General features: G+C 36.8%; 4 protein-coding genes and 1 long non-coding RNA gene across 10 annotated transcripts; all 5 read right to left on the bottom strand.

The window, feature by feature from the left end:
* Positions 1 to 14,582: 14,582 nt before the first annotated feature.
* LOC114521136 lies at positions 14,583 to 20,673 on the bottom strand. Its single transcript, XR_003686777.1, has 3 exons — positions 19,883 to 20,673; positions 16,423 to 16,493; positions 14,583 to 14,660 (listed from the first exon to the last, which is right to left on the bottom strand). It is a non-coding gene; the product is annotated as an uncharacterized LOC114521136 (long non-coding RNA).
* Positions 20,674 to 26,204: 5,531 nt separating this feature from the next.
* LOC114521176 (protein CIP2A homolog) lies at positions 26,205 to 45,861 on the bottom strand. 3 transcript variants are annotated; one of them, XM_028541590.1, is made up of 24 exons: positions 45,637 to 45,861; positions 44,079 to 44,238; positions 43,346 to 43,464; positions 42,064 to 42,158; positions 41,491 to 41,587; positions 40,959 to 41,081; positions 39,790 to 39,935; positions 38,600 to 38,675; positions 38,115 to 38,315; positions 37,575 to 37,731; positions 36,863 to 37,001; positions 35,290 to 35,365; positions 35,003 to 35,026; positions 34,751 to 34,869; positions 34,277 to 34,538; positions 34,013 to 34,075; positions 33,596 to 33,706; positions 33,175 to 33,237; positions 31,200 to 31,241; positions 30,950 to 31,041; positions 30,503 to 30,616; positions 29,844 to 29,926; positions 29,135 to 29,274; positions 26,205 to 27,319 (listed from the first exon to the last, which is right to left on the bottom strand). In XM_028541590.1, exons 1-24 carry the CDS (start codon positions 45,742 to 45,744, stop codon positions 27,128 to 27,130), a joined length of 2,802 nt encoding a protein of 933 aa, XP_028397391.1. In that variant the 5' UTR covers positions 45,745 to 45,861; the 3' UTR covers positions 26,205 to 27,127. The 3 variants fall into 3 exon arrangements, with proteins under 3 accessions (XP_028397391.1, XP_028397392.1, XP_028397393.1); XM_028541591.1 differs by having other exon boundaries at positions 43,346 to 43,401; XM_028541592.1 differs by lacking the exon at positions 45,637 to 45,861 and adding an exon at positions 44,939 to 44,999.
* A 2,375-nt stretch (positions 45,862 to 48,236) lies between these two features.
* On the bottom strand, positions 48,237 to 50,532 carry LOC114521024 (cylicin-2-like). Its single transcript, XM_028541414.1, has one exon. It carries the CDS (start codon positions 50,244 to 50,246, stop codon positions 48,237 to 48,239), a length of 2,010 nt encoding a protein of 669 aa, XP_028397215.1. The 5' UTR covers positions 50,247 to 50,532.
* Positions 50,533 to 58,439, bottom strand: LOC114521023 (ABC transporter F family member 4-like). The gene is made up of 2 exons (XM_028541413.1): positions 58,331 to 58,439; positions 50,533 to 51,952 (listed from the first exon to the last, which is right to left on the bottom strand). Exon 2 carries the CDS (start codon positions 51,913 to 51,915, stop codon positions 50,533 to 50,535), a length of 1,383 nt encoding a protein of 460 aa, XP_028397214.1. The 5' UTR covers positions 51,916 to 51,952; positions 58,331 to 58,439.
* Positions 58,440 to 61,348: 2,909 nt separating this feature from the next.
* Positions 61,349 to 69,573, bottom strand: LOC114521155. Of its 4 annotated transcripts, XM_028541570.1 has the most exons (5): positions 67,490 to 67,753; positions 67,227 to 67,386; positions 66,305 to 66,642; positions 62,696 to 63,774; positions 61,349 to 62,409 (listed from the first exon to the last, which is right to left on the bottom strand). In XM_028541570.1, the coding sequence occupies exons 4-5, from the start codon at positions 63,669 to 63,671 to the stop codon at positions 61,427 to 61,429; spliced, it is 1,959 nt and encodes a 652-aa protein (XP_028397371.1). In that variant the 5' UTR covers positions 63,672 to 63,774; positions 66,305 to 66,642; positions 67,227 to 67,386; positions 67,490 to 67,753; the 3' UTR covers positions 61,349 to 61,426. The 4 variants fall into 4 exon arrangements, with proteins under 4 accessions (XP_028397371.1, XP_028397370.1, XP_028397373.1 ...); XM_028541569.1 differs by having other exon boundaries at positions 67,227 to 67,753; XM_028541572.1 differs by lacking the exons at positions 66,305 to 66,642; positions 67,227 to 67,386; positions 67,490 to 67,753 and adding an exon at positions 69,460 to 69,573.
* Positions 69,574 to 72,089: the final 2,516 nt, after the last annotated feature.

Below are 72,089 nucleotides of genomic sequence, written 5' to 3'. Positions count from 1 at the left end.
TTTCGTACTACATAAATTATCTTTAATCATGGGGGCATAAATACTGCATGCTATTTAAGAACACATTTTGAATAGCTTGGTGCTAGATAACTATTGGTGGAGGTGAGGTGCCATCATTCCATGAATCAAAGCTATATATATAGGCAGTGGATTATGAGTGAGGTAAATCTTCGAGGTGAAGTTTATTTGATTCAAATAATGAAATATATTCGGTTATGACTACAACAAGGAATAATCGGTGGTTTGTAATAGTTGAAGAAGGATATATCATGTGCCACAAATAATGCAACATGCAAGGAAAGTCGATCGGTATTTGTGAACAGTAAAAAAACCGGATTGTATACTTGCAAACACAGTGAAAAGGTCAAATCCTCGCATCAGCCATGGTTGAAAGCTTTGTGCAACCCAAGTAAAATTGAGCATGCAATATTCTGCTCATAACAGTATTAAGTCAATAATTTTTATCAATGAGAACAGTGATATAATTATTGCTCATGTTGTACAAGTGTCTGATAAAGTATTTGCAGTGTTGCCCACCTACTGCTTCAAATCCAACGTCGTACCCAGAGTCATTCGTACTTTCGTAGGGTTGATGTATGCCCAGCATTTGTCAACAAGACCTGGGTGGTTTGTGGACTATGCTCCGGCCTCACTTTGTCTTAATCAATGCATAATGAACCTCGCAATTCATGCGGGGTAATACGAAGGAGAATATAGAATAGACAAGGTCTTACCTGCAGGATAATATCTTTGTTCCTTCGTTAATACTGGGTTAGAACACGGTTTCATTAGCCACGTCTTCATGGGAAATGCTGAGTCGCCAAGTAAGAGCGGCACGAATAACCGACCATGCCGAATTGACTAAAATTCGGTAAAAGCTTTCCTTCTTTTGTCTGACCAGAGAGATGTTGATTTCAGGGTTACTGCATCATGGGAATTACCAGGAAAGCCACAACTTCCCCACACAAATCTTCCCCACACAATACTTGGCATCAACGACAGCCATTAGCCTAGGACAACTGAATAAAAGTTTTTGAAATTATGGTATTCCTTCATGGATTCGGGCCATTCGGCTCCTCCCGGTGGGCATTTGATCGGTATGTCGCAGCCATCGACAGCTTCCCAACTAAATGGAGTGCCATAATTCTTCCATGTCTTTAATTTCATTCCTGAAACTTCTTGTTTCAGGTGTGTGTTTCTAGATACACGTAAGTGTTTATCAGAATATGAGCTCCACTAACCTTAACAGCCTTCTACATGATCGATATCGAAAACAAGAATTTTTCGACTGTAAGCTATATAGCAGCTACCAAGTTTGCCTCTAATACTATTCGTCTGCGCGAGAAAGCCAATATCAAACCCGCATCCTACAGTTTTCGACATCTGCCGCGTTCTGTCGCAATTTTTTTTGATAAAACATTCATTTTTGCAAACATTTTTTGTTCTTCCCGCGTCTTTTCTGGTTTTAAAATTTTGTCGTTAATACTTCTGATGTAACATAAGAATATGAATTATGTGCGACACGTTGGACATCCGCCAATGTTGTGGATGGGATGAGCCAAGAGTGGGCGTTTGACAAAACCGGCTAGGTTCTGCGCATGGTAGTACGACGTTTGACCCTGGCCTGAGTTTCATTTGCCACACCATACTTAACGCATTTAGTTTCATACTTAACTTAATGTTCAATACCAATAAAATCAATCAACTGCCAGAACCTGCTTTATATTCTGTCATGCATCCGGTTGAAATCTTTTTTCTTTGGAATGGCAAAACTGCTCCATTCATGGGGTTTCTGCCCAACTACTCTTGGGGTTTCTGTTTTGGTTTCTGAGCAAGGTTTTTGTATGTTGAGCCACCTTAGAAATGTAGAATGGCTTCCTACTTTTTATTTGTTCGAGCTTTAGTGTATGTGCTTGTAATGGTAATAAAAATAACCTCGGAACTACTTCATGTTATATAGGCTTCTAATGGCTCGTGTAAGAATGATCGAAAATGATTTGTTTGTTATGTCACATAACAAACAAATTAAGTACATATCTGACAGTAACAATTAAGTGCATACCTGAATAAATCATCCACTCAGTGTTATTTATACGTATTTAAGATCTTTCGTGTCATTTCAAGGCCACACCTCATGTCGAGCATATAATAACGTTATAGCCTTAAAAATTAATAAGATATTGAAGTGCATGTCTAGAATTATAGAATATAGGAGAAATTGGTTCAACGTAAAATCCTTCGTCACAGGGATTTAATCCTGACGTCCTGAAGTCGTGTTTTAATTGAGGCTTTTATATGTGTGTTGTCTGCAGTTAATATCAATAACTCAGGACTTGAAACTTATTTGAGTACCATTTACACAATTCGAAGATTTTTAAGAAGCCACCATGCACTCTGCGCCACCTTGTTCCCTAATGGTTTTGATCTATAAATATCCATTTTACAGGGAAAAATAGCACTTCCTGATCGTGCGGATGAGCTGCAAACTTTTGACTCTATATATAGTAAAAAAAACGCCGAATGATTTTCAGAAAACTACTTTACTATCTTGATGTCAATGATGATAGCCTAAAAGGTCAGGGGTTTGTTGAGTGTCTTTTAGTATAATTAGAAAATTGCTGGCATAAGAACAAATCCTGCCAACAAATGCTTTGTAACGCGTACTTTCGTTTAGGAAAAACTTTTATATTTGACAACTCCGCGACTGTGACATCTTTCGGAATGCCAATATCTGATTGGTTATAGGTATTGACATGTTTGGAATGATGGTAGACACAGAAATGTCGACGCACATTTTTCGATGTTTTGACGCGAAAACTGCAATATTGCAATGCACAGTTACCTGATGTTTACGATCGATGTTTTACAAATTTATGAATAGTATTCAGTCCTGGGATAGATGCTTGAAAGTGCTTGGCAAGCGCTTGAGCTATTGGCTTCAGTTATGTGGACATCCTTCGTTCGGCCATCCGGGATGGATTAACGTATATAATGGCAGATGGGGCTGCAGCTTCAAAGGCCCTTTTCTTTGGAAAAAACCTCGAGGTTTTTATCGGCTCGCAACCGCGTACCGATATAGAAAGTTCATGAGTTATTTAAAAAAATATTTAGGTCCACACATTTGCCCATACTCAAAGAAGGTCCAATGGCGTGTTTCCCGTACTGTCGGTAATCTAGCTGGAACCTAATCCCCATCTCTTATCCCGTGTTCGCACTCTGACACGAGAATCACTAAAAATATGAAACACTTGAAAGAGAAAGAGCACATCATGAGTGTAAAACAGTTTCGCTTGCAGCTCTCTTCTGGTTATCATCCGAAGACGGAATAAATGCTTGAAGAAAGGTCATACACCTCTCCTTTCACCATACAGAACCAGCTTCGGCTGGCTATGCATGGTAAAAATGACCCGTTTATAATTCTAACAAAATTTTCTCGCAGTTTTTGCAGCGATTTTCTCTTTTTGTCGATGTAAACCAGAGAAAGAAATGCTGCAATGTAAGATGCAGCTAATGAGTAAGGTAAAAATTCGAACAAAAACAACGGCTTGGTTGATTTAGAGGTCGTCAAACGGGTCCAAAATCTGTGATTAAGACAATTTACATTTCCACTTATTGTATTCTATAGTGAATTTCGAAATCCATTATGTATCGATAAAATGATAAAGGAGCGAAACTCAATTAGTTCTCGGCATGTTTTTTATCTCGATCCTTATTTATGAACTGGGACTATAGTCACTATACATTTGGATTTTGGACATATTGAAATTTAAGTAGCTAATAACCCGAAATTGTTCCCGACAGGCTCTTTGTTTGTTACTTAAGTTAAGAAACGAAATCTTATTAGCCGTTTCCAATATTCAGTTTTTTAAATTCAAATTAATAATAATTATGAATTCTATAGAAATTTGTTTTACGATTGTACAGTGATTCGGCAGAGCCTTCCGGTCAGGAGATTTAGTATTAGCCTTAGCTACGTCTCTTATCGCGAAGGTTCTTGAGTTGAAATGTCTAGAGGTTTTTTTGTGTATTTTAGGCAGGTGCTGCGTCTTTGTTAAATGTCAAGACCAAAGAAATCTTCAAGACTTCTTAATCAAAGCTGGTTAAAACTAAGCTCATTAGTAAAAGAAGCTTTTTATGAGCCTTGAAAGTTGAAATGCTGCATTCACGATTTTCGTTTTGGTATCATAATCATGCATTATTCCCTGTTTTTCTTGAATCAAGCATATACTCCAGTTATAGTTGCAATATAACTAACTACTGTAGCTAATGAGCTATGCCTGGAGACCCTTCTTACCTTTAGAGGAGAGTAAGTTAGACTATTTGCAACAACACGTCTACAATCCCAGAATACATATATTGTTTTAGTCCTATATAACTTTTCTATACATTTGCATGCATGGTTGCTCAGTGCTCACGTGCCAAGAAGATGAGAGTATGTATCGTGTGAGTTTTATAAGTGCCTATCAATTAGCTAAGTCCAAAGAGGTTTTTTAGCCACCAAAAACTAACAATTCTCTTGTTAGTTTTTGACTTTTAGTTAGTTTAGACTTTTTTAACTTATATAAACTCAAATTAATTTAAAGAATATCACGCAAGTTAACCAAATGATTTGATTTGGCCACAAGCAAATGCATGCCAAAAATCATCATCAAATCAGTGTACGGTGAGCAACGCGACAACGACGTAAAAATTACAATAAAGAGTTGTTGTATTTAGGGCGGACGTTGAAACACGTTAAAATGCCCTAGTCAGTATTCAACGTGTTATCGATTTTGTCGAAAATTTTCGGAAAGTGAACAAATCCGCGCCGCCGTCGTCGTGTCCCCGTCCAAAGGTTCCTATTAGAAATTGGGAAATACAACGGCAAAGACAACCGCAACGTACTCATCAACAATGGCATTGATCCTTAAAGATCAAGGAAGATGTAAATTACGTGACCCTTAACGTTGCACAGTGCCGTAGTTGCTGAAACAGCATCGTGATTTCCACTAATTTCACAGTGCATGACAACGCGGCAACAGTTATAATGTGTTCGATGTTGTTTGGAGTGTTTAAAGCAATTTTGCTGATCGACCATATATAATAACTGTTTGAAAGAAGAGGGCAAATCAAGTCAATACTAACTCGTATATATATTTTCTTTGAAGACCACAATATTAGTTAATATTACCACAATATATTTTGCCGTCGCCGTTGTACTTCCCAAAATCTCTGTTCCAGGTATTCGAGCCTGCGTATACACGTTCAATCTCTGGGGCCATAAAAAGCTTTTGCGAAAGCCCACACGCAACATACACGCACGTAAACACCTGATCAGTCCATCAGGCAGTGAAAAATGCTTCTTCTATTTTTAAACTATAATTAACGTATCATGATCGGCTTTTTGAGATAACAAGAATTGGCGAAGAATTTATGCAAAAACTATATCAAGTATAAATATAGCTTTCCGTTTGCGATAAAAATACTCTTTCTATGTTTAAACTGCGTGTAATGTATCATGATCTTTTTTATCTTTTTGATGAGATAAGAAAATAATGAAGCAAATAATTTTAGCAATAACTATATATGAAGTAAAAGATATATAGCCTAGGTTACGCCAATAACATTCGCTATTTGATAAAAAATACTCTTGCTATTTGAACCGCGTGCATATCATGATTAATATAAAATTTTGAAGTTTAGGATGTAAGTAAAAAATTTAGTAAAAGCTAAATATATAATTGGAGCTTCTCGTTCTTACGGAAAACGGCCAGCGATGAAAAAGAATCCAGCGCCCAGCGATGAAAAAGAAGTCAGCGAAGAATTGAGCTAATAAAAAATTTTAGAACGAAAATATCTCTCGTTCATAAATTAATTGATGCACTTCATTAGAAATTATTCTAATGGTAGTCCATTGCAGACATCAGACATGCATGCACTAGTAAAAAAGTAGGAAAATTTTGTAACTCATCACTGACTTTACACTCATTTGAACATTAATCTCGAATCTATCAACTATAGACTATCATTATACCAATTCTGAGATAGGAAATTATCGAAGCGAGGAATTTGAGCAAAAATTTTAGCACTGACTGTATAATGTAGCCATGACCCTTTTGAGACAAGACGACCATGAAAAATTTTAACATATATAAAATTAATATAGCTTTTCGTTATTATCCGGCAAATTAAAGAGTGTTATTTATAATTTTAATCTGTGATGTATTCTGATGATATTTTTTGAGATAAGAAAATGCCGATGGCGCAAAAAATTTAAGCAAAAATGTTTGGCAAATATAAATATATACATATATATATGAGTCAGCGGTTGTGAGTCAGCGGTCACTAAGGCGTACAGACGCAAATTTCTAGTGCTCCGCGACTTTTGAAAATTTTTTTCAAATTTTTGCCTTTTGCCGAGATATTTTATACACGGTATATTGGATAAAGAGTTCGTCCTTGGAACTGGATAAGGACTATCACTGACTGATAATTTTTGAGTGTTTTTTTTTCTTCAATTGCTTCGCCGAGTGGGTTCGATTCCTTAGTGGCAGTTACGGTATCGGGACATTATCACAGTTCCTGTTTATTATATGAACATTTACATCGTGTGTACAGTTGGAAAAGGTTTTGTGCTTAAACAGTGGGAGATTTAGAAACTTTATATTGGTATATTTGTGCAATTTACTGTCTCTGAGAGTATTTTCGTACTTTTGTCCGTTGGCGTGCGTGCGTCGTCATTTTCAAAATACAGTGGTTGATTGCGCGTTTGCGCGCGTAAATGAGAACAATGTTGCAACCAAGAGGTCAAGATTTCCCTTGTCATTTGTGTGAAAGACGTTTTGGAACTGAACGCGGGCGATCACTACACCTAAAATGTTGTAGAAAAAAACACTCTTCCGGTGAATCGATGCCTGTAAACGATACAACCGTATCAAATTCTACAGCCAGTACTATTTCAACATCGTCACAGTCAACGCAGATTTGGGGATGCCACACGAACGATGACCTGAAGCAAATCGTAAATAGCATCTACGAGGAGATCGTCTTCTGGCGAAAAAATATTTTTATGCTACCGAGTGGAGCTGCCGGAAAAGCCTTTATTAAGGAAATAACTCGGATCATTGATGCTTGGAATAGTTCGGCAACAAACTTGTCTGAAATTTCCTTAAAACTAGTCATGATTATGCCAGCCGTTCTACTGCAGAAACCAAGATTTAAATCAGGATCTAAAGAACACTCACTTTGTTTGAAACGACGCCTAGAGTTGTGGGAACGTGGGGATTTTGACACATTGATGCGTGAATGTAGATCTATTCAGGCAACATTAAGATCCAACAAGAAGCCTAATATGAACCACCTATCTAAGACATTCGCCAGCCTCATGTTACGTGGTAAAGTAAACGCAGCCTTGCGCTTGCTGGATGAACAGTCATGCGGTGGTGTGCTACCTCTGTCAGATGAAGTGCTTGATGAATTACGACTAAAACATCCTAATGGGAAAGAAAGTAACCCATCTGTAATGTTGGAAGGTGAATTACCATTTGTGGATCCAGTGTTGTTTGAGAATATTGATGAGTCAATGATCACCAAGGCCGCTATGAACACCAATGGCGCAGCTGGTCCGTCAGGATTGGATGCTTTAGGCTGGAGACACATCTTGGTTTCTCGTAACTATGGCAATGCTGGGAAAGACCTCCGTTCGTCTATTGCCACCATGGCAAAGGTCCTTGCTACCAAGAAGATGGACGTAGCAAACAATCAGTCAAAAAGCCTTGAGGCCTACCTCGCGTGCCGTCTTATTCCTCTCGATAAGAACCCTGGTGTGCGCCCTATTGGAATTGGTGAAGTCCTTCGTCGCATCATCGGAAAATCGATAATCTACACCATCAAGCCTCAAATAGTAGCAAGCGCGGGACATCTGCAGTTATGTGCTGGCCAACAAGCTGGTTGTGAATCCGCTGTACATGCGATGTCGCACATCTTTGACGAAGAAGAGACGGATGCCATGCTACTGGTAGATGCTGCTAACGCCTTTAACTCTGTCAATCGCAAGGTGATGTTGCACAACATCCAATACATCTGCCCAGCGATTGCGATCTACGCGTTTAACTGCTATGTTCAGCCATCTCGTCTCTTCGTTCAGGGAGGAAAGGAAGTCTCTTCATCTGAAGGGACAACTCAAGGGGATCCTATCTCGATGCCTCTATATGCTATCGCAATCACCCCTCTTCTTGAACTGATTAAGGATGACACAACCAGTTCCGTCCGACATGTTGCATTCGCAGACGACCTCAGTGGTGCTGGGAAGCTACTAGATCTTCGACGCTGGTGGGATAACATCACAAAACACGGTCCTCTGTTGGGGTACTATCAACGGGGTGATAAGTCTTGGTTGATTGTCAAACCACATCTCGTGGAAGCAGCAGAAGAAATCTTCGCAGGAACAGATGTTCGTGTGACAGTGGAGGGCCACAAATATCTTGGTGGATATGTTGGCTCTGATGAAGGCAAACGTGATTACTTGCGTTCATTGGTGGACCGTTGGTGCAGCCAGCTTAGTATCTTGAGTGACATCGCTAAACATGAACCGCAGGCTGCCTATACAGCATTCGTCTCAGGTTTTCGCCATCGCTTCACGTACCACATCAGAACCATACCAGGTATTGAACAGGAGCTCCAGGCCGTTGACAATGTCATCAACAATAGATTTCTACCAGCCATCACCGACGGTCGACATTATCTTCGCATGATCGGAAACTTCTGTCGTTACCTACACGTTTGGGAGGCCTTGGAATACCAGTTCTTCATGATTTGTGTACAACAGAGCATGAGAATTCTGAACAGGTGTGTCAAGAGCTTACGAGGAAAATCATCCATCAAAATGATGTTGAAGTTGTAAGCACTTTAGGAGAGCCTGTTCTGAACGTGCGTCGTCGTCTATCGGGACAGCGCGAGGCAAGGTACCGAGCCCAGCTAGAAGATCTGCGATCCATGATGACGGAGGAGGAACCCGAGCAAATGACATCGCCCAGCTGAAAGGCTCGTCCACCTGGTTAACGGCTCTTCCGCTGGCTGAGGAAGGGTACGTGCTGAGTAAGCGGGAGTTCTTCGACGCCATCAACCTCCGTTATCGTTGGCAACTCAAGCGGTTACCATCACACTGCGCCTGTGGCAAGACGTTCACCGTAGACCATGCACTGTCCTGTCTGAAAGGAGGGTTCATCCACCGCCGCCATGATGAAATACGTGATCTTCTAGCAGCTACCATAGACGAAGTCACTCATGATGTGTCAGTTGAACCAGCACTCACTCCAACATCGGGCGAGCCCTTACCATCCGGGGCTAACACTGCTGATGACGCTCGGGTTGATATCGCTGCACGAGGTTTCTGGTTAAGAAGTGAAAAGGCATTCTTTGATGTGAGGGTATTTAACCCGTATGCCTCGACACACCGAAACCAGAGCCTCACCAGTGCTTTCAATAAGAACGAGAGAGAGAAGAAGCGCCAATATAATCAAAGGGTGATACAAGTGGAGCATGGCTCTTTCACACCTATTGTTTTCAGCGCTTTTGGAGGCTGTGGCAGGGAAACCCAACATTTCCTCACCATGTTGGCTGATAAGGTGGCGACGAAGCGACATCTGAGGTTGTCAGTCGTGATGAGCTGGCTGCGAAAACAGATCTCTTTTGCCCTCATCAGAGCACAAGTATTGTGCATTCGCGGATCACGTTCTTGGCGCCATGTAAATTCATCATCGAACATTGAACTGTCCGAACAATTATCAAATTTTAAAATGTAATATCTTTGACTATAATTGTAAACGTGTTGTGAAATCCGCTCCAGGATTACTTTTGATATGTGTAATACCTCAAGTTTGTAATTAAATATATACATATAGCCTTTCGTTTTCACGGCAAAAACCTGCATATATAGGTCACCAAGTTCCCTAAATAAGAACAATTAAATTAAACTATAATGGCTAATGTTTGACTATATTAAGATGCGGCCTATATAACTCCTTTAAATCAAATTTCCGAAAATACGTATTCTTTTGTTTAAGAAATATTAATCGTGTCAGTTTCATACAATTTAAGAATTATGAGATTGAAAACGTCATTGCACTGATGTTTTCATGCACGCATCTCGTTTACATTGCACTCAATTAAGTATATATATATATATATATATATATATATATATATATATATATATATATATATATATATATATATATATATAGCTAAGCATGGCACGATTGATTATATAGCTAATATTTGCCTTATAGCTATTTCATTCCGAATGATTTTAATCATTCGTCTACTCTCCGCGATCTTTGTATTTGTAGACTGCATGTGGATTATTTTGGCATGCTGTGCCTGTGGCAATAAGTTGCAATTGACATGCATGTATTGTAAACGGGGCTGCAGACGTGTGATACTTGAAGATGCATGATATTGTTATTACACTAAACTAAATTTAGCCATAAGTATAACTCGCATTTTCAGCTTGTCAACCGTAGATATTGTTTTTCTGAGCATCAATTGACAATGGTCTGGTTTATGTATCACCAATATGCTCCATGAATCACAAGCCTTTAGAAGCCATGCATGCAGGGTTTGAGGTTCAGCCGTACCGTACGTGGCGATGAGGCAGGTCAATGTTATTATTTTTCATCTATTTTCATTGACTCCGCCTCTTTGTAGATCTCCACTATATTACTCGCCTCGAAAATATTTCGTGCATTTAAGCCATGATAATTTTTTGGCTATCCTATACATAACAATTTGCCCTGTCATTAGATTGCCTTAAAGGTCACTCCATAAGAGGATATGAAAGAACAGAAAAAAAAACTTAAAAAACTTTAGGATAAAAGACAGAAAAAATTTCAGTAGGATTCAATATGCCTAATCTACATGTGATGTACGTACAGCTACGTATATACTGTATATCTGCTCGACCCATGTGGAACAAAGCTCAATGATTTATCTCTTATCTGTTTTGCTGCGAGTGTATACCGGAATCTAACCGCGACGTGTGCATTTTAAACAATCAATCAAATAGTGGGTACAATTGACGTTATTGTCCTTTCATACGGTATATATCTATTGGGTACATCAGTACACTTGCAGTGGGCGTACAGTGCAACTCGGATAACGGTGTTAGGACATTGGACGGTCTTTGTTAAAAGTTTTCAACGAAGTCAAAACAAGCAGAAATACTGATAAATATTATACAACAGATGTGAAACTACTGCGAAATAATTGATTGTTTCTGTTTTGGGTATTCCTCGTATCAATTAAACTTAAATCACATTAATCACAACACAGTTTTACCGGGTTCATTCAACTGAGATTCGATGGAATATTTTGAAAAATTGATGGTGATTTTGCTGCTGATATGCTTAAATCAAGATTTTATAATCATAGGCGAAGCTATGGCTGGCGGTGTACGTCGATCGAGAGTTACGCGAAGAAGGCGCAGATCACTGACGCATCGAAAGTGGAGTGGAATGGAAAAGCGCCCGTATAGAATCCTGGATTCAGAAATTTTTAATGGGAAACTGAGGATTGAACGAGAACCACGCGCGAGAACTACATGAACTGGCATGCATTCAGAGGACAGCAGTTTTAAAAGAATGATATGAACCAGTATAGCAGAGAATGAAACACTAGACAATTACATATGAAACACTTCACACCAAGAATAAGTAGATTTTAGAATTGTTATATGAGCGGACTTTAAAAACTATATATATGTATAGCCAGTAAAATCTTTTGTGGAATTACTTATAGTCTTAGACTTAGCTTATATACTGCTATATATGCATGGCACAATTTGACTCATCATGTCTGCAGAGCTCTCAAAAAATTTCACTTATACAGGAAACAATTGTAAGCTTCAAAAGATTGAGAAAGATAAGATCACGGCGTATGGCCAAATCACTATGGAGTGTGCGTGGGCTATGAGGAACACACCGAACGTGATTCGCCAACGCGTCGCAAATAAAAAGTTAATTCTCTTGTTTTGTTCTTCACTTTTTTAATGTTTAATAAGCAGTAATAACATACTATCACGGTTTAACCGGAAAACATTCTAAATTCTGACCCCCTATTCAACCTCTAGTATCGTATCTGGTATATATAGGATTATATAATATAATTGATAATTCCTGTTTATCGAGAGTAAAATGTTACTGGCATATTAAATCAAATGTATATAGTGTTTCAGTATTCGAAAAATAATATTTAATAATAGTTAATTGTCATTACTTGGTACGGCTGTGTCTGTGATTTGCATGTCTTTTGTCCAGAGTCTTTTGGATTAAAAGGTGAATTTTTGAGCCCTTCCTTCGTCCCGGTGGAGACCCTTTTGAATGGGTTTTTGAGCAGGAAAAACAATCTTAGGTAGGAATAATCAAAGACGGGAGAAACAACAAGCATCATTCCATATACAGTTATCTCCCAGAACACTGATTGCAAGTACAAAGTCAAAAAACAAAAACAGTCAAAACTCATCCCCCGCTTCCAATATTTCTGCCTTTACTGCCATTAAAATAACGTAGGCTGTGTAATTCTCTATATGCCTATGGTGTCTTGCGGTTTTCGCCCACTTGCGGTTACATCGTCAGTCCCGCATGCATCTTTTATCATCTTATTTCCCGGTTGTGCGCAATCTATTTCTAGCGATGTGTTGGTCGCTACAGCTGAATTAACCTTCAGTTCCTAATAATGTTGAGCCTGACTCGAGAGGCTGTTAACTCAAACCGAAGATTTTTCGCAAGTGATCAAACAAATACGCAGGGGACAAGCTAGGATCTTGTTATTCCATAGTCTAGATACTATTGTTCTAATTATTGAAAACATGTCACAACAAAGGTAACTAAGATGGCGGTTGCAATCATAGGACATTCCATAAAATTAAAAACTATTTTTTGCGTCAAAACATAGTGGGGGGAATGCGTCTGTACATTCCTTATCTATCATCACCATAAAATGTCAATAATTAACCACACCGCCTATAACTCTGCATCGCCATTCCCAGAATGTCGCTAGAATGTTTTCGTGCGTTGCGAATTAGCGTTATACCACAGCGTTACGAAGCACTCAATGTCTTGATTATGATTTCATACGGCCCATGCAACACTGTCGATGTGAGCTAGCAATTTTTTTAATTACTGAAAGTTATCTTAAGAACCCCCTGACCTTGTCGTTATTAGCATCGTCAAGGTTACATGAGTAATTTTCTGAAAATCATTCAACGTTTTTTCACTATATAATATACCGCGCAATCCGGCCAATCTTCAGTCTTTATTATTTGTATTGTTTATTTATATGATCTACAGTACGTCACTATATAATATACCACGCATTATTTGTATCGTTTATTTATATGATCTACAGTACGTCACTATACTGATATACCACGCATTATTTGTATCGTTTTTTTATATGATCTACAGTACGTCACTATACTGATATACCACGCATTATTTGTATCGTTTTTTTATATGATCTACAGTACGTCAATGAATAACTCATGGTTAACCAAATGGAAAGAAAGTGTTTGTAAGGGCTGATATAATTAAAAAAAGTTAAAGGAAATCAACATATCAAATTATATTGCGAAAATTTATTGTGAAGGTTCTTTGCTGTGTCAGACTTTAGAAAGTCAGGTCATACACTAGATCTGGACATTGAGATCAGTTTCTTTAAGTTATCTTCTATAGATTAGTCCCATAGAAGAGTCGCTCGTCTAGTCTTCAAATGCTAGATAAAAAGCCTCAGAGGAATTCCGACGACTCATCTGATTAAAGCACCTGTCAAACAGGGTACAAATTATGATTGCGAAATAGAATGTTGCCTTTTTGTACTATGTATACGTCAACATTTTACAAGGTAATCAAGGATTATATCTCTATAACGAATCTCACCACATAGCAGGGTACATAAGATTTCTAGTTAAGCGATGTTGCAAGTTACGTTGTCTATTCGATGTCGAATGCACTGGTACCAGGCATGCAAAATGCGCTCGAAGCTGAAGGACAACCGACAACGTTCAACGTCTTTGGCTGGTGATGACTGGAAAATAAAGTGCTTGTTTTGTATAAATTTTCTTCGTCACCGGACAACAAACAATACGTCACTGACTGCCGGTAATTAATCAGAATCAGACTTGAAGGAATTGCTCACCGAACAATTAAAATGCTCCAACTTCGAGCTCAAAATCCAGGGGACAATTGTACGAAAGCTGATAGTGCTATCCATCGGATAGCGTTTTTTAAACCCTCTAAATTTGCCCGTTTTTTTCTATAACCTAAATTAAATCTGGTATTCTACGTTGAGGGTCCTCTTTTATAAGCTAGCCCAAATCTGTAATTTCATTGCTTTTTAAACAGTTTTAAACGGTTAAAAAAAAGCAATATCGGTGGATAGCGCCATGCATCCAGCTTTCGTACAACCGGCTCCTGACCAAAAATTTAATCTATGCGGTAAGTTGTCCATACGTTGTTATACGTTTTCGATTATCCTTTTTGGCGAAACCGCCATTTGATGCCAGATTTCTATATTGATACAACGTTTCCTTTGTAAACAATAGCTGCATGGATATCATAATCTGTTAAGTGGATAGGAAGTGGTTCAAGGATCTGTTTAGAAACTTTATACCAAAAATACAACACCTATAAATAGACGATTCGATTTGTAATTTGCATATAGTCATATGCATGCAGAGGCTAATTTGCCTTTTGTTTAATTAAAAAATGGTTTCATTGGTTTCTGCGCATCCGTCCGGCATTAAAATAAGGATTTTTTGCAAGGACACGTTTCAGAGAAAATTATTGCTTGGTAAATGAGTATGTGCATGGGACGCAGATTTGAGCACTGTCATTAGCGGTTTCATTTATGCATGTGCAAGGCCTGATCGGCACCGACCGTGAAAAACCAAATTTTGTCACATTTCGAGAAGCAATTTCCCTTATTTTAGCGACTGAATTTGCCTGCGTTAGTGAACCAATGAAAACACAGCTTTCGGTTAAGTGCCACAGTCTGGTAGTTACAATATAGATAGCTAAAAGTGTCAGACTCACGGGGCGCGGGGCGAGAAAATTTTTCAGATTTGATCCCTTTAGATCCTCGCAAATAGCCGTTTTCAGAGTCTTACCAGGGCCTGTTCTCAATAGTCGAAAACATCGGTGAGACCTAACATGATAAGGTTTTCAAAACTGTATTAAACAATCACAGTGCCATTAATTTCAAGTTCACACTTTTTAATTTAGAAGAAAGAACATGCACATTCGCATTTTATATAAGGACACAAAGTGTGTAAAAGGACACGCTATTTTAATGCCTGCGGCGGCTCGCATGATTCTGATTTGTCTAGACACAGACTTTAGCTCATATATTCATTTAAAACCATAGGCATAGCGAATCAATAATGTGTGAGATACGCTGACAGTTCGTCGGTCTCGAATTTAAAAAAAATATAACAGTTAAACTTCAAAATGTAAACAAAGAGTTTGTTTACATTATGACTGGACATCATGAAGTTGACGTTTGGGGCCAATTTGTTTTGACTTTGCGGTTTGCAATAACACTTTAATAATGAGTTGACGGATAGATTGAGGATCTCTATTCACCCCTGGACTGCAAAGCCCAGGTGACGAATAGATTTTTGCCATTTGCGGTTTACGGGTTCAATCGCTGGAAGTGTGTTTTCAAGCGACCGTTTGCTTCAGGGTTTTTTAATTTCAATTTTGTCTCATTCTTCTTTCAGTGACCACTAGACCACTGATTTTCTCTAAGAAGAAGCTGGGTAATCGCCTAGCTACCGCGATTCTCGATATAAATAGTTGCATGGACAAAACTCAACAGGGCGGTCAATACAGTCACTTTCAAAAGGTGCAAAAATACACGGAACACTTTGTGTCCTTCCTTCCTGGACCCTGGTGTATCCGATGCTTGACCAAATAAAGTTGGGGTTAAGCATTTAGCTTAACTGACCGAACTAAGCTCCTTGCATGGGTAACTATTTGCATGGTACAACTTTCAGATCTTTTTACCACAATGCATGCATGTACCTAAATGAGTGCGAACGAATGTTGAACTATCTCACCAAGTATGCCAACAACATGCACAGCAACGTCAAACTGTGTGATGTTAACGGTTTGCGGTTTGTGATTCTCTTTTAAACTCATCTAAAACTCTTTTTAACTTATTCGATACGCAAAGCACATTCAAAGGTGGGTAAATTAACTATGTTCAATTTTATAATGGTTGATTTTGCAGTTTCCGGCTTTGGTGACATCTATTAACATTTCTACTGGAAATTCAAATGGACGATATTTGCCAAGACTTGATAACGCAGGCCATGCAGGCAAGGAAGGGGGTATATGGATACACATGCAACTGAAACCAAATACTGTAGTGAATATACCAATATACCTAAAATAAAGTACTGGTAATGAACGTCCAATCATCCAAACATCCAAGATAACCAAAGTCTCTAACAGCTCCTGATAAAAGCATAGATAAAACTCATAAGAGTGAAACACTTCGATAGCAACCTTATCAAAGTTTTCATAAGATATTATGATTGCCAATAACAAGTTATATTGTTAGTCAAATTTTATTTCATCATAAGATTTTTCAGTGATTTAACATATACAAGTCTGCCAGCATCATTTATATATTATATATCATGATCAATTCCGGTCCTCAGTCGAGTCCTTAATCACACCACGATGGAAGAATTACCATTATTAACTAATAAATAAACCATTTTACTCTATACACATGCATTGAAGAAACAATGTCCTTCGCAATGAGAAAATAAATATATAACGCAAGTCATAGTTCACTTGTATCATTTGATACATTTCACGATCATATTGGTTGCTAAAATATCTTACAAAATTTACATTACTATTTCATGACGTTTTCCCAATCTTATATCCCATAAGTTTAGGATTGTTAAAACGTCAGCATGTTGTTTTAAAGGCCATGTTACGTGACTATGAAAATATGGCAGCAACCACTGGATATGTAATTCCGGCAAGTACAAAAATTTAGCTAATTTCTTTTGCCCGCTTCCACGGGAACGTCGGTATTGCACGAAGAATAGTACTTGACATGTGCGAGTATTCAAAATTAGGGCATGCATGTATGGAAACAAAAGTCGAAACTGAATTTCCGCAGAAAATATAACATGGCATTTATAAAACCCATTCCTTGGTGACAACATCCTTAACCCTGTGCCTAGGACGCGACACCGACTGAAGAAACTATAAACAACCCTCCGGTATTCCACGGAAGGAATTAAGCCTACTACACATTCACAGCGTATTAGTTCGTGTTCAGTTCACCGTTCTGCTGTAGAAAAAGCTTGAAACCTCGCTTGTGGCGCAGCAACCTCTTTTCTGTACTATATTTTGCAAGCACTGAACTGGATGCGGATCGTCTTCTTCTTCTTCTTGATGTTCGGCTGCGTCGTACGGTTCCGTAAAAGCATTCAGATTCTTTTACAAAATATTCCATGGCGAATAACAGCAAAGTTAGAACGATAATAGTTTTCACACTCAGACGCATATTTATGCAGGCTAGTTCTCAAATCAAAACCTTTTGTTCGTGGATAGCTCGGTTGATGTCTAGACTCGACAGGTGGTAGAATTTCACAAATGACTTGTCAGAGTATAACTGAATGAAACGCTACTTTAGTTAGATAACTTGAATCTAAGCAGACACGACTACCACAATATATATATACAATATATATATATCAATCTATACACCAGGTCCAAAGGTATGTTCTACCAGTTCCGTAACAACAGTTTAGGAATCGACTTTTCAATTTGCGTTTTATATACTAGACGAGTTTTTCCATGCGATCCCACTTATGAGAGATTAACGTATTTAATCTAATTATAAAGTTAATAAAATCCTTCGGGGTTGTGGAATTTTCCACATTTTGACCACTTAAGTACTATAGCCAATGTGTCTCCCTTTGGAATGGTCTAGATTAATAGTCTTTGAATGATCTTCTTAATCTTATTCGAATCAAGAAGTCTATACTTCGCCTCATCCAAGAACATAATCTAGTTAGCAGAAGACCACTATACTTTATCTTCTCCCTTGTATTTCTTAAATAGGACCTAGGACAGCTCTTAAGATTAATTGTTATACTTATCACCGTTTCCTCTCGAGTTTTCTGGTCTTAAAGCAATGGATAAATTGAAACATCAAGACTTAGCCTTTAATTAAGAAATGTAAATTTTCAGCATTCGGATAAACCTGTTGTATATTCAACACGGTGCATGTCACTAGTTCGGATTCGTGAAGAATAAATCTTCTTAGTCGTGCTGAGCCAATAAAATTGGATCTGGAGTTAATACAATGTACCCAAAATGACAAAGCTCTATTCTTATACGTGTTTTTCTGAAACATGTACGGATAAATCTTGCCCACACTTCGCGGGCGTTTTTAAAAGAATGGTTCCCTTAATAGTATAACCTCTTTATAGTAACCTTGCATCAATAGGTCGCAGTATGTTGACAAAGCTAATTATTGTTGATAAAATCTTAATAGGTCGAACTGTTGAACGTGCTTGCGTCATGCGACTTTTTATTAAACTCGGAATTTGGTTTTTCTCCTTTGTTCGAAAATCATGTGACGTAAGTACATCTGCTAAGGTCAATTAATAACACCTCCAACCGGAATAACATGCATGTTTCTATATCCGATAGATGAAAATCCTTTCCTATAAAGATTAGCTTATTTATATTTGCCAAGTCCATTGTTTTTCGTTAAATTGGAGGTGTTAACATGTGGTACTTGATACTTGGTACTTGCTGTATCACTGGTTATGTTTACGTTCTATTTTCGTGTGTCCTCTAAGACTTTAACATAATTTAATTTGCAGTGTTAAAGCATTTAAGCACCTGCCTAGATTTAATAGGGATTGAGCATGTCCATGCAATTCACTAGGCCTTTCCCGCGAATTTCAACTTAGGTTCGCTTCGAACTTTGGTCTGTTGTTACGACGAAATTCGTGAAGTGGTATAGCAGCTAGTAATCCATCCAGCCGCGAGGTTTTCTGTGCCAAAGGCAAAGCGCATTCGGCATTCAACTCTGCTTAGCTGGATAAATTAAATCGGCTTGTCTTCTGAAGCAAAATGTGCGGGATATCTAATTGCCTAACAAAATAAACGCTTAGCACGCCAGTGTTGAGACACAATAAACCACTCCCCCACCGAGGACTGTAACGTTTGTCATGTGATCTCACAGCAAAAAGTAGTTCCTGATGATTACTTCATCACCTTAGTTAGTCTATAAAATATTTAGGCCTGCGAATATCGAGTCATTGTTTGAAACCAATACCGCGTTCTGGCCATTGTTTGCACGAAAGGCTATGCAGGTAGCAAGTCTTTAGCCCTCGCGCGATTCCATATGATATTTTATTTACATGGACTATGTATGGTGGCCCAACCTGAGAAACGATCACCACAGGTTTGATTGCATATATCGAAATAAAGGAGCTATAATATCTTAATATTGTTTTTTACAGTTTTATCTGGGATATTGCGGTTTAATTTAAATACGTATTTTCTGAAAGCTTAAAAATGGGCAAAAATGGCGCCGAACACCAGATAGCGTTTTATTAAACAAAGAACCAACGATTATAACTTTATCTTTGTATTAATTGTCCAATAATTTTTTTTCATTGGCTCAAAAAGTAATAAAACCACAGATTTGAAGCTAACAGCTATAGAGAGAAGCCCGAATTTAGAAACTGTCACTATAAGGTTTATTCCAGTAGGCCGTAGGATGAGCATCCAAAAGATGCAATTCCGTTGCACCCCTCGTGGAACTACATAATTTTCACATGAATCAATAGATAAAAACTTACTTTATCAGAATCCGTCGCTCCCCAAGTGAAACAGGTGCACAATTGGGAAAAAAATCCCTCCAAAGTTTGCTATATTCGCGCTTCGAAATATTCGAACCGCCATTGTTTTAGTAGCAAATACGCATGCGCATGTCAGCCAAACTCGCACTGCGCACGCGCAGACAGGAAAAATGGATTTTCCCTGTGGGTTTTCCCCGATTTCCCGTGTAAAAATAACAAAATAAAATCACGGAATAAAGATCAAACCTTGTAATATTAACGAATAAATACACACACATTAAATATTGTTAAAACACATTGTACATTTTGCTTGCTCATATGCTAAATCACTTCAATTCATTGGCTATTGTTTCAAAATACCGTTTTAACGTATAATTCTACTTATTAACAACTTAATTCAATAAAAAATTGTGAGGTAAAAAACCCACCTGTATCAAACAGGATGGAGAATATATAAATATACATACAACTCACACAATCAAGAAACAAGTTAAATATTTCGCTTAAATATAGCCTTGGAATGCTATCCCGTTTCTGTAACTCAGTACTTGCACTTTGTTCCCTTTGAATGATAATGCCCCCAGTGATGTGAGTTGTCCCTTTGCCAGATCTAGTTTCTTCTGAGAAATCATCATTATCCCATGCAAGAGTAGTTGGAACATCACTAACAAAGCCTGGAGGAATAGCAGAATCATTGGATATATTCATCTGTGCAAGGGCAGTTTCATGGCACAATACAAATGAGTGTGACATGCAATGTCCAAAGCCACTCAATAGAAAAATCACTGAGGCTGAACCTGTCAGTTGTCTAAGTGCCATGGCAAGTGCTATGCTCTTGGGTGTAGGATTCCTTCCCCCAGATGCTAAATTCAGAAGGTCTTGTACAATTAATGTTAGTTTGGCATTGTTCTTGCCCTCAATTGGCACGTACTCACTTAAAGTTGGCTCTGAAGAGAATCCACAAGTCCAAGCCGAGACATTAAAAAGTTCACATGGAACCACTTTTTGCACATTATCCATTGTCAAATCAATGCCAATGGTGGCCAACGAAGATTCAGTTTTGGTATATCTTGGACCTTTTGGCGAAGAATCAATGCAGCATTGTATAGAATTTGTAACTCATTGACTCTCGAATTTTCCTCAGTTTCTGTGTTGGAATTCAGATCATCATCATCAATGGTACCGGTATAGCTCTCTTCATCAAAGTCTTCATCGTTGTTTTCTGACTTGTTTGACATATGTTCCTCAACCAATTCGGAAGAATCCAAATTTTCCACATATACAATCTCACTAACATTTCTCATTTTCGGTACTTAGAACACAAGTTGGGGATAACTTTTCATCAGTTGTTGCTTGAGTTTAAAAGCTCTATATTTAGATGCATCCACATTCTCGGTGTCCTTAGCAATGATAACAAATTTCTCCAGCAAATCTTTCATATACCTTATTTGCTTATTTGCAATGACCTCAGTCTCGATTACTTTCTTACAGAAGACATCATAAGACTTCTCGTACACTGATGTAGATCTTTCAATCTCCAATTGCTTCTTTGTCTCTCTGGTGAGAAATTTTGTATAATTGCAGTAGCAAACTTTGTGATAGGGGACTTCCAGTGCTACACAGTCTTTCCCCCGGATTTGCACAAGTATCCGTTCATCATTCTTTCTCTCGGCAGCTGTACGTAGAAGACCAGCATCAATTATTTCTGCCAACATGAGTGGGGTTCTTTTTCTCTTCTTAGTTACCTGGTGTGAACAAAACTATTAAACTAAATATCTGCTAATAACACAGTTGGATGTTTGTAGCATTAAAAACTATTTTACCCTAAATAAACTTAATTGACCACAATTCAAGATATTTTAAAACCAAACTCGAGAATGCTGTGCTACTAGTACACATTGCACTATTGCACTAGTATAATTATATCTATCAAAATGACCATACCTTGTCTAGTGAGGACCAAGAGGCGTCTCTTCCACAAACAATACATATCTCTGGACTCGTTTCTTTTAGGCAAGGTCTTATTAACGCCTGCGACTGATTGGCGTGTAATTTTTCGTCTTGGTTCTATTGGTTCCACTTCCACATGTAGTTCTTCGGTAGAAGTTACAGTTTTAGAGCTAGTTCCTTCTCCTTTTTCTTCTTTTCGCTGTTGTCTACGGATATTCTCTTCATCAGAAAATCTCTTCCAGCATTTCATACGATGGTACCATTCTAAGTTAATGCTGTCAGGGTTCTTCTCCTGTTCTCCATGTATGAATTGACAGATCCGTCATCGATGTTCTCGTACGATTTCTTAGCTATTTCAGCTTGTTGACATTTAAGTTTGGCCCATTTAGACCTACACTCAAGACATTTCTTAAGCCCTTGGCGTGTAACTTTGCAAAGTTGCTCCGTAACGCCAACAAAATGAATAAAACATGAGGATATTCGAGTTTTATAAATATTTTCAGCCATGATTGTTTTGCATAACTAAGCGTGTTTCCACTTCGAAGCATGTGCGTGCTTATGCGCGTGCGCAGTGCGAGTTTGGCTGACAAGCGCATGCGTATTTGCTACTAAAACAATGGCGGTTCCAATATTTCGAAGCGCGAATATATAAAACTTTGGAGGGATTGTTCTCCCAATTGTGCACCTGTTTCGCTTGGGGAACAACGGATTCTGATAAAGTAAATTTTTATCTATTGATTCATGTGAAAATTATGTAGTTCCACGAGGGGTGCAACGGAATCCGTTTTTTAAGCATCTTTTGGATGCTCATCCTACGGCCTACAGGTTATACCTAACAACGGGCAATTTCAGAGCGATTGAAAAATATTATTCAGTACATACATGCAGTTATAATCAATATAGATATTCACGGATCTAGAAAAATATATTCAATGTATATGCAGTGTAATTGACCTCTAATTGACTACTCAATATTGACACTAACCTATTTTCGAATAAATTCCATCAATGTTGTGCTGCAAGGCACGCGCATGCATGCTTTTATTGCCCGGGTTTTTCCATGAACAGCGCACAACAACATTAGCGGTTGCGTTCTGTTAATACTTAACTTTGAATAGCAAAAAAGCCTGAGGCTGGTTCGCAGTACGTCAGAAATTTAAAAGGAAGCTGGCTGATGGCCGCTCTAATCTGGGAAATATTTTAAGTCTGGACAGGTAACAATATGAGTAACTTTAAAATAAGATTAACATGTAATATTCCCAGGCAATGACTAATTATTAAAAGCTTTTATTGAGTGCAAACGGAGCTTGTATTTAACTATGGATAACTTCCTGGACCAGGGGCCGGTTGTATCAAGCCCGTTTAGCTTAAACGGCGGATAAGTTCAAAATAGAAATCAACTGAGTCTCTCGTTTTATTCAACAAGCAAACAAAATGTTTTTAACCTTAATACAAAGATACTGTTTACAGCTACATATTCAGTGCATAATATTCAAGTTGACTCGTTCAAGTGAGATGTAAGAGTGTTATTTAATTTTGACTTATCCGCCGTTTAAGCTAAACGGGCTTGATACAACCCGACCCCAGGCCCAGTGCATCAAATCGCAAAATGGCGCGCGGATCGGAAAATACGAAGTGGTTCGTCGTAAAAAACGTATGAACTCGTTATCAAGCACTTATTTGAACAACATCGATGAGTAATAGTATATTATGCTATCACTTGGCAAACGTATACAGCAGATGTTGCGTATAAAATTCGACCCACATACGATATAAAATATCCGAAGGATTTGAAAGTTCCCACGCCCGCGCTCTCTCTTGACGGATGATTTTCAGTTATAACAGAAATGTTGTTCCTGAAATTTGAACTTTATTCATACAGAATAGCGAATTAGTGCTCTCTAAGTGCAACTGTAATCAAGAAAAATTCAAAAATTTAATAGCTAAATTTATACACTGACCTTTCATATTACCATAATGCATACGAATTCTTAAACCTGTTAAAAATAACATCAAACTGGGACTAGAGCTCTCGAAGCTCATGCAGTAGCTGGGTCAATAATGTGATGATGCCTTTTTCGTCGATAAAATTGTGCACATGCACTGAATGTGCAAGCATGTTTATCCGCATGACAATAAAGCCGGTTTTCATATATCGTAATTCATTGGGAATGACTATTGTAGGTAGTCATTGATGCATAGAATCCATTGTCTATCGAAGAAAATTATATATTTCATTGATCAACGACAATAGACGTAGAACATCGCCGATGAATTACGACATATGAAAACCAGGCTTAACGCAAGATTTTGTCAAGTAATATAGGATTTTGATTGCCGGCGAGTTAAGACCAGGATTTTACCACCTCTGAGGTACTTTCCAGTATGGAATTTGACTACAAGATTAAGTATACTGTATATTACTTTGGTGGTGTTTCACAATAAAGACTCTAACTTATGAATAGCACGATGAGACATCTGATAATCAATTTCACTGAAAACCACGCGTTTGGTCCGTAATCTAATTGAAGGCAAATTTCCAACGATGATACCAGGAAATTTGTCTCAAAATCCTCTTTCCATTTATAAGTAGATAAAATGCGATGTCTATGTTTTGAACCCACACTGTTTTGCGTCACAGCAAAGTATTGAAAGATGGTTTTGGTTGAAAAAATAATCGTAAGTAAATTAACATTGGTTTTCACATTCATACTTATGCATAGTTATCCAATTTAACCTTCCAATATTCTTTATAAAGGGATTTAGGGCTTGTTACCTAAGTTAAGTTCGGGTGCATTTCGCCGTAATCCGGTTTTTGGATCACAGACTGGGAATAACAATGAATTACGACGGGATTACGGCATTCGAAACGCAACGTACTATACAATAAATGTTTAAAATCAGCGATCACGCTCGTGTTCGCGATCATTCCCGCAAAACTAGAGTTCGTGTTCTGCACACTCCAACCAAAAATTAAAGTTCATTATATATCATAGGCATATGATAACAGAAATTGTATATACCATATATAGTATAGTTGCACACACTACATTCGGCATTTTTGAAAATTCAGCAATGAAAACCCTACTGATTTGTTATTACGTGTTGTATCATTTGAACATGCATATATAGCTATTCATTGATAATATTTTTAGGCTTTCACCGCCAATGAAAATGAGCCTATAACCTGAATTATTATATACACAAGCGCCAGATATGAGGTATGCTGCAATCTCATTGGTTGGCTACTAGACAGATATTAGCTCATATCTATCTAGTAGAGAAAGTAAACAAAATGGCCGAATCAGCTCATATACGACTCGAGTTCGCAGAATAACTGTTAATTATCGGTTTGTAGGTATACATGCATGCCAACTGTGTTTATTCCTGCAAAGTTTTCAACGCCAACTCTGGTCTTCATTGGTGCAACTGCATGTAGGAATAAACATATACGTGCATGCATGGTGACTTACAAACTGATAATTCGTGTCGTTGTTCTTTGACATGCAAAATTACAAGAGGACAACTAAAACTACAGTCGTTGACTAAAACCATATATCTCGTAAAAACACAAGTGTGTGTAAATAAAGAAAATAGACGACATAATCTCGTTGATAAGTTAGTATAAACATTCTGAGGAACAGTTACCTTATCTAGTTACCAAAACGGAAAGGGCTTTCAGATCAATTTCCTGAAGACAAATTCGTTGCAAAATCCGCTTACAATCCGATTAGCTTGCAAAACAAACGCATGAGATCTCTTATTATAGTTGTATACGTAACGTGAGGAAGCCACGTGTTTGTGAATGTCCTCAAGACAAGCTTCGTAAAGGAGATTTATTACCATGCATGCATGTAAGTTGCCTTTCAGGAACATTGAACTTTGAGCGCGCAGAGTAAGATAGAACTAAGTATCATTGAACTAGAAAATATGTAGGTACATTTTTATATAAAAACCTCTCTTTGGTAAATTTTCATATTTGGATAGAAAATTTCACTTTGCATACACAAAAACTCTTCAATAGATAGCCAACCACTCTTAACCGATGTGACATATATCACTGTCATTGCTAGCATAACCGAATAGATTTAAATTAGTAAATAGTTTGGTAGGTAGTTTTTGGTATGTGGGTCATAATTTTTATCATGGTTGAATAGTGGCACTGTAAAATTCTTCCAAAATACCTTAAGTAAGAAGATAACCATCAATCTTTGGTCGTTTAATGTTCAAATTTAATGGAGGACAACTTAGTTAAGTATTTATGGCCAATTTCATAATAAGGTCATGCTAAAAAATTCTAACTAATCCGAATTTGATATCAAAGAACAAAATAGCGAAAATCCATACAAAATTCTTATTAAAAAATGCCAAAACCTTTTTTTATTCCCACTAGAAGATACTTCACATCCGCCTGTTAATAGCATTGGTGATGCCGACAATCATATGTCGAAATGGTAAGGTAAGATTATAGTCAAATTTATATACACTAGACGTTTCTCAAATCCCTAAATCATTCAATTAAAGCTATTCTAAAAATTTGGAAAGAGTAAGAATACTAATATTGTTCGCGTGTGTGGATATTGGGCAGGTTAAGATTAACGTTTACTCAAACTGCTAACTTCAGATCAACACCATTTTTTTAAAAGTTTATATATGATGAGCTTTGCGTCAATGCTGAGGCATGAGTTAACCACAGAATGGAAAGTGGAATTAAAAAAATGCTCTCTTACAAAATTTGCTAACAATGGAACCTTCTTTAAATTTTTTTCTAGAGATATTTGCGAACAAAAACATCCCTAACCATAAACTGTTTTATAATCAGATTTATTTACGCGACGTCACAATACGGAAAGAGAACTATAGTTAAGGTGACTCCTCAGACAGGCCGTTTTTTATCATTCCTCGTGACAGAAGTATGACGATGTATCATGCATCGTTGTTGATGCTACGTGTATGTATGCTAGAGCATAAACTATCTTTTCATTTTCAAAATAATCTTTGCGTCAGGATTATTCATTGCATGGTCCAAGGATCCTATTTACATATTGATATACTTGTTCGCAAATATCTTGCAGTATACAGAAGAAAATAAAAACCTATAGGATATATATAAACGGATGTTATGATTGTGCTTAACCTTTCGCCCCTGCGTAGGAAGGAGAAAAAAATAACCACAAAAGATAGTCGTTTGCCGTAAACGTCAATCTAAGCCCATTTCGATTCAACCAGGGTATTATTACAGAGTATAAATTATTCTACTGTTTTAAGATAATAAATCTTCCAAGGATACGTTGGTTATTTTTTCTTACTAGTTGTCACTGCCTTTTCTTCATTCTTAACTATAGATACAGTACCACTCGTTAGACTGTGAATCATGGCAGACATTTGAGCGTATTTATCAAGATGTCCTTGTTGATCTTTTAATTGCTGTTCTTTCTCCTTCACCACCTTTTCATGCTGGCTACATACCACTTCCAGAGAGGCAACCTGAAGTAAAGAGCGATTCATTTCAACTGCTCATTCTAGCTTTTTGGAATTGATATCTAACTACACTCAGTCCATTGTGTAGACGTTCATGCAAAACTCAGTCTCGAATGCGGATTTGTTTTTAACATGCAGACACCTTCCCCAAAAGACATAAAAGACGATGCCTCTCTTTTTCATTTCTCTTTTGAATTTTCGGTCATAGACTGGGGAGGGGGGCAGTAGGGCAGCTTCCCTTCTTGCATTTTAATTAATTTTACCAGCAGGGTCAAGGGAGAACTGTTTATTCTATTTGAAGAATTGTACCGCTGTTTGTCAATTTATTTTCTTAAAAATATGAAGCTAATGAGTTATAAGGAAACCCTTCATAAATCGAAATATTCCAGCAACTGTTGAACGGTCAATGTTCTGAAAACACACGTTGATATATATCAACAAAGAAGTGCCCTTTCACGGAAATTTCTTCCCCTCTGGCCTTTGAATCATTCCCGCGTCCCTGTCATGCATCGACGGAAGCGATGAATCCTTGTCGTAATTTTAGACAGTATAGCAATTAGTGAAAACACAAGAATATAAACGTAAACTATATTCATGGAGTTTTGTTGTGCCTGCGAGCGATGTGATGATGATGTTTATGCATGTGTCTGCAAAAAAATCTCATCATGCACGGTGCTGTTTTACGATGACAACAGACTAATTATCGTGTATCATCGTGTAAAGGTGATAAAATTATACAAGCAAAGCTAAATTTGCCTACAAGCGACGCTCGTGCATATTAATGAAGCCTGATAGAGTACATTAAACTAAAGCGAGTATAATATAGCGCCTTCACCCTGGCTTAGGTTTCTATATGTTTACTATAGTGATAACGGAGGCGCCCTACCATGCAGTGGCTGCTACCTTAGCCTTCCCTTGGGACGAACACAAGAGAGCAGTTCTTGGAAACACAATTGTGCGATAGAAAACGGGAAATAGGGACAATTCAAACTGAAACATGTTTCCCAGAAGTATGCCCAGGGACATCCAGAAACTTAGCTAGCCAAAAGATAATTGAGCTTGGAATATACGCAGAAATCAAACAAAGGGGCTGTTCATATGAGCCCGGCTATAACCGACATTAACGCTATAACGAAGCGGGAGAGAATCGATTTTGAGGTATTACGTATTATTGAAACCAAGCAAACACATGCTATTGTTAGAATGACTACAACACATGTTATTTACTTATTTCAATAACTCAAATTAATCTCGGGATTCTTTAACTCTCGGGTATAACTGGGCTCATGTGAACAGCCCTATAATGCATTCTTATATCTAAGACCAGGAAACGAAATCCGCTCTCGCCAAGTTAATAGGGAGGTTAAGATCTACTTCCACTACCAGACCGATACGAAAATACATGACGTATTATAGTTTGGCAGCGCGGAAATTTTAAAGCGTTAAGATTGTGACTTCCGTAAGAAGTAAATAAACATGGCGGAGTATAGCGGCTGTATTCACATCAAAAACTCTAATCACAATCCTTAAGTCTCACCAAACAAAGGAGAAACATTATACAACTAAAAGCTAAATAATATCATTAGAAAACTACTGCAGAAAATGACAATACAGTAAATATATTTCGGTACTTCGCCTACCTATCCACTTCCATTTTCAGCCCCAAAACGGTACTCGCGACTTCCAGTGCTGTCACATTTTGGACGATTGTTACATCTGCGCATGCGCGTGACTGATTATTGGTACCGGTACTCGTAGCGGAAGCCGATCTTAACCTCCCTAATGCCTAAGTACATGCACCTTGAGACCAAAACAACTAACCTTATGTGCCAGCTCCTTTCTTGCTTGCTCTTTCTTGGCGAGTTCTGACTTTGTAACTGCGAATGATTCTTCCAGCTTCTCAATATCACTTTTCTTGTTCTGCAAATTTTCAGCCTGGGCCTCGAGGGTTTCCGACAACTCTAGGAAACCATAAAAATAGGTATGCAATGCATACATGTGGGTAGCCTCCAAAGCATTGGCAAAGATTTTCAAGTTTTGTTCAATGTCAAATTACAGGTCGCAATAATGGCGGGGAAATCAACTGCATGATGCTTAGTTTTACGTTCTAATGCCATACGCAAAGGCAAAAATGGGTTTGCTAGTTGGATACAGTTATTATAACAAAGTAGACATAAGAATAATCAATGAAATACCAATGAAATACCATTTCTGCAATTAATTTATCTGAAAGTTTAGGCCAGTTTACACCGATCAGGCTGACAAAATTTCGGCTCTGCCCAGTCTCTTTCGTAGATAAACAAACTCGGCGGACAGACATGCATCATCGCTCATTGTTTTTTGCGTGTAGCATAGTGGTTAGACCGCGAACGGGCTACCCACAAAAACGAAATGATAGTCAGACAAATAGTAACTATTTTTTGCTCCTGTTGTTAAGACAGCAGTTCGTTCAGTTATGAAGGAACACACAAAGAATCCACCTGTGGAAATTCTTATCCGTAAACCGGCTTAAAAACAGAAAACTGTATACCGTTGATTTTCAGATCTTTCAGTTGCAACTGTTGCATGATTTTCTTTCTTTCCTCTTCCAATTGATGCAACTGGCGGGTTGCACTATGTTAGAAAAAAGGGATAGCATTAGGAAAAGGGTCAAGAATTGAGCATGCAGGCTAGGAATAGTTAGAGATCAATGTTGGAAATGGAAAATAAGGTTACAGTAGCTTCCAAGGGATAACTGATCAGGTGGAAGTGTCAACTCTTTTAACATTAGTAAAGTTTCAGTTAAAAGTACTTATTGATATAACATATATATATATATATATATATATATATATATATATATATATATATATATATATATATATATATATATATATATGCGGCAAGCTTCGGTGAGATGCACGTATAAAGAGGAGTTTTATTATATCTGGTCTTTTATATTGAAAATGTAACCCCCGATGAAGACACTAGACCAGAGTGTCAAAATGTTGGGTTGTAACTATGAACTTCGAGTGATGATCACTTTCGTTATTTAAAACCTGAGTAGCAATAATAGCGCCATATTCATATCAATGTTGAATCGAGTAATATAAGGCATGCATGAATTAGGTAAAACAAACGAGAGTACGACACGAGTATATAAAATAACAAGCCGTGAATTCGTATTTTCTCGCAATATATGATACTCACCAGTCATGTTGATTCTTTAGATTATCATTATGGCGTCGGAGCATTTCACTGAGTTCAGATAAAGATTCGTGTTCCTTTTGTGCGGCTTTCAAAGTTTCCCTCAAAGTCTCCGATCTAAACGTCAACATATAAACCAATAAACGAATACAGCAAAATTGAAAACCTGATACTTTACTGAGTACAGTTGGTGATAAAAGTTATAATGAAATGAATGCTCAAGGAAAATTTGACCATGCCCCAACAGTCAAGCGTGACCATGTCTTCATAATCTGGGAATCTCATTTTTGAGTGCTGAAGGCCTGTGAATAAACTGTGAAGGTTTGTGAATAAACTATTGTTTTTCGTACAAAGTGTCTAATGGGAAATGTGCAGGTAAGGTAGTTTATCACAGTAATTATCACAGTTGTAATTATGGAACCTAAGTTAGACTCTATTTCCGGTAGTCACCTGTTTGTTTGCTCTGCAAACGCGATTTTTAGTTGTTCGTATTCACCAGCCGTCACTTGAAGATTCTTAACGTGATCATGAAGTTTCTTTATCTGAAGAAATGAAAACACATAAGTTACGGCAATAAATACGCTCGAAATTCCTTTCTATTTTATGATCGAAGCGGCAGACCGTCAGACAAAAACCATGCAGTAAGAAGAGATATATTCAGATGCAATTCCCAAAACATCAGATTCATTAAATTATATACCTGTTCCGAGGATTCTTTTTCCGATTCCAAAAACCTGTTGATCTAAAAAAGAGAGCATGATGTAACAACAACTGTGAGTACTTGAAAGCACTTTACAAAATGAAATGGAAAGGTTTCTAAAAAGAAATAGCAAAATAGGTTTCTTAGCTTTTCAACAGTCCTTTAAAAGAAGATTATGTCTCGAGACGTCCTATAAACCTCGTTTCCAGGATATTTTACCTTATTGTCTAGATTCTTAACCACTTATTTAGTATTCAAATAAACAATCAAGATATGCACTAATTGTAAAATTGAAACACCCAGTATATTTTATGGTACTATGACCCCGGCCGACTCCATTGCCACGTTCAAAATGTCCTGGGAATGAGTTGACGGCCGCACCATTCTCTTAAGCCCAGTGCACACTGGAGGAGACAACTGAGCTGAGCGTCACTCGTGACTGTTAGCTGAGCTGTTTCCTCAAGTGTGCGGTGTCGTATTCTGCGTTTTCTAGCACGCGTGCTATCGGCGTCGGATATTCAACATGTTGAATAATTTGTGCACGAGTGAACATTTCCTCACAGTGTGCGCGCGTCCTGAGCTATCAGCTCAGCAGTTGGGGCGAATGATACTCGCCTAAAATCAATTTACAGCGGGTTCAAACACATTTAAAGTTAAGAAACATTACATTCATTACTTTTAGCAGTTAACAAATCACTTAAGACTTAACGGCACCGAAAAAATGAGTAACTCAAGACACCTTACCTCGTATAGACAGGCATAATCGACCAAAAACCGCTAATTTTTTTCCAGTACTGATTCGGCAACTATTAAGTTATTTTGCGTCCACTTGGGTTGTGAAAATAATTCAAATAAAGAACACACTCGCATTCGCTCCAACTGCTGAGCCGATAGCTCAGGACGCACCCGGTGTGGGAATGTGAGGAAATGTTCACTCGTGCACAAAATTATTCAACATGTTGAATATCCGACGCAGATAGCACGCATGCCAGAAAATGCAGAATACGACACCGCACACTTGAGGAAACACCTCAGCTAACAGTCACGAGTGACGCTCTGCCTAGCTGTTTCCTCCAGTGTGCGTCGGGCTTTAGACTTTATTCTTTACGTCCACATGGAAACGGACGAATTTGGGACCGTCCTCGATATCTTCCGATTTGCTTGTGAGAACACGTAGAACCGGTCAAATTTTTATTTCTCCTACCACGTGAACACCAATCTCGTTCTCCGAGCCCGCGGTGTTCTAGCGAGGAAACAAGGGCACTGGGATTATTGAAAATAGAAATGATTCTTATTGGTTGTTGTATGGAATGTTGTAATACAAAACAGAAATTGTCAAGTAATAAAAAACAAAACCGACTGAATATCGTTTAATTTTTTGCAATCGTATCAATCAAATGTTTGCCAGTATCAGCATCAGTTTCTGGCTTCCGATTTAGATTCCATAACCTAGTTACCTCGCTAGAGGATCGCGGGCTTGGAAAACAAGATTGCATGAACACCTGAACCGGAATTCTAGCGGTCCCAAATTCGTCTGGTCGCGTAGGAAAGTTTCCCTAACGGCCACTCTCCCCAATTGGCCTCCTTCCCCACAAAATACGCCCCTAGTCTCTCTGAACAACTTTTACAGAGACAAATATCGATTCTAGGACAAAGGCTTCTACAGCACATTCCGTGCATGTATCACATTGTTCCGTGCTTATTCCATATTTATAGGTCGAATTAAAAGATCTTAATCATGTAATCATGTAATAATCTTTATCATGCATGATGCATGTGTTTGCATCGTGCAATGAAGACAGGTGTTCGGCTTGTTTGGACATACCCCGAGAGTACAGATGTGATAAAACATTACATATATGCTCCAGATGTATTCTTTGTGGGCTCTGCTCTGTGGGGGTAGAGTATATATTATATTCTTCTGTGCTTAGTTACTCTACAAAAGATCAATCGTGTGTTCAGTTTTTATGTATACCTGTTCAACCTGGGCTTCACAACGTTTTTCTGTCTCTTGCAACATATGCCGTAGCTTCGTGCACTGCAACACAATAATAGTCGGGTTTTGAAGAACTTTATGAACAACAGCGAGACTAGATGTCCTTCTCTAATACTTTACTTGGTCAAATACCATTCAAGTTTTATTGTGTCAGATATAGGTTTTATTGTGTCAGATATAGGTTTTATTGTGTCAGGTAGAGCAGAGATGGAGAAATTTTCTTAACTTCAGAGTTTAGATAAAAGATTAAAAAGGATATTTTAGACGTACTCCACCAGGATATTTCTCCATCCTTTCTAATACTCATATTGTTCATAAACTCATACCGGCTATATCTATGACTAAATTGTACTGCCTACATATAATATATTGATACCTATACAACAAATACTGTAATCACCTCCGCCTCTGACTGTGCTCTTCTACATCGATACTGTGAGATCATGCGGTCAGACTGGGCAAGAGCCAACGTCTTTGCTTCCAGCAGATCTTGTAAATGACTTTCCTTTGTCTGTTGAAAAAGTCGAAATATAGATAAAAATGCATTTGGGTAATCTTGTGTGAATACATACTGCATGTGATGATATCAAAGCAATTCAATCATATGATCTTCATCCTGTAACAACTCAACTATACGGTCATTAAATTGAAGTTTGCAAGTCAAAAACGATTGATATAGGTACAGTGCTTCTAAAATGCATGTACGTTGTTTGGATTTTGATCACCTGCATGTGCAATGTTTTAAATCTATCCTAAATGAATGACTGGGATGTTTTACAAAGGACATTGCAGTCTTAGGGAAAGAATCTTACCACACCTGAAGTGAATTAAGTTTGGCTTCATAAACATCCATAATTTCTGATGCTTTCGTATCTTTTATCTGGAAAGAAGAAATCTTACATTATATCTTGATGCAGAGCAATTCAATGCAAAACTGTACTGAATTTTTTACAAAATAACTAGCGATAACCTATATAGTTCAACTAGTTTGATAGCGAACAATATATCGCAACAACTTGATAAGAAGCTTGCTCCAAGTCAAACATATCTTGCCGACAAGTCGCCCAAAATAGTTAGGTACCTCCATTCCCGACTTCATTTTATCGATTAAATTTTCAATAGTGCTTTCATATAGCATGCTGTTTACGAAGGTACTCGTCTTCGGATGATTTCGGTCGCGCCGTTTTAACGAATATTTCAGTGGATCCTTTGACAAGATGCTCGAACCAGGCTCGAATGTTGACTCCGACAATGGAGAAAGGTTGACATCATCTTGTTGTTTACGCAATGACTTCAATTCCTCTTCTTTCTTCCGATTGTTTCCAAAGATCTGTTCACCAAGCCTGGGGGGAAGTTGAGAATAATCTCTCCATATTCATAACTTTGAAACAAAATTAATCTCTTCCTACACAATGACTGATAGCATGCATATATAAAATGTTTACAATCCTGGACAAAAATACTTTTTTAAAGCGTAACATAATTTTTCTATAGTTTTTCTGAGAAGAAAATAGCTTTCAACACGGAAATTTTTATAATCCATCGATTTCCTTACCATTTAATATGAAAATCAGTTTTCCTGCACGATTCTTGGAGCACACGAAGGGCAGTTTGAATGTCATCTTTCTGGCCATTGGAGATTGTGTTCGCCAAAAATGACACAAGACGTTCGTCCTACACAGCAACAGTGGGGATATTAAACAAGATCAGTGAATTATTTAATCATATTTATTTCTTGAACTGTCCTTTCTATACGTTTCAGACATAATTAAAGTTACACTCCCAGAAAACAATAATGTGTTACTACCTGCATTAGTTCCCCCAAGTTATCCTGTGAAATATAAACATAAAAAAATGAGAATCATCAGCATATATAAATCAACTGCATAGATAGATCTACCGCTTCTATTATCTCATATTGGTTGATTACAACGAAATGAGTTATAAAAAATTACAATCAAAATTTCTCGATCACAGCATATTCGAAAAAGAGAGCATTAACATATTTTTGCATGCAGTAGGGGTTTATTAATGAATAACCTCAATATCTACCGTGGAATTAAGTATTTGACACATGCATATACATGCACATACCCTGATATTTTTGTCTTTTGGCTTTATTTTAATCATGAGATCCAATGTTTTCAAAGCCACCGCAACCCCGATCTCACTAAAAACGGCAAAGGTTGTTCTGAATGTCAGAAAATGGCGAGGTAACAACCGTAAACTGGACGACAGAATGAGCCAACCAGTAGCAACATAAGTAAGGGGCTAAAGGGGCCATGTTCTTGATGTCGCTATATGTTTGGCAGTCCATGCATGCAGCTAGTCATGCACACAATGCGGATTAATGCAGCTAATCCATGCAGCTAATCATGCACACAATGCGGATTAATGCAGCTAATCCATGCAGCTAACCATGCACACAATGCGGATTAATGTAGCTAATCCATGCAGCTAATCATGCACACAATGCGGATTAATGCAGCTAATCCATGCAGCTAATCATGCACACAATGCGGATTAATACAGCTAATCAATGCAGCTAATCATGCACACAATGCGGATTAATGCAGCTAATCCATGCAGCTAATCATGCACACAATGCGGGTAATTGCGCACTTCGCCGAACTATGCATGGTTTTGTATGAACTTTTATAAATGTTCTCCCTAACGCCAAAGCTCCACCCAAAAAGAAAATGGTTCTCATCTTTTAGAGTTACCAACAATAACGTACGTCCAAAGTGAACATGAGTATTGCATGAACAGGTTAAAATAACCTCCATATTGGAAGTAGTTAGAACTTTCTTCCTAGTTCTTATTCAGGTTAGTACATATAGGAAAGTAAATTTAAACCGTATAATATAACATTTGTAAGCTATATATGCATGTTAATATAATATAAAGCTGTCACCTAGATTTACCTCGGACAAGTCAATTCGTAGCATAAACTCTTAATTAAAACAGAACTTGTTTTGTGTTCTATACACGCTTGTGAGGACATGTCGCCCTGCTTGAGCAAGTCACACAAACCGTCGGAAGTGATAACGCCAGGCAAAAAACAAGTCCGTTGTCATACGCGCGAAACGGTGCATTAAGTGATTAAATATAATAGCAACATACACAGTATCTCAACATGTCCGGATTGCAAAACGTCATTGCGACTTTGCCATCCCATGTGAACGGACACCGCAGAAATTGGTGTTTAAGACGTTTCAACCCGAAAATCTAATCGCTGGTTCACAATTGTGCATTTCTGTATCGCCCTATCAAAGAGAAACCTTTTGAATATCTTAAAAAAGTTCAATTTTTCTTCTGAATACGCATTCTGCAATCTTTTGACAGCTCATCATACACATCTGACCGCTGTGAAATGGCCATTTTGAGGCCTAAAGTATACACAAGGTTATTAATTCAGACGATTCGTTTTTACCGTGAGCAAGCTTCAAATCTTTTGTGCAAGACATATTTTCTTGAATATTTATAAATCTTTTTCCTCACCAAGTTTGAAGTCTAAGTATCGAGAATTGCGGCTAAGCCTATACCAATTTCCGCGGTGTCATGTGAACGAACATTCAAAGCAGAATATATTGTAAAAATGAAATGGTACCGGATTACGTTATTTTAGGTATAATTAACATAAGTGTACAATAATTGTATATCTTACCTCCAATCTGCCGTAAAACTGAGCCTATCCTTCATTGCAATATCATTTAGCCTATACTGTTGTTCCACTAGATGCAGCAATATATCAAACGGAATGATCTCATGAAGATGCTTCGCTATTTCTTCTTCTCTGGCTAACACTAATTGAACATTTAATAGAAAGAAGTAATTCGGAAGGTTGCCCAAAAAATTGGAGGTTTGACTTCCTTAAAAATTCTCACCGACGTATTTACCGTTATAAAGAATGATTATGTTTTGGGAGGTGTGCTTTGGGATTATTAAGATGGTCGCCGAAAGCTGTTAATAAAATTTCTAATAAAATTTTATGAAATAAACATTGCCATTATTTTCGCAGAATGTGCATTTCGTTTTTTTTTTCGAACAAGAGTATATCATGCTATAGCATCTGGTCTGGCAGCCCTTCTTAACATTTTTTTCGTTTTGATTATTGTGTTGTCGTTCTCAGCTGTTCATAACATTTCGTTCGGAAGCGAACGGCAACTGCAAAGGTATTTTTTCTCTTGCGGTCGTCTGCCGTTTCTATCGGTGGACCGCAACCGCAGTGTTAGGTTATTTCTGGAAGTACTGTATATATACACTACAACTACAGAAGAAATTGTACTTTTACCCAAAATACTCAATAGAAGGCACGCGGCGGGCTAATAATATTTTATGTTAAAAAGGTGAGGGTATACCAAATAAACTCCACTCACCTGCTAAAACATCAAGCACGTGAACAATCTTCTCGAGTTTCTTTTCCGTTGCATGACCAGCAACGTTTGTTGGGGCCTCGAGATTCTTGATCAAGCTTGGTAGCAGATTCTCAACACGTGACATTACATATTCAGATTCGCCGTTTGCAATAGCCTCCTGTATTGCAATTCAATAAATATACAACACACATATTAAAAAACACACATATGAAAAAAACTAACATTGAGCTTAATGAAACACCTTAGAATCGAGTTACAACTCGAGTCCCCAGTGCGGCTTTCATACAACCGGCCCCTGGATATTAATTAATTTCTATTATTTATATTATATTAGAAGCTTAATAAGTCGAATTAATTTCAATATTACTGTTCAGTTTGCCCCCATAATTATCAGTATAATCGGTCCCACAATACTGCCCCCCCCCCAGTCGAACGCCTTCCCCTAACATCCATACTGCACCCATCCTAGTCGAACGCCTTCCCCTACCATCCATACTGCCCCCTCCCTCTCCCCTTAGACTCCAGTACAACATACTGTACCTCGAACATTTCCTTGAAAAATTCCAAAGCTTTTATTGAAACGAGATGCAGTTCAGTGTCTACATTCACCCAGATCAAGACACAACCAAAAGCATCGTCTGGCTCACAGGTATCATTGGATGATTGGCTTGATTCAAATACACGATGAACAATACTACGAAGATCAGATACGCCACAAAACGCCAGCAAAAACTCAAAAATCTGTAGAGTCAAAAACTAGAAGTTACAGAGAAACAATAGCCCTTGCAGTGGGCGAAAAAACCACTCATCTGTTATGATAGTCACTATGTATACCACTGCCTTACTATGTACAACTACATTTGCAGTTATCGAGTAAATAGAACTATTTTCTATAGGGTGCATAGTTGTACGAAGGCTGTGAAGCGCTATTCTAGTCGAATGGTGTTTGTTTTTAACCATTGCAAAAAGTTTGAAATGAAACGAAGTTTTTCAATTATATCCAAACAAGTATATGTTATGAGTACCTTTTGCGCTTCATCTGGCTCACATCTTGAAAGCAAGTCCAAAGACTGATTGAGATAAAAAGCGAGATGATCATAACTAAAATAAAAAACATAAATTATCATAATTAATACCGTAATTACCCCTAGCAATCTTCATCCGACCTTATAGTTAGAAATAATATGCACAACATTTAGTTTGCCACATGTTTTTGTCCATGATGCATATGAAACCTTCATGACTCGTAGCTGAGTTGGTAGAGCTCACACAAAAGATTGTTTCCCGCTAATTCATGGATTAGTGACTAATGACGTCACGCATGGCATACGTGACTAACGTAAGCTCGATATGATCAGGAAATTCTATGATTGAATGGAGCCGCAGGGGGGACGCAAGCACGATAACTGGGAGCGGGCGGGCGACCAGTATTAGGAATATATGAATATATCCCCCTTCAATTATCGTTCTTGCAGCGCACCTGTGGAGCTGGTTTGAATCTGATTTGAATACTAATAGCTGATTAAGGCGGGCACAAGAAAAACAATCTCATGAGGACTCGGGAAAGAATCAAGGAGTAAAAAAGTGTGTTTTAAATTTTAAGCAAAAGTTTTGCAATGAATGGATATTTTCCGTCCGAAAGCATCAATTTCCAAGCTTGATTTCCTGATTCCTTGCTTAATTTCAAGTGTTCTCAACTCCGTACGAACAATTGTCACAATAATCTTTTGTGGAATTCGGCAGTAGCAGCCCCAGGGTAAGGTAGAATAAATTACCGCAACTCTAATATTTAAAAACACTATTTTCTAATCTATAACCAATAGCGTGGTTAATAAGGTATTTAGGTTAAGCCGTGTAATTCATTTTCCCTAACCCTGGCCCCACCACTGCCTTACCATAGAACATGAGAGGGCTAGAAGAACTTTGATATGTGAATATCCTCGCGCATGTCACATTACGCATATTATCTGCCATCTTTTTAGGCAATAATCACGCTGGGTGAGAAGCATATTCATAAACCGTTGAGTGGTCCATCTAGTTCTCTCATTATGCTATGCATGAGCTTACGAAATTATGTCAGTATTTTGAGCCGTAAAGGAAACGCAGACTGTATAGAGAACGCAGACTGTATACTTGGGTAATAACAAGTCGCAAACATTGGTAGATGTAATTAGCGTAAATGAAGAACTCCGTTACATAGCATGTAAAACAGTACCTTGAAAGAAAGTGTTTGATCTTATCAGTCGGCAACAAGTCAACAAACAGATCCACAGAGTATTTGCGTGCCAAAATTCCCTCGCCATTAATGAGAATGTTGAAGAGCAGTTGAAAGGTCTGGTCGATATTCTTATGATTGAACAGCTAAAGAATACAAGATGTTGATTGGTGGGATGTATGAATAATATAAAAACATACTATTAATACAGGGTGTTTCAAAAAGTATACCCTAAATACGACGCGCGCTTGTCTCTCTTCAAAAAATTCTCTCGCACCTCTAACATTAAAATTGTTCATGATACATTTTGACTGTCAAGTTGTTTTGGTGCACGTGCAGTTTACACCTTGAAAGTACAATAGGAATAATTATAGAATTTTAGGAGTATTTGAAGATTTAGATAGAAAATTATTAGAGAAGAGCATCCCGGTCGGCACCAAATCCAGGCATAGGAAATGAATTGCCATTTTTTTCTTTTGATTTAGACAAGCATTCGAGCATGCATTAAATTAGTTTCAGATTTTGCAAAGAAACCTGCTCGGCTTTCTAAAAAACGGCAAGAAATGTAGGTTTGGATCTCAAACAATTTTAATGGTAGCTATCCCAGAAAGCTTGCTTACACTTGCTTAAAGCTTGCTGCGATTTTATGTGCGATCTCCTTCTTTTGATAGATGTGAATGAGTAATTAGTTACGAATGGTCTGATGTATAAGAACTCTTATTTGAACATCCGTAATAATTCACTCATTCACATCTAGCAAAAGAAGAAAATCGCACATTTTGAAAATTGTAGCAAAAATTGCAAGTGTAAACACTAAACACCACAGTGCATCATCAGGGACCAGGGCACTTTTTCAAAGAGTATACTTTTTCGAGACAACCTGTACAACCAGGGACGATCTCTAGGCAATTATATCCTCGCATCAGATGTGGCATAATAACAACTGCCTGAGATATAGACAAAAACACTTCCAGACGTTTCGACCTGAATGGTTTTTGTCTATTTTATTGTCTTTTTTTGCATGTTCTTTGATGCGAAGGACATTAGAGCCACTATACTGGGCATTAATTATGTGTAAAAAATAAAAAAGAAATAACAGTTTATATATAGGCTATATACCACTCATAATGCTTTATGTAGCATAAACAGTGAGAAAGTTTCAACAATACCTTCTCGCCAAGTTGTTCTTTTAAAGCCAGGCTTGTTATAAGCGATAAAGCATACACAATCACTGTCAAGTTATGATGTGACAAAAATTTCACCAAGCTACGGTAGATGTATTTAATATTGTCCTAAAATTGAACAGAATAATTTTACTTTACTTATTAATAGTCAAATGGCGCCTCTCCAAAAACCCCTTATTTAATAAGCCACCGCACGGCTAAGATTGGTACCCGATATTGTCAGTGTTCAGGGTACAAATACAAAAGCCGCGGGCACTGATGAAATGGGTATATTTATTTTATCCATGCTGTTCCGATGAATTGAGTGTTGTGTAAACGGGCCTATAATCTCTGCAAGGGTTAAATACAATTGGTTATTTCTTCGTATTAGGCTACAACCTAACCAGTGACCAAAAAGGCAATTGAACGACAAATTATATTCAGATATCTCATACGTACACGAAAGTTTAAGAAAATCTAGTTTCTTAGTGCCAAGTAAAAAAGAAATGCAAATCATCTAACACGTTACGCTACACACCAAAGCTTTTACTTGGGCTTGTACAGCAATATTGTTCCGGCAAAGGTTGGCTAATGTTCCTAATGAAGGCATGGTTAGTTCACATTCAACATCTTGTCTATAAATAAATAATGCATAATTTTCCATCAATAACTCCATACAGAAAGGGGTTTTGGTATCTACCTAATAGAGATATCTTTAGTTCTAATACGTATACGCTTAGAGCTGTCAGTGAAGGGAAAACTCTTGACCCACACACATCCTATGTCGAAGAGATACCTACAACAGCCTTCTCAGGAGCTTTAAATAATAAAATATAGGACAATACAGGCTTTACATGGATCAGTGGCTAAGCTGAGTGAGCGCGCAGAGGGTAAAAGCCTGTAGTGTGTCTACATTTATAGTTGTTTAAAGCGCCTGGGTACGAGGCTGTACAAACATCACCCTTCGCAGTGGTTTTGCATCTTCTACAAAGACGTTTTGAAATTTTCGAAAATAGCTAGTGTATGTTTTTGGCTGAATACTGATATTTTGGAAACAAATACGGTAGTGGATGACACCTCTTCTATCTGTTATCTGCTCTCACAAACTCACATTTCATTAACTAAAAATTTGACCAGATCATGAATATGAGCAACTGCCAGAGGATATCGACAATCGTATGTAACACGTTGTAACAACTGTAAACACTGCAAGAGAAAAATTATATCGTTTTCCCCTCCGTTATGATTCCTTTACAATTTACATGCTTTTCCTACATATAAGTCGCATAGGTCCATGATCTAAATATTAATGCAAGTAAAGATGGGAGGAATCTTGTCTACAAAGAACGTTTGTTAGCTCTCAATATTCTTCCAATATCTTACAATAGAGAGATAAAGGACTTAACATTCTTTTTTAAAGCTATATGTATGGGTACATAATACAGTAATTAGTACAGACAGTAGAAGCTGACCGCGCGCGTAAACAATGTGGTCGAAGACTGAGTACAAACAGATTTCTGGGCTACTTATGGTCGTACTCGTAATTGCAGTTTAAACCCTAGTTTAATGCTCAAAGTACCCTCATGTAAAACAAGTACATTCCAATCATCGTTTTTTAATTGTATCGTTCCTATTTGGAACTGTGTTTGTAGAACTGCTCAGCCCTCAGACCTACGTAGCCTGGCAATGTTCAAATCGTTTCTCTCAAGAACGTATTTACATTTATTAGTGTCTTATGTCGATGCCCTGTACATGGTCATTGCGTAGAACCTGTTCATGTCATAGAGCTTGATTAACATGCGAAGAGAACTTATGCTATTACCTGATTCTAAATTATTTAGTTGTTTCTTAAATTATCTTAGGCAACTATCTCTTTCCGAAAAATTTAGATATTTTGCAAAAAAAACCCAAAAAACAACAACTTTGATTTTCGAGCTTGTGGCATTATGCTAATTATTCGATGCGTGTAGCTATATAATTTATGTTTCTTCTGTGTGTTATTTGTTTTTGTACATGGAATCGGAGGAATGCCTTGCATGGGACCTCGCGTCCCGTTTGCATTTTTTCCGTTTGAAAACAACGCCCGATTTATTTGAACACGATACAAATTTCTTGATGAAGTCTCGAGAACAATCTGTAATAGCTCGCGAAAAGTGATAACTTTAAAATCCACAGGACCCTTTCGTCTAGCTACCATGCAGGCTATTATATGGTACAACGTGTACTGTAGGCATGCTATAACCGTACCATGGCTCTCACGTTGGAGGGCTTGCCAAGCATGTCCGAATATTTTGCCGGAAAAACAAGAAAACCGAACTTTTTAAATAGTCCGCCCGCAATATCATTTTGATTGTAAAAATTCAAATTATATGAACAAAGAGATATTACCACACCTGGAATATAATGCCTTCATTTGATGATGAATGAGAACTGTGCTCAAGTAGCAGTCCTGTTAATGTGGATGTGAGATGATAAGAGTCGCGCAGCATAATCCTAGTTTCATTGTCGAAAGCTGAAAGATAACAAACCTTATCAACATATAGTGAAAACAACTTTTATTGTAACATATTGGTTTTGACTCCAGTAGAGGGTATGTCCTTAATACTGTACCATCGCTGGTACTATCAAGGGAGATGCGGACATCTCTCTTGTAAACAAAAATAAAGGGAACTATTACAATAAACAAACCATGGAATCTATATCCTACACACATAACATAACTTTTACATAATTCCTTTCTAATATATCAATACCTGCCTTAATAGGGATATTTTTCTAAAACAATATATACTTTACGAATGATGACATCTCTACATTGAATTAACCATCTTAATATGTATCTTTAAATGTTCAATAGAAACACTTCTCTTACAACAACATCTCCCAATCAGTTTAAACATACTCTAATTTCAATTTTAATATAAAAGTGCACCATCCAACCAAATATACCCCGAGGTCAGTCTCCAAATGGGTATTTATAGGCATTAAATTTAAACCCATATGGCAGGTTGGATAACCTTATAGATATCAATATGTATGTTAATTACAACTTGGCTGATAAAGTAAACTTGCAATTAGGTTGCTGAACTTTTACACATGCAATGATAATGAATAAAGCACACATACCTAGGCTATACAGGAGCAACAAGCACTTGCTCGTCAGTCTTGGTTTGTTATTTATTTCACTTAGCATACTAACAAGTGATGTAAGACATTCTGTTGGCAGCAATTCTCTTGCTGTAAAACCACTCAATGATTTGTCATTTGATGTGATGCCAATAAGAACCTAGGGAAAGATCAACAAATTAGTACATTAAACAGTGAATTAGTGCAAAAAAATTTAAATTTTACAAATCAACTAATCAAGAACTAATAAAAACATGATTTTAATTGGTGAATCCTGTCACCAACTATAATTAAAAAATGCTTAAGGTTTAATTGGTTGACATTAATGTTGACACTAGTTGATTTACTGTTTTCTGTATTTTATTAAAAATTTACTTTATGTTTAAATATTAATAATTTATAGAGAATATTTTAGACACAAATAAAAGCAATATAGCAAATAAAAGCAATTTTATTTTATGACGTTTCAATGCTATGTCTTGCATCACTTCAAGTAATAAGCAAATCTACATCAACATTGATACGCAATTGGACTCAATTCATTCTAAACTATTTAATTCGTATGTTTTTAATATTCCCTTGTATGTTGTTGTAATATTTTAGTGTCTGGTCTGTGAATTATTTTGCATATATACAGTATAACTTTGTTTGTATAATCTAGAATACGCTGGTAATAGTGCATGCAAGTAGAAATTTAAATTGCAATTAACATGCATTATGTATAATTGACAGTCTTTTAGACCATTGAACCAGTGCAGTCATGTAGATTTATTTATTACTTAATTGAAAGTGATGCAAGACGTAGCATGGAAATGTCAAATTTGCTTTTCTTTGTGTTTAAAATTAGTTTATATACTTACAAAATTTATAGGCAGCCCGGTCAATGTGGTTATGTCATACTATCTTATGTATGTAACACACACACACTCTTTCTCTCTCTCCTGGACGTTATTGCCAAATTAAGCCAAATAAATGGGATTGTGCTTGTTCTTTTTAGCATTGGCCAACATTGCAGGCCTTACCACAAAATACATTACAATTTTGTAACTCCACACTAAAGATTTCCAGCAAGGTACACAGAATGCACCCTAGCTGGTATGGATATAATTATTACTCTTCAAACTACATATGTACATTGCATTTAATGTGGTATATTGTTGAAAAGCTGCCTAAAATAGACAAAATATCGATGACTATAACTCTCATTTAGGTCAAAACATCAAGATACGTTTTTGTTTATGTTTAAAGACTAGTTAATATTTTGGAACATATCTACATTTGTACATGTTTTCTTATCCAACTTGAGGTCATATCTGCCTTATCTGCACAGTTTGTTAAATTATTCGTCTGTGCAAATTTAATAATAAATCATATTTCAGAGTCTGAGCAGTTCACACACATAAACTTGATGAGATGTTTTGATTGTTTTCTCAATACAACTACAAGGCCTCTGAGGTATTTACTATTTCCTGTGCACCTAATCTACGGTTTTAGCGTAGCTTTTAAGTGCATTTCAAAACAACTTTCAAAATTATCGAATATAACGAATATAACTTACGTCCATCTGCCGTTCAACATATTTGAGCGTTTGTTCATTGGGATGGCTACGGTATTGGCAACACGCGACTGAGAATGCTTTAAGACATGCATTTATGTCCAAAGACATCTTTCAAAAAAATTCATATAATGCATCAAATAAAAATCTTTTTGGTATTAAATTCTTATCAACGTTGCGAAGTGTGAACAATTTCCAACATTTTGAAATCAAATCCAAGATTCAAATATTTCGTCTGCCTTCGCGGGGGACGTGTGCGCATCAGATCTGCGCATTTTTTAAAAACTGTACTCAAATGAGGGACTCGTAACGGGCAGCAGTGGTTGGCAGGGACACCGGAACCGTAAATAAATACGGAACACCGTATATACAGCGTAAAATCGTTTACCCTGAGGCGTGGCGACCAGGGGTGTTGGAAGATGTGACATCCACTCGAAAATTACATGTTCGAGAAAAAATTAAGGTAGCTCCCTGCATATTACTCCGGCGTCAGCGACGGAGTTGAAAATTCTCCTCGGTTTTGTTTTGTTTTTTTTATTTTGTTTTTTTTATTTTTCGTCGTCGCAAGTGTGTAATGGCGCGAAATATACTAGTATTTGAAATGTGTATGTGACTTAACAATTGAAATGATAAAAATAAAAAACATCCTAGCTCCACTGGTAAGGTCATGCAGTTCTGGAGACGTTTGTTTAGAGAGCTTATACCTGCTTGCTTCTAGTTAGTCTCAATTTCCGCATCACCCTCCGTTCATCTTCAAAAAATCACGTCCGTCTTCACGTCCGCCTTCAAAAAATCACGCGCCTTTTTGAATATTATATCACAATCATACAAAAAAAAGCTGAAGGTTGAACATATAACATTTCATATAAAATCAAAATTAAGGTCCCAAATCTAAGCTCGATGCTTTTTCAGTACTTACCAGGTAACCTGACCTGAAAAACTTACGAAACTTGAAATAACGCTTCTTTGGTTATTGATTTATGCTCTCTGGCAATGAAAACTATCCGACTAACAATGTCGATGATTACATTGTTTGCCTCGATCTCGGTCTATAGTCTGAAGTACATAAAACTGCTCTTTGATTAACAGTATAATATTTTTGTATTTTCTATGAATATAGTGTTTAATCATTTCAATGTCACAGCAAGTACGACAGTCCTTGTTCACGCTATAATCCCAAGAATTGAAGTTCTTGATAAATGTTTATCATCAAATGTTTATTTATCAACGTCATCAAAAATCACCAACCCAAAGTAACCCGTAATGGTTAACATGCAACCGTGAATATCAAAACCCTAACATAACATATATTTAACGTCAATTTAGCATTTAGAAATTTGCGCGTAACAACCTTCCGTTTTCAAATTACGCGTCAAGCGAAGAAAAGTAGCTAGCCTAGTAAGTCTACTTCAATGTTTACGCAAATTACTTTTTTGGATAGCATGGCATGGCTTTGGCGCACAGTTAAGCCAACATTCAAGGGATATATGCAGGATGCTTTGCTATACCTTACGGGATTTCTTTCAAATCACATAAAAATACTTCAGCTCAACTATTTTAGGGCTGATCGCGTAATTTTAAAAACGGAACTCGGTAGTGTTAAGCTCTGGTCAAACGAGAATGCAAATTAGGGCGTGTTGTAAGGACGCACCGAAAAGTGAATATAACGGTCAATCCTTTAAAACTTTCTGGAAGCCTGATTCAAAGTCAACGAGGGGTAAACAAACGCAAAAGCGACGGCGCTATGTAACTTTTATCAATACGCATTCTCCTCTGACCAAAATTTACATTACAAATTTCTAAGGCCTCGTTTACACTGTACAGGATTCGCTTGTCAGATATCTTCGTTTGCCTTTAAAGGGCAATGGTGAGAAGTAAATACTTCTCTGAAAAATTAAAATTTTTCACTGCCTTTTAACAGCTACAAAATGTGACCCACCCTGGAAGCAATCCGGTATAGTGTAAACAGGGCCTAAGAGTGCATAAAACCTAAACAACAAAATCCACATCCCTAGTCAACACTTGTCCCACTTGTCTGTCAAAACCAAAATAAACGAGTCTTTTCTTCAATGGTAGCCTAAACCAACACCTTTATCTTTTCTCCTTTGTAGAGCACTTGAAAACTGTTCGTCCAGAGAAGAAACAAATGCTTTTTGTTGTTGCTCGTTCATCGCCTTGGTTGAATAGGTTGTTTTTTGTTCTTTTGACGACGGCTTGAAAGCTCCCATTAGACGAAGAAATTTTTCCTTCGTTCAACATTGGAAAACTCAGCAGTTGCCCATTGACTGTCACTCATTTCAGTTTTTTCTTCAGTATTTTTAGAAATAACTTCGCCTGAATGCTTCCGTTTCTTCGTCTTTTTGTCTTTTTCGTGACTATCAGTTTGCTCAGAGAACTCACAACTAGCAGAAACAGCAGTGGCCATTCCATCTTTTAAATCCACGTTAACTTTGCTTTGTTCAATGGGAATTTGGTCCTGAGGGTTTTCATGCGACTGTTTTTTGCTTTTCTCCCCTTCTTCAGTGATAACACGACTCGCATCAATTTCACGTTTGTTTTTCTTGTGCTTTTTCTTTTTCTTGTTATCACTAACAGTGACACCACTACCACCCGGAGGTGTTTATCGCAGCGATCGGAGCCCCGGCATTGCTGGTTTTACCGATCAGATCTCTATTAACAATATCAACATCGACATTAGTACTGGCTTGCCTACACTTGCCCTCAGTTTCTTCTACTAATTTTTCAGGCAATAATTCAGTTTCTGGCTTCCGTTTTTCAACTCTTCCTGTTTTCCCTTTACTACCCGACTCCTCAGTTACACCACACTGTGCATCTCTATCGTCTTCTTCTTTGCCTTCGACTTTTCCCTTTACGGTTTCTGAAAGGGAATCTTTGTGTTTCGTTTTTTTTCTTTTCTTCTTTTTCTCATGACTCTCCTCGCTTTGAGCATGATTTTCAGTTTCTTCAAGCAATATATCACTTTCACATTTTCGTTTCTTCATCTTTTTTGTTTTTTGTCCACTAGCCGAATCATGAATAGAGGCAAGAATGCTAGGGGACATTTCATCACCTTCACTTTTCACTTTTACCTCTTCTGATGAGGGAGATTTCTTTTCACCGTCAGTCGACAAATTTCCTTCCAGCTTCTCCCTTTTCTCGTCCGTTTGCTTCTTCTCCTTTTTCCTTTTCTTATCGGCCTCATCGGGAAGATCGAAGGTCTTTGTAGACGTATCCTTATTCGTTTTAACTTGATCGTTATTTTCACTTGCATCACCCTTTTTACCTGCAGATACTGGATCTACGTTGTCTAATGGCAGATCCACTTCAGATTTCCGACTCTTTTGTTTTTTCTTTTTCTTATGCTTAATCGACTTTTCGTCTAAATCACACGGTGTTATATCGCTGCAGGCCATTTCACTTGGAGTCACTATCGCATGTAGAACTTCTTTACCGGATATTTCTCCTTTCTGTTCTTTCTTCTCTTCCTGCTTTTTTTCTTTCTTTCTTTTCTTGTGACTGTCAGACCCCTCTATACGATTTAAGCTCTTCATCGATGTATCCTTGGTCGCTGTAACTTGATCATCGCCTTCATCTCCATCATATCCCACGCCAGACGTTCGATTTGCGACTTCTAACGTTATGTCTGCACTCGCCTCGCCTTTTTCACCACTAGACACCAGCTTTGTGACTTTTAACGGTCTACTTTTGTCTCCTTCAAGCATCTGACTTGTATTTTTGGTATTCTTAAGTGACTCCTTTTCTAAGGTGCATGGTGGTACATCGTTGCTGACATTTCCCTCTTCAGTATATGTTGTATTTCCAATTTTCTCAAGGGTGGATTCTCCTTCCCGCTGGTCTCTCTTCTCTTTTTTCTGCTTCTTTGCCTTTTTCCTTTTCTTATGATGACTCTCATTAAGATCAAAAGTCTCTGCTGATGTATCTTTGTTCGATTTAACTTCGTTTCTTTTCTCAATGGCACCATCTTTTTCACCGTCAGGCATTTGATCCACGTTTTCTAATGGCGTATCGGCTTCAGATTTCTGTTTCTTTTGTTTTATCTTCTCCTTATTCTTAACTGATCCTTCATCTAATTCACATGATGGCATATCGTTGCAGATCACCCTCCCTGCAGCCCCAGTTTCATATAAAATTTCTTTAACGGATATTTCTCCTTGTTGGCCGTTTTCCTTTTCTGGTTTTCTTGATTTTTTTCTTTTCCTGTGATCGCCAGATGCATCTTTATTCGCTTTGGTACGATCAACATCACTTGCCTCGCCTTTTTCGCTCCCAGATATTCGCTCTACGGCTTCTAACTGTGTGTCCCCTCCTAGTTTCTGTTTTTTTTCTGCTTTCTTATGCGTAAATGACTTCTCTTCTAAGTTACATGTTGTTGGTATATCGTTGCAGACCGTTTCATGTGCAGTATTTGTCGTATCTTCAATTTTGTCAGTCGATAATTCTCCTTCTTGTTTGTCCTTTTTCTCGTCTTTCTTCTTCTTTGCCTTTTTTCTTTTCTTTTGATGACCAGACTTCACATTAATATCAAAGGTCGCATCCTTGTTCGTTGTAACCTGATCAACAACATTTGCCTCGCCTTTTTCACCGCCAGACATTCCCTCAACGCGTTCTAAAGGTACGTCCAATTCTGATTTCTGTTTTTCTTCTTTCTTATGCGTAAATGACTCCTCTTCTAAGTTACATGTTGTTGGTGTTGTTGGTATATCGTTGCTGACCGTCTCATCTGCAGTATTTGTCGTATCTTCAATTTTGTCAGTCGATAATTCTCCTTCCTGTTTGTCCTTTTTCTCGTCTTTCTTCTTCTTTGTCTTTTTTCTTTTCTTTTGATGACCAGACTCCACATTAATATCAAAGGTCGCATCCTTGTTCGTTGTAACCTGATCAACAACATTTGCCTCGCTTTTTCACCGCCAGACATTCCCTCAACGCGTTTAAAGGTACGTCTAATTCTGATTTCTGTTTTTCTTCTTTCTTATGCGTAAATGACTCCTCTTCTAAGTTACATGTTGTTGGTATATCGTTGCTGACCGTCTCATCTGCAGTATTTGTCGTATCTTCAATTTTGTCAGTCGATAATTCTCCTTCCTGTTTGTCCTTTTTCTCGTCTTTCTTCTTCTTTGCCTTTTTTCTTTTCTTTTGATGACCAGACTCCACATTAATATCAAAGGTCGCATCCTTGTTCATTGTAACCTGATCAACAACATTTGCCTCGCCTTTTTCACCGCCATACATTCCCTCAACGCGTTCTAAAGGTACGTCCAATTCTGATTTCTGTTTTTCTTTTTTCTTATGCGTAAATGACTTCTCTTCTAAGTTACGTGTTCTTGGTATATCGTTGCTGACCGTCTCATCTGCAGTATTTGTCGTATCTTCAATTTTGTCAGTTGATAATTCTCTTTCCTGTTTTTCCTTTTTCTCGTCTTTCTGCTTCTTTGCCTTTTTCCCTTTCTTGTGATGACCGGCCTCCTTAGTAAGATCAACGGACTTCGTGGATGTATCCTCATTCGTTGTAACTTGATCGTTATTTTCACTTGCATCGCCTTGTTCACCCACAGAGACTTGTTTTATGTTTTCTATTGCCATATCAACTTCAGGTTTTTGTTTCTTTAGTTTTTTTGCTTTCTTATGCTTAACTGGCCCTTTCTCTGGCCCACATGTTGGCACATCGATACAGACAACTTCCCCGCCAGTCTGTATTTCATGTATACTTCCTTTAACGGCTATTTCTCCTTCTTGTTGTTCATTCTTCTTATCTTCTTGTTGTTCATCTTTCTTATCCTCTTGCTTCTTTGCTTTTTTTCTTTTCCTGTGACCGCCAGACTCCTTAATACGATGATCAAAACCATCAGCAGGTGTATCCTTGATCATCACAATTCGATTTTTATCTTTATCTTCCTTGCCCTTTTTACCTCCAGACATCTGCTCTAAGACCTCTGATAGTAAGTCTATTTCTGGTATCTCTTTTTTGTCTTTCTTATCTGTATGTCCGAGGCTCTTCGCGTTGCTCGTTATGACTTGATCGCTTTTTTCCTTGGCATTTAAGTTGTCTAATTGTATATCCATTTCTGGTTTTTCTTCTGTTTTCTCATGTTTATCTGATTTCTTTTCTAAGCCAGAACTTGGCATATCGTTGCAGACAACTTCGTTATGCACCACTTCTGTAAGGGATAATTTGCTTTCTTCTTGGCTTTTCTTTTCTTCCGTAAGTTTATCATCTAATTCTACTGAAATATTTTTACCTAATTCTTTCACATTTTGATCCATTTCCGCTTTTAGTGAAGGTTTAATCTTTCGTCCCTTCCTGTAAAAAGATAACAGAATAAAATGAAAAAATAGATGAAATAAATATTTTAGTTTTATATATAGTTTTAAATTCAATGTATGGTATGGTACTTCTAAGACAGCCACAGTAATAAAATCAACGTTTGCAGTTATATAGTCGAATTGCAATGGACCCAGACCAGCTTATCAATTATGTAACAAGAAGGGAGAAATTACTACAGGTAAAAAGAGCATACGGAAGTAGTACGCAAGATATAGCCATGTGAAGTAGGCAATTTTTGTATACTTTGTATACTACGGGCGGAAGTGTGTAATTACACTCTTCCGACTATGATACAAAAGTATACAAAATTTGCCAAATTCGCTTGGCTAAATCTTCGGTACTTCACAATATTTCGCAGACAAACTTGGCACTTTTACTAAGTTTAGTATGTTTTTTTCGAAAATTTCCTTTTGTCTCCTTAATCAAAAGTTGGTCTATTACGCAAGTGGTCCATTCTTTTACAGTCGAAACATTTTCCCTAAATTGTTTAATGATAGGATATGTTCTTTTTGTTTTGTTTTAATTGTTGAATTAATGTATTTAAAGTTGACTGTATAAACACTGTAGGTAAAAGACTATACTTTGGCATTAGTTAAATAATAGACAGCGGACTCGTGTTTTCATTCAATTATATAAATAAATAGGCTAAGACTTTGATATGTAATAATCACATCAAAAACTGCACAAAACGATCACCGAACAGAACCAAATTGTTATAGTCTATACGACCATGGCACATGTATACAGCATAAACTTTGCTAGATAAATTCTTGAGATATATAAACAAGATAAATTCTTGGTATATTGCATTGTGTAACAATTACAAAAAGGGGCACCAGGTTTTCACCAACTAGATGGTTTGTCGTTACACGGGCAACCAAAATAGGTATTCTCATATTGCTATGATTAGAGTTGCTATAATATACTAGTATAGAAACCACCAAGAAGATGTATAAGATACTCCATCACCAGAATTGATATAAATTTTAGTTTCTTATATTTAACATAAAAAGTAGTAAGTCAACACAAAAATTAAATAAAATTGTTCATTTGTCTATATTCATCAGCCACATTATAATAAAGTTAACCACACTCACTATCATTATTAAATATATATAGTTGATGAGTGGATATAGGGAAGACAAGCCGAGAAAGACCGCTTTGAGAGACCTGCGTATTCTAATGAAGATTTTTGGCAATAACCTCTGATTAATAAAAGACATGTTCATAGTGTATTTAGTTTGGTATAATAAACCATTGTCCCATATACGTTAATCATGCTTCACCCTTCATTAAATGACTTATTTCTGATCAGCCATACTGCATCCAGATTAGTTGTTAAATTATAGAAATCCATTTCTCGGTGGAAACAACTTACGTTGGTCTTATACTAAAAAATTGTTTTCCCCTAAGTTCAAAAAATATAAAAATCTTTTTATGCCATATTGTAAGCGAAGTTGCTCTCAGTGAAAAAAGATTTGTACGAATCTGCAAATCAGACACACCCAATGGTGGAAAATAAACGATTTTTATAAACACGATAACTAACTAGCTTGATAAACACGATAACTATAACTAGGTTGATAAACACGATAACTAACTAGCTTGATAAACACGATAACTATAACTAGGTTGATAAACACGATAACTAACTAGGTTGATAAACACGATAACTAACTAGGTTGATAAACACGATAACTAACTAGGTTGATAAACACGATAACTAACTAGGTTGATAAACACGATAACTAACTAGGTTGATAAACACGATAACTAACTAGGTTGATAAACTCGATAACTAACGCTAGAACAACAGAATTGGTTTCGCTTGGTTGTAAATATTTTTGCCTCGGAGCTGAACCTAGAATAAATAAACTTTTCAAGTATTAAACGTTTCGCAGGCTATAAATATAAAATTTCTACGATCTATTTAAAATAAACAGTCGCTATTTTACTTACATAGACTTAATTGTCTTGAAAGTCAACCATGAAAATTTTATTAAGTTAGCTTTATTACTTTTTGAATTATTGCGCACGAAAATAAGGGGAATGGGAATTTTAGTTTGCTAAAAGGGGACGAAAAATGTTTTGCATATATTTATAAATTATAGAGAACAATACAATAGAACAATGAAACAATGGAATAAGCCCATCTAATAAGTAAAACCATAATTAAAAAAATTATCGTTTCATTTTTTCGTTCTTCACATATTTTTTGAGAAAAAATATTCACGATGGAATAGGAAGACGTTTAAGTTTGCATCCCTTGAAATTTTTAAAACTGGATAAATCGTGATTTTTACTCGGCTTTCTTTTGTTTTTGTTTTATTTTGCGTCGTCACAATTTTCCCGAGTGGAACAAATAAACCCTTCTTTTGATGCTGTTCGATTAATATAAGTTTAGATTTAATTGGGGTAACATGTAGATTCTGGTCCTATTTTAATAATATCGCTGCTATTTCGCCGTTTAACAAGATTTGGGCGTGTATGGGCGCGTTAACACGTCGCAGTTTGCACAGGATTGAAGATTTAATATAACTATATAAGCGCGAATTCCAAAGGCAAAGTGTAAGACAAAGTGAACGTATCATGCGGTTTATTTACATTTTTGAACAATTAAACTTCTATACTTTTTAAAGTACGATGTGCTTCTGAATTTCGCGATCGAATAACATTTAGGTTGGCAAGGCATCTAAATGAATATGAACTGTATTGTTTATGTTCAGAAGCTTTACATTGAAGACTGCCACGTGCGCGGCACGCCGGAGTTAACGCCAGAACAGGCGTCTTGTTTGGTATAAAACCACCTTAATATCTCTTGAAATATATTTATTTTAGTTTGAAATTTATGTCAGAGCTATATAGTTTTTTAATAACTAAACATGCCAAAAAAATTTACATTAGTTTCATAAATAACAAAATATATCATCGATCAAATACAGCAAACTGGTTTTCTTTTTTGGGCGTTGATAGGCAAAAATATGAGCGCGGAGAACGTAGAAAACAGTGGGAAAAAGCTTGCAAATAAGGTAAATTTTCAAATGACCAAAGGTTTCCTAAAATATAGATGTATTGCAAGGGATTTTGCTCATTTGCAAAATATTGGAGTTTCTCCCTTATCCCCTCAACCTCGTACCCAGGATTTTTTTGTACCCCTCCCCCCCCTCTCCTCATTTAATGATCGGACCCTTTAGGCTGACCTCAATAACTTTCAAAACGATTTTATAACAATTCTGTCTTTATCTCCACGCTTTATTAAAGCGAGTCATCACTTTACTACTAACGTTCTTGACTGTTTAATTTCAGAGAAGTACGACTCACAGGATTAGTTGGGAACGCATTGAGTTAACAGTTTGTAATAATTGCCTTCATACCACTTGAAACTGAACAAAGGGTTTTCTAGTTTCTTTATCCGTCTGCAAAAACAACAGCACGAAATACGGGCAACGGTACTGTACATTGTCTACAGTTCACTTATTTTTTGATCATGCAGGAATCTCACGCTGTCTCTTGGCAGCTCGCTCCGTGGCTTAGTGCTCACAGCAATGCAACGGGTGTCGAATTTGCATCTGCCGCGGATATGAGCCCACGACGTCCGCTAGCTGATTTGTATTCTTCTTTGCTGCTACTCAACGTTATCCATGCATAGTATTTTGCCATGCATGAACAGCGCGACGCCGATTTAACAGGACCTAAATGTTGTGCTCAAAATTGGTTGTTAAAAATAGTGTTAAACGAAATGTGTAAATCTCTTTTTTGGGTATGTCTAGATAACGTATAATGTCTAGATAATATATTTTCATTCTCATTTTTTATTCGAGCAGTCACGTTTCAGAGCTGGTAGCATTTATCTATTTTAACGAGTAAAATACATAAGAAAAGCTTTATGCGGTTTTCATGATACAACTAATCATAGTATTCATAGAAACAAAACGGGTTGTAGAAAAAATATGATCATAAGCTTTCATATCTAAGAATCGTTGTGCCGTGAAAAAATAATTAGATAGCATTTAAGACCATTGAAAACGCTTTGATACAATAAATTCAAATGCAATACGATGCATTAAAGGTATTGGGTAGGTTTGATTCTTGCCGGAGGACTGATGTTGTATTTTTTGCAACGTTCCAGATTGGGTCTTAAAAATGCCTCAAAATTCTGCCTTCGTTTTCTCAAAAAAACCTTCAACAATGCAGGAATACTGGCGGGGGGCAATTGCCCTCCAGAAACATTCGAATGGATTAAACAATATCACATATGTTGTACCTCAACTGATCTTAGTCCCACACGCAGTTTGTATATAAATTTCAGTAGAAATATGAACGCAATCACGAAAATGATAGCAAACACAACGAATTGTCACGTACAATAAGCAATGATTGTGTGAATGGAGATGATAAACAGTTGTTTCAACATTTTCATTTGACATGTTAGTTGAGCATTGTTAGAGATCCATTTCGTAGTACTGATCAAAGTCAATTTTCTTCTGAATAATGAATGTAATTTATGTGCTATTTTTATTCCTGGATTACAGGTAAAGGTGCAACTGTGCAAGTATGTGATAAGCAGGTTAGCACAATATAGGCTTGGTAATATCAGTTTTAGCACCCTCACGACAATTTCACAATTATAGTAATGTGCCACTGCATTCATGAAAAAATCGACTGGTCATTTAGTTCAAATATTGGACAATTTGAATGTACAGTGGCATAGCCAGCCCGACAATTTAGTCATGCTATGCTAATATTTTGGTGTTCATTGACTGTGAAAGCAATGAATTTCTAAAGAAATGAATAATGATAATAACATAAAATTTGCATAGCATGACTAAATCGTCGGGCTGGCTATGCCATTGTGAATGTAAATGTAAATATATAAAATGTATAACATATATAGAAGGGGATTATGCTATCATTGTTGCCTGCCATGCTGTTAAATAAGGAAAACAACTTTGTTTGTTCTCTTGAAAAGCAGAAATACACTCAGGTCTTAGGGTTGCCCAGATAGAGGGGTGCAGGGCAAAAGGCCGCTGCTGCAGGTTTGCAGGGGGGCAGAATACTAAATAAAATAAACTATTGTCTCAAATAAAGTTTTCTATTTTATAGTCCTAGTAAATAGTAATGCCACATATCATACTACTGTGAAATATTTTCCACCCAAAAATGAAGGAAAAGGCATATTTTGTACTTAAAATTTCTACAAAAAAATAACCATATGAACAATAATAATAAGATAATTTATTATTATTTATATAGAGCAATTTAACATGCAATCATGCATTGATATGATCAAATGTGCTTTACAGGCTAAAACTGTAGATATAATAATAATAACAAATAATAATAAAATAATAATAATGAAGACACCACCCAACCTGGGACAAACAATTGACAGCAAAATGTCAAGGGCTGGCAATAGTGTTGCTTGTGTTTAGTACAGCAAACATACAAAATTTTGTGTCATATGCTTACTCCTATGCAGCATATTTACATGTTAATACCTCTAAGGTTAACTACGGTACCATTGCATTTGATTACATGATAATTGTACCAAGCAGGAAATGCATGAAGTTTTAAAAGTTAAAGAGTGAAATATAGAGCTTGAGGAAAGGTAACAAACTGAATTCAAAAGTAGACTAATTGACACGGTGGCACTGTTGCAATAACAATGCAATAATGCATATAATTTTTAATAATAATAATGCTCTAATAATGTAAATGTATTAATTTGCTCTATCTAATGTAGCAATTTACTAGTATTTGAGTGTAAATGAAAGAATAGGTTAGCAAATTAATCTAACAGATAAATAAAAATATAAATGAGGCTAACAACTTCAGGTCTGTCTAATCAGAAGTACATGGTAGGGTCTCTTTGAAACAGGCTCTATGGTGCATGGAGTATTTAATAGATCTATACACTTTCATGAGCAAAAATGGCAGTAATGTTATCTCTTATTCTCCCAGTGGGAAAGTATGCTGATATAGTTTTGAACTGCTGAAAGCAGTGGAACTAATCACTATAAAGAGATTACTTTATGTGCTGAGGACTATCCGGGATAAAGTATGTAAATGTATTTAACATATTGCTGTGGTACATTTCATCCTCAATTATCATAAAGTAGGGGGCCACTCAAAATTCTTCACTTTTTTTCATTGGGTGGCTACGAATACGTTCATGATCTACGAATCGACTCCCACAAATTTAAATTATCATTGGACATGCTTCATAGTCTGGAAGCGGAGTCAGCCTGGAGGCCCTGAATGGCAAACGGCCAAACGCTGATGACAGATCATGATCATTATTTCTGAATATGTGGTGGCAAAGAATTTATCATAACAACTCAAAAAGTAAATTACCTTCCAATTCTTGTCTTCGCCGTACAGCTTCTCAAGTTCGTTCTTAATTTTCGATCAAACCAGGAATATACAGACTCTTACAAACGAGTAACAAACCGAAATTCTTCTACCTTTCTTTACACGTGCTATTTATATTTGCGACATGTTTCAGGAGCCCGCAGTTACAAATCCTCCATTCAACCAATCAGAACTCAGAAGCTAAATCGTTCACCCCCTATCATTTCCTCATTGAGTATTTCTATTTTTTGTGCAGAATAGTCGCTTTTCAGTCAATTATAAATTATTCTTGTTAATCTTGTAGAGAGATTCAACTGTGGGAAGGAATGGATAAAGTTTTGAGAGAAATAATAATAGACCTTTTCGATAATTACGTCACAATATTATCGTTTTAAATTTAGAACCACCTTAAATGAGATGGATTTCCTGTTTTTCACAAGCTATGTGCAAAGATGCAGAACATCCTTCTTCGACACATGCATCATGCATGAAAAAGAGTTTTTCATTTTGACAAATAAGTATGGAAATTAGCCATATCGCGAGAACTCGCTGTTTTAGCCCCTGAGCCTCGTTCTCGCGTTGTGGATTATTTACACATTTTTTGGTCAAAATGAAAAAATCTTTTTCATGCATGTGTTCTGCATCTTTGCACGTGGCTCGTGACAGTAAACCTCGAAGCCATTTAAAATGTAGCCTAAACTTAATACGTTGTGACGTAAAACGTAGTGACGTAATTACCGAAAAGGTCTATTGCAGATGCAGATAAAAAACACAGAGAGTATACAGAAGTCGAAATAATCATAGCCTACGCACAGTAATCATTGGCAATACAATATATCTGTATCACTGTGAAGTTCGCCCCACGATCTGCCGGAGATTCGTCCTCGGAATGGGCCTCCTAAATTCCTAATAGTCCTAATAGGCAGCATATTATGATATTCCAGTGTTTTCAATCACTCAAAAGTGGAATATGTTTTAATTTAGTTATAGCATTTTCTCCAATTTTTGCATTTGAACTAGAAATTTACGAGAGATAAGTAGCTTATCCATGCATTGCTTGACGGCAATTAGAATAAAGCAGTTGATTTTATTGAGAAATTGATTATTCAAATTGACCTTTTCGGTAATCACATCACAACATTTTAACATCACAACGTTTTAGATTTAGATCATTAATGAAATGGATTTCAAGTTTTACTCTCACGTCTAAAGGTCTATTTAAGAATCTATTATTTGTAAATATGTCGTCACAATTACAGAATACCAGAAATTATTTGTAAATTTGACGTCATAATTACAAATAGCGCTATCCAGCGGATAGTGGTTTTTTCAATCGCTTCAAAATCGCGCCCGTTTTTGGTATAATTTTGATTAAATCTTTTTATTCCTATATCGGGGATCGTCTTTAATAATTTTTGGTTCCAATGCTGAAATTTCATTGCTTTTCAAGCATTTTTAGAAAGGTTGAAAAAATCACTATCTGGTGGATAGCGCTATCCGGCTTTCATACAACCGGCCCCAGGCATTTTCTACCAGGTTGCATGTTATTTTGTCCTCGTCGACCTCAATGCATGTGTCGCTACCTCAGTATTTCACTGTGCAGATATTCAGTCTAAAGCAACAGTTCCTATTTATAAATATAAAGGCCATGGATATTGCTTTATTATAGCGATGAAGATGCATGAGAGGTGGTACCACACCAACGCTATTTTAAAAGACTTTGTAAAATTTCAGGACAGATATTGGAACTTTCGAACAAACATATAGAACAGATATATCGCTGAAAATAATATTGCCGACAAAAATACAATGATTTAAACGCGAGATCTATGCAAGGATGCTAGTATTTGGCTCCACATTTAAAGCCGACGGCCTCTTTTTACTTATTGATCCTTTATTAAGCATTCAGTTTGCGTTGAAAGAACTATGCAAAACAGAACTGCAAACTAATTATCGTTTATGAATATATTAAACTAAAGGTTAAACTGACCACCACTGTCAGAGTCTCATAACATTTTATCGTAACAAATGAATTTTTTAATTTTGCTTTAATTATAACCGTTCACTTTGATTATTACGGCTATATATAGTATAGTGTGTCATCAGAATTTGGTGGCTACGAGTTGTGTAAAACACTTTATAATATTATTTAAAAAATAAATGTTAGAATGTTGGAATAGCTTCAAATCAGCCGTACTTAGTCACCATGATTATCATAATCATGGAGGTGGTATAATTTTTTGTGAGATTGTGATACTGTCCTATGTCCTAAAGTGCTGTTTACTTTCCAGCAAGTCATAATGACCTATTCTCTTTTTAAACTAAATTTAAAACTATAGAAAAAATTACCAGTCCAGTTGGAAGGGATATCCCAAAATGGAGTAAGAATAAAAAGATTGGTTGCAAAATGTTTAAACTATCGCCTTGCGAAGTTGGCAATTGTTTATAGAAAACGTGGTAAGAATTTTTTCGCGCGTAAAGTTTGAAATTTAGTTTAGAGGAAGATTGGTCAATTACATGGTATTGCCTATTATAACTTCCATCGCAAATCATTAATTTTCTTCTCGATATAAAAGGTGAATTTGCTTGGTTGATCTATTTTCTTGGTTGATCTATGGGGTCTGGGTGTGCGAGCAGCCATTACTGAATGTAGCTGGTGGGAGACAATATTTCCACTCATAGGAAGAAACTCAAAGCAGTCTCTTGCGCGGCGTATTAATGGGATAATCTGCCTGAATCAATCCGTGCTATTGTGTTTATTAATAATTATAAAGTATTTATTCATAACTACAACAATAATAATTTTTTAAACTAGAATATTCTACAATACTTGTAAATTGAGATAATCGTCGAGTTTGTAATACTTATTGCATACTTCATTTAATCGTAGTATACTAGCTTAATTAATTGGTTGATTTGATTTGATTCGTTGATAATTACTTTATTTCATTCGATTGATAATGATTGATTGATTAATTATTGATTGATTGATTGATTGATTGAACGAAGTTCGATAACATGATTAATTAAATATTGATTGATTGATTGATTAATTGATGGATTAATTGATTGAACGAAGTTCGATAACAATGTCCAAAGCTATGGTGAGGGGATGCATGGATGGCTTTCCAACGTTTCCAAAGTTCGTAAATGATTTTCGATAGCCATAACGCGATTTCTAGCATACTGCCTCATTTCAGGAACGCCAGCATCTTCAGCCAAGTGTTCAGCTCGTTTGGCAAACTTCAAAGCATCCGAAATCACCTGCTCTTTTTTAAGTGCTGTAGCGACTGTTCCTGCTTGGTAAAACAAGTCGGACTGGGCGAGAAGTTTTTGAATAGAACGAAGATCGCTTAGCCCAGACTTTTGGCGGATTACAATGTGATGACTTTCGTCAAGGCAGTTTTGCGCCTCATCTGTATTTATAACTGAAACATCGCGATCTAAAAGCATTGTTCCTTCAAGTGAACTTCCTGAGAAAAACATTGCTTTGGTCATATTAATCTTATGCCGGAGATCCATTTTCGCTGCCTTAAATTCAGGCGACACGTATTGTAAGTGAATTTCAGCCTTGCAGTAACATTCTTTTGCTCTCGTGATGAATGGACTCCGTTCAGTTTTACCTTCTTTTTTCATTGCTGTAATATTGAAGACTGTTGCCATGAGAACAAGATAAGCTGCTGAGACGATATCAGGGTGAATCTTATCTAGTTTCTGTAATGATTTCATGGCAATCTTGCAACTTGCTTTAAAATTACCACGTGATCTTTCGCTTAAACAGTTCAAATATTCTCCCACGATCTCGAACGTTTTCACGTTTTCAGACTTCGATAAGGTTGTCTTGTATTCTTTAAACATTTCATCAGCTTTTTCAAAATAACCTTTCCTCAAACACAATTTTATCAACTTCGATAAACAGATCAATCTGATGTCGATGCTGTCGTGGTGGTCTCGTGCCTTGTCAGCTGCTTCCTTCAAGTCGCTCCACTCGCAATCATCAATTAGAAGATTTGTCAGCATTTTGTCAATGTCAAGTTCGTACGATGCTTTACTTGTTTCGTCTGATTCCTCATTATTTCCATCTAAATTAACACAGTCTTTTTTCATTGACAATGCTATTCATCAAAATTGTTATGCGGTATGCCCTGTATGGGGCTAACAGCTCTAGTAAAATTGTCTGACATTAAGCCTCTTTTCTACCAGACGAATTTATTAATTCGCGCGAACAGATAAAAAGTAGGGAGCGATTCTACTTTTTCGCGGCAACTTTTTTCGCAAACCAATCACATCACCGGATTTTAGAACAAATTCACCTAGTGGAAAACAAGCTTAGACAGAGTAAAGTCTATGAATAATTCAAAACTTTACCTTTCGCCCTTCCCAAACCTTCCACCATATATTTGGTCCAAGTTTCAAAATCGATCATTTTTGCCTCATTTTCTCTCATTTCGTAAGATTCAGGGAACTGCGTAAACACACCTCCAAGACGTTGCGCGACATAAATGACGATTACGAAAGTTGAAGCAACTTTTCCCCCGTTCTTATACTTTACTTCTTCGAAAACCATCTGCCATTGCTTCTCTTCTCCATCCGTTTGACTGTTATCAGACCATATCATATTCTTAATTGCTTTACTGACCTCAGTCTCTAGCTCAAGTCGATCCTGCAAAGTGATAGTTTCTCCTTGCACTATCCCATCGTCGTCTATACCAATATAGATATGGCCACCTCTATAATTTGCAAATGCCGAGACATAACACTGGAGTTTACCATTTTTAATCAACCTTTGAGTGAGATTGGAGCTTTTCGTTCGCTTTACCAGTAAACTCTTGAACTGAACGGTTTTTGACTCACCAAAACCAACTGGAGAGCCCAATATAAAGTTTTTAAAATGTGAACCTGGAGTAACAACCTCTAGCGAAGGAATGTTTTTGCACAAAATGTCCCTGACTTTCTTTATGGGGTCTTTCGGTGATAATTCGATGACTTGTTGATTAGTTGGTAAATATAAATGGTAATTCAAAGTATAGATATAGTTGATGTCTGTCGCGGCAACAGTGATTTCCATAGATTCGCTTTTCCTAACAATAGTAAGGTCATACACGAGGGTTGCCACTCCGGTAAATTCACATACTTTTTGCTCGATCTTTCGAACCGACTCTTTTATGTGTCGCTTAGGTGCGTAAGTTGGATCAAACTTTATCCGCAATGTTCCTCCAAGTCTACCATTAAATAAAGCATTTATGATGTGTACAATTTTCTTTATTACGGTACCTTCGTAAATTCCGTTACGGTTTTCGCTCATCTTGGTGGCACAAACGAACAAGTCGACAAATATTGGCATTGTGACAGATGATTATTTCAAACTTAATGACAGGCGGTAGTACAACCAATTTGTTGGAAATTTGCTATCAATTTGGCTGTCAGTGGTCATCCAGATGTGCAACCTGAAAATCAATTATATAAGCACTATTTTCATATTATTTTTCATTGCTACTAAGCTCTTATAGAATAATGGATGGCTCGACGCTGAGTAGTAACATATCAGTACAGAGTTTGCATGAAAACTAAAGGTTTGTACTATTTAGTTACCTTTTTAATGTCTAAGCCGTTATGCTGACTTTCTGACGCCTTCGCGCAAACCGGTTAAAAAAGGAAGGAAGTTTCGGTTCTGTCTGTATTTTCTATACTCGCGAGAATTTAATTATATGTTGATAAGCAATTATGATTTAATTCAACATCGAATAATTGAAATGGAACCCCAAAAAAGAATATAGCTCATAACAGTTTGCTACGACAAACGCTCATGACTATAGTCATTCCGTATAAATCGATACAGTAATTCAGTTTTAAAATTGACTCGATTGCTTCATTTACCGTAGGATTATCAACTTACGCCCGACTAGGGATGAAAATTGATCGCCATTGGGTTGGGGGGCACCTGGTAGGGATCACTTTTGTTATGATTATTCAATTCTTCAGAAATTGTTTTCAATGAACCCTGACATATACAACCTGCACCACCCCATACATCTGTACATACGTGAATTTACACCCCCACAAGCAACGTTCTCCATAGCTTAGTGGTTAGAACACTGGGATGAAATTGATCGATATTATCATTGAACATACGTTCTCTCGAGTGTTAGAGAATGGAAAGAACTGATTATACTTATGCACAGGGAAAGGTAAGGGTTGCACGTGGTGGACACTTTGCACATGCAAGTGAAAACGCAATGCGCAATGAACAATAATGCACTAAAGTCGTATGTAAGAAGTTGACATGAGATTGCAGTAAGAGAATAGCAGAATATAAATTGAAGAAAGCAAACTTGTCGTTTGGTTTATCATATTTAATTACTTATGAGCTGTTAAAATATTTTCATTCTTTTTCTGTACGCGCTTTACAAGATACACACGGGGAAAACGACTGCAATTTTCTGGTAAAAATTTGGAAATAAACGGATGATCATAAAAAATTTGACTATACCCTCATTCTTACGAAACTTAAGCCCCGGTCAAACGAGAATACGAGAGTGTATGAGAGTTGCAACTCTCGCTAGCGTTTGACCGCAAACTCTCATACACTCTCGTGCACTCTCATCAACTCTCATCGACTTTGAACTGGTTCAAATTTTGCAGATATTTCACTAAAACATGGCTGACAATATGAACACGCTGAGATTCGTAAAACTGTATGGTTCGATTTACCGCTCTTGGTCCTTCAACATGCGTTTGTATTTGTTCTGTGAAGTATAAGAAGAAATGGAAACCTACTAGCTATTGGAAAGAAAGCTCTATTTGTTGCAAATAGAAGATCAGCATGTGTATATGGTATACGAAAAAACTCTAATGTGGAACTGTGGCATTATCGTTATGGTCATTGAGGTACTGGCAATGTAAAATAATTGATGAAAGGAGATATGGTTAATGAAATGAGCTGTGAAGAGAAATGCAAGGGACGTTTAATATGTGAAGGTTGTATCCTGGGAAAACAACATAGAACTGAATATCGAAAAGAAGGAGGAAAGCCCGCATCTGAAGTCATGGGTGTACAGTGATGTCATTAGACTAATGTCGGTCAACTCATTTGGCGGCTCACGGTACTTTGTAACTTTCATTGATGATTGTTCTCGTTATACATTCATCAAGAGAAAGGACAAGGTCCTTAAAAAATTCAGAGAATTTGTAAGCATGCTACTAATCTCAAAGGAATATCAATTAAAGTTCTCCACACGGATAATGGAGTGAGTACTGCTTTAATGAGTTCAAATGAATTAAATCATACCTGAAGGAGAAAACAATCAGCCATCAACGTATATATACTACCCCTTACTATTCTGCACAAAATTTAATTTAATTTATTTAATTTAATTTTTTCAATTTAATTTAATTTAATTTAATTTCAATTTAACAACTTTATTCGAGAATAATAACCAAATAAGGCTGGAAACAAACGGGACGATGTCCCATGCTAGGTGTATCTGAAAGGATGAATAGAGCACTCGTGCAGTCCTGAAGCTATTAATAGAGAGCTTTAGATTTGACTACGGCTCCCGCTACGGCTACGAGATTCGTCACTGTGGCGCGAAACAAACGTTGTATGCATACGCCACCTCGTACTGGCATAATAAAACTCTGCAAACACAATAATAAATGCATGTTTATCCTGTCAAATATTTCGGAAATTTTACGCCTACTATTTCGAAAAATACACATAATCAAAGGCCACGGTCACGAAAAACAGTTCTCTCAAATTATTTTCTGGAAAAAACGAGAAAATGTCAACTTTTATAGCTTTTTAAACCACGTAGTGAGGACTACGAAGTTTTCTTAAAATGCCGTAGTCAGATGAGCGACGGCTACGAGTCTCTGGCGTCAATACGAAGTATCACGAATATCACGTCAATGTGACGAATCTCGTAGCGGTAGCGGGAGCCGTAGTCAAATCTAAAGCTCTCTATCACTGCTGCCTACCTTCGAAACCGAAGTCCAACTGCATCTACAAGTCCCACAACAGGGATTGTCAGTTAGCTTTTCTTCATATTCCAAAAGAGAATCGACGGAGGTTTGATGAGAAGGCAGTTATCTTTGTTGGTTACCCGATGGAACCAAAGCCCAAAGGTTATAAGTTCTTTGAACCATTATCAAATAGGTTTGCGTGGAAGGGATGTTTCTTTTGTTAAATAACAGTTTTTCTACAAGTCTCATTTGATTTTTCTGAAGAAGATATTTTGTCGGATAAAGTTCAAGAACAACCACTTGAACTTGCATTCAGGACCTGATGAATGTCGAAGAGATAGGACCAGGTCAACCTGCAGTGGGAGTAACATTTGAGGAAAATTTTCTAAGAGAAGTTGAGAATCTATGTGAAGAATCTAACTGCTGGGAATCTAACTTCTGATCATGATGTTGATGAACCGTCAAACATTAAGGAAACCTTGAATTGTAAACATTCTGTTGAATGGAAAGAAGCGATGGATACTGCGTATAAATTCCTCATGCAGAATGAGACATTGGAACTTGTTTCTCCTCCAGCGGGGAAGACCATTGTCGGAGGTCGTTTGGTGTTCAAGGTTAAACACAACGCAGATGGAAGTGTAGAAAGATACAAAGCTCGCCTAGTCGCCCAAGGATATTCTAAAGCACAAAGTCTTGATTACGAAGAAATCTTCTCACCCGTAGTACGAAAAGGCGGTTTTCCACCAGGCGGAATTTTTCGATCGAACGAAATTTTTCGCTCGATTTTCTTTTCAATTGTGACCGGTGAAGGAAGTCCGCTACGGTTGAATTCTGACAATTGAAAAGAAAATTGAGCGAAAAATTTCGTTCGATTGAAATATTCATTATTTAGCGGTGGGTGGCCTTAGCTAGGGTGTAATTATAGCCCTGTTGTTACCTGCCTATGTATGTGTCGTGGTTATTCATGTACATAAATTTTTTAAATATATGAATAATTAAATAAATTCCGCCTAGTGCCGTAGTGGAAAACCGGGTTAACACTTTAATCAGGTCTTCGTTGTTCGTTGGCCAAATGGATACAAAGACACTCAGCATTTCTACAAGGAGAATTACATGATAAAATCTATATGTTTCTGTGAATACATCCCCTACGACAAATGGTCACAAAAAATCAAACTGATCAGATCCATGCATATATACCAAGTCAGTGAAATTCAAAGATGAAAAGATTAATTTTGTCATTCTTGATCTTGCCCTCAGTTTGTCATTATGTCGACGATATGTTATGGTTCTCCAACAATACCGAAATGTGAAAAAGAGAAAAGGTTGCATTTGCACAAAGGTTTGACAAAGAGGATTTGGGAGAAATCAACTACATTCTGGGAATCACAGTGAAGTGAAGAGATTGTAAAGCCAAAACACTCGTGAGTAACCAACCAAAGTATACAGAAGGGATACTCAAGAGATTTCAAATGGAGAATTGTCTACAGTGTCTACACCCATGGAAGTTGGAATGATCAAAGTTTGTTTTTCTTACCAAAAGATGAAACACCAGTGGAAGTGCAACACCAGTGGAGTATGTTTTTTCTTGTATTTTATCAAATTGTCTGCTGGTAATGGTTTTCAGTGCAACAATATCAGATGGCAATTGTAGCTACTGTTACCGGACCAGATATATCATCTGCAGTAAGATTTCTATCAAGATTTAGCTCTTGGTCAGGAAAAAAACATTGGTAAGGACATTGATATTTCTTATTATTTTATAAGCTAGCTATTCAAAGTATGTTAGGTGATGTAATGACTAAAGTCTTGCCAAGAAACACTTTTGAAAAATTTAGGGAAATGTTGGGTGTTATATAGGCACATTTAGCAACAATCAGACAGTTAGATCTTTGTGTATTTTAGTTGATATTTTAAGTTAAACATGTAGTCATTAAGCAGGAATGTTATATTGGGAACTTTATATAACATATTTTGTTATATAGGTGCTGTGTATTTTAAATGTGATTGGTTCATTTGTAGTCACATGACTTTAAATAAATGCAGTGTTTCCCGCTAGGGAAATGCAGTGTTTAATTCCCGCATACTGTCATAACAAAGACAAAGTAATGTGTGTTTTTTTTTAAATGAAATTATTGTGTGACATGTGTGTTTATATTCCTATACAACAAAACACTTAATGTACAATTCCTCTGGAAATAGTGAGTTTTTTCCCTTTGAGTCTCAATGTTTCGCTCGACTTAAGAAAACAAAACTCCTTATTCTCCTCGGTAGCATACATTAAGTTTATAATGTAATAAACCAGATGTTATGTGATTTGTCAACATCTAAAATGGCTACAATTTTCACTTTGCATAACTATCCACTGACAAGTTACAAGAAAGTGAGGCCAGGTTTTCTCCTGCCAAAAGTTCAAAATGTTTTTCAAAAAAATTCAAAAGTAAACAGATGTTAAATTTTGGCTAATTCTTGTGAAACCTGTAACAGGTCTCTGCTCTTTTTCAAATAGGTCTTCAATGCTTCAAATATGCTTTGTATAAAGCATATATATCATCCTTTTGTAATTTGTATAGGTTTCAAGCTAGCTCTGTGAGAAATTGCTTTTAGCATATTTCAATCTCAGGAATTTAATGTTTTTAGACTTTGATGTTTGTTTTTTCCTGGTTAATTTTTCTTTGACATTAAATATTATTAATAAGGTTTATAATGTTTCTTAATTAAAGACCACCAGCATTCAAGGCTGGACTCCTCCTTTAATACTATTTATTATTGTATTACAATCTCACATAGCTTAAAAAATTGCCTAGGAAATAAACTACGTTCAGTACGTTAATTGCACTAGAACACAGCTGAACTTTATTTCGCATAACACGTCGTTTTATTTAAATTGTAAAATAGTTGAGACATTTGTTTACATCAACTTTGTTTTTCAAAACATTGGAATAATCACCTTTGTAATATTTGTTCACCTCGCCTTCGGCGAATAATTTATAATTCATTTTTTGATATTTAATGTTCTCTATCTGATAGCGAGTACTGTTTATCTTAATTCAAGATTACAAGATACATAAGGGTGATATATATTTGTTACATTAGGTACACGTCATCCATATATGCCTATCGCGATCACAGAGAAACTGCCACTCTGCCAAAAAATATTATTTTCGTACCTGGAAGGTTCCATTTTCAACCTATTCATCTACTATATTCTAGCTGATATATCTGCTAGCCAAAACAGCGTTTAGCCAAATTGCTTAGCCAGAGAACGTTAGGTTCTGATTTGTTCTGATTTCTGAAATTGGGAATTCCCTATACGAGAATGTCCCCTTGAAGAGGATAAAACACGTATGAGTTTATAGGGTCTGTTCATTTCAGACTTGGGGCGCTCCATTATTAAGCGGCCAAAATGGTCAGACCAGTCGTATTTTGAATTGATATAGAGTATTTCGTTAAAAATATAGCGGTGAAACTGCATTTTCCTTGCTAATCAGATGTAAATAACATTAAATCTAGATCTGAATGCAGATTCTCAAACACTCTAAAATACCCGGTCCACCGTTTTTACCGTGAAAAGGGGGGCTATTATAGTCTGGCGGTTAGGCTGCTTTAAGGCGATTCTCCATTACCTGCACTCCGCCCGCGCGGGAGCGCGCTTTGTTTTTCAGACCCGTCACGGTCGCATGGACAGATTTTCAAAAGCCGCTTCGCCCGCGCGGGTGAAGCGAACGGTAATGGAGAGCAGCCTTAATCCATCAAGGATCGGATTTCGGATATATCTACGTTTTCGTGGCGGTTTACGATGAAGAGATCATTGTACGGTAGCGAAAAATCATTGTTTTTTCGGGTTTAAAATCAATGTTTGGAAGTTTTAATGGAAGGTATCTTCAAAGATTTTCGTATGATCTTAAAGCTTTGATTTTCTTTTATGCGGAGTTTCTTTTATGCCATATGCTGTTCATATGGTTCTTTGAAGAGAAACCCAATTTTATGTCGATCAGGAAAATGGCGGTTACGGATTTTCGAAGAAAAAAAATGACGGTTAACGGTGAAAGAGGATAAAAATATGGCGGTTTCCGGATAGACCGACTCCCTATAATAGCCCCCCTATAAAGGGAAGCGTGGGTATTTCTGTCCTCACCAGTTATAAAGCAGTAACCTGTGTTATCCAATATCCCTCAATAGTCAATAGTTCATCATGATAAAAAGTTAGTGAAATTATAATTTTTTTCCTATGTTATTGGTCAGCAAATGTAAATAAATTTGACCAACAATATTTATTTTAGCATTTATGAATTTTGAATTTTAAAATTTTATTGGGTCCAACTATGCCGGTGGTGACCAATTTCCTAAACCTATATGTTATTCAGATATCACTAGGTTTAAGCAGCCATATATTGTCATCGCAAATTGATAACAGTAGTTTTACTCAAAAATTTATCCACTGTAAAAATGCAAAATAAAATAAATAATAAAAAGTAAAAGCGTAGTTTTTATACGCTGATATATGAAAACGTTGGTCAATATTACATGACCGGTACCCTTCAACCCTATGGGGAGATCGTTCATCATGCCCCAGTCAGTATCCTTTCTCGCCTTAGCAGTACTGGTCATACTGCTTTGCTAGACGACTTCAAAATTCGATCTTTATGCCCTTTTCCTGACAAACTGCTCATTCACAAAGCCTTCTTATTTCCAACTCGGTATATATAAACATTCTCTAAACATACTGTCATACTGCGCAGTTCTGTTCCTCTCCTTCTACTCAGATCCAATTCTCAGATCCAGTCCACTCTTGAACTTGTAAACTTGTTTTTTTGTAAATAGATATAATTGTTCATAATTCTACTAATCTTTGAAGTGGTTGGTGTCTATTTTGTTTACTCCGTATTTGCTGTAAGAGTGTATTTTATTTCTACAGATCTAGTATGAGCTTGGTATGTCGTTTTGCAAAGACATTACCGACTATTAAAGGCGTTACATCATTGCTTTAACTTCAAAAAGAGTTATAGAAACTGTAAATCAACAGCGTCTTATTTAAAAATTTTAATTTATATAGTGTTAAATGTTCAGAATGTCCTCAATCTGGAAATTTTCGGTTAATTGATACCAATGACAATATTTTATTTTACAAGCTGTTAATTATTAGTGATTTATTATATTAATGCATATGGAATAAGCTGGACACTATTATTAATTGTCCGAATAACATAAAAATCTAGCAACTAGTCGTTTCAAATTTTAAATTATATTAGCGGAAAGAAAGTTAATAAGTGTGCTTATTTTTGCTTTGGCAATGGCATGTAAAACATTTTGTTTTTCACTTAACTCTAAATTAGAATTTAAAATTATCGCCCTTTTATTATTTGTGTTTTATTAAAACTTCTTGCAGCATAAGCTGAATTACAAGTTGAAAGGAGTAATATTACAAACATATTACATTTCGAACTTACTATCGTACGGTTAAAAAGTCCAGAGGGAAAACTAAAAACAGTTCAATTCAGGTAGATCGATGATACCTTAAGGGTTCTACACTATATAGAAAATATAGTTACTTATCAATTGTATTTACAAGTTACGAAGTTTAAAAATCTATCAGTATTTATAGAGTTTAAACAACTTGGTTCATGTATCTGCCGTAAATAATATTCATGGTTAATACCAGCACTATTATTATTATTAAGAATTTCCTTCAAGGGACCAGCTAGTTTATTATCTCTGACGAACTTCTTGCAAATATCTTCTCGTCTTTACCGATTCCATCTCCTTACATTTCATTGGGTTTAGTCGCATACCTCTCGAG

This window comes from Dendronephthya gigantea, unplaced genomic scaffold, assembly GCF_004324835.1.
Source record: "Dendronephthya gigantea isolate DGI-Jeju-01 unplaced genomic scaffold, DenGig_1.0 000019F, whole genome shotgun sequence".
NCBI classification, from domain to species: domain Eukaryota; kingdom Metazoa; phylum Cnidaria; class Anthozoa; order Malacalcyonacea; family Nephtheidae; genus Dendronephthya; species Dendronephthya gigantea.
This window is presented reverse-complemented; position numbering and strand designations above follow the sequence as displayed.

What these genes read in the sequence shown, in the direction of transcription:
- LOC114521023 (XM_028541413.1), bottom strand. Translation starts at nt 51,915, where the DNA reads ATGGATCAAAATGTGAAAGAATTAGGTAAAAATATTTCAGTAGAATTA.
- LOC114521176 (XM_028541590.1), bottom strand. Translation starts at nt 45,744, where the DNA reads ATGTCTTTGGACATAAATGCATGTCTTAAAGCATTCTCAGTCGCGTGT. An exon ending in ATGAAGGCATTATATTCCAG is followed by an intron (nt 42,159 to 43,345) that starts GTGTGGTAATAT and finishes TTTCTCTTGCAG; the next exon opens with TGTTTACAGTTGTTACAACG. An exon ending in TTTTCAAGGAAATGTTCGAG is followed by an intron (nt 37,732 to 38,114) that starts GTACAGTATGTT and finishes ATTGCAATACAG; the next exon opens with GAGGCTATTGCAAACGGCGA.
- LOC114521024 (XM_028541414.1), bottom strand. Translation starts at nt 50,246, where the DNA reads ATGTCTGGCGGTGAAAAAGGCGAGGCAAATGTTGTTGATCAGGTTACA.
- LOC114521155 (XM_028541572.1), bottom strand. Translation starts at nt 63,671, where the DNA reads ATGCCAATATTTGTCGACTTGTTCGTTTGTGCCACCAAGATGAGCGAA. An exon ending in AGGTTTGGGAAGGGCGAAAG is followed by an intron (nt 62,410 to 62,695) that starts GTAAAGTTTTGA and finishes GTGTTAATTTAG; the next exon opens with ATGGAAATAATGAGGAATCA.